Consider the following 72,089-nt stretch of genomic DNA (forward strand, 5'->3'; position numbering starts at 1 on the left):
TTGTCTGTTTGTTTTTTGTTTTTCAAAAATCACACCAAAAATCTCAACATTGTTAAAAAAAAACAAAATAATGTAAAAACAAAAAATAAGAAAAAAACAGTTCTCTTCAGAACTACCTTATTTGGTTAAAAAAGACAAATAACTGCGTGCTAACATCTGGGTGATTGCTAGAGTACATGTGTAGAGCATGATTGATTCTAAGAGTGCATGGGTAATGACAGGGAGATGGCTGGATTGCATGAGTAATGCACAGGTAATTGTAGGTCTACATGTGTTAGTGCCTGTGTTATTATAGGAGTACATGGGTACTGAATGGATGATTAAACTACTGCAAGGAGAGTGCATGGTGATTTTAGAAGTGCTTGGGTTTTGGCAGAGTGAGTGGATAAGGACATGGTACTGGTTGGATAAATGAAGGAGTGCATACACTATGTATGCACTCCTTCAATTATCCAACCTGTTACTATAACAGGGAGATTAGTAGACTGTATAGGTAGCAGTCAAAAGAATGTAGAAGTGCATGAATAAGAGCCTGGGTAATTGCATGAGTACATGAGTAGTGACTGGATAATTAGAGTACTGCAATGTGAGTGCATCGTGAATTTATAAGTGCTTGGGTATTGGCGCAGTGATCAGATAAGGACATGGTACTAGCTGGATGATTGCAGGAGTGCACGGAAAGTGACAGTGTGATTGCTGGACTGCATGGGTACTACCTGGGTAATTGGAGGAGTGAATCAGTACTGTGGAGGTGGTTAGAGGACTGCATGGATAGTGCACATCTGATTGTAGCACTACATGTGTTAGTGCCTGGGTCATTGCATGAGTATATGGGTAGTGACTGGATACTTAGAGTGCTGCAAGTTGACAGTATGGTGAATTTATAAGTGCTTGGGTTTTGGCGCAGTGATTACATGAGGACATGGCAGAGTGATTAAAAGAGTCTACAGGGAGTGACAGGGGGATTACTGAACTGCATGTGTAGTGCTTGGGAGATTTTACCACTGCATAAGTAAGTGCACGAGTCATTGCATGAATTCATGGGTAGTGCTTGGATACTAACTGATTGCACAACACAGAAACAGTAAATAATTTCTCACGTACTTATAAAATCTCTTATTCACTAACTTTGCACTCCTGTAATCAGTCAAGCACCTCTCAATAATTCAGTAAATATACATACGGCTATATAAATACCATCTGAACACATACATGAGTCATTACATACCATCTAGTTAAGTAGATAACTACAACATACCAGAAAGAGTAAAATGTGGTGGTTTACTTTTGAGCTACATCTTGACCATTAAATCTAGAAATATGCGACATCATCAAACTATACCTCTCAACAGACTTTAGGAAGAAGAGTAATAAATAACACCTTTTATGAGCATTTCTAAAACCGCACTTTTATTATACATCTTCAGCATTATATCTAAAATATGTGGCATCATTCAAATATACCTTAGCTCAAACTACAAAAAGAAGCATAATTAACAACACCTTATTAAACCATTCTATCTTAAAACATATGGCATAATTTAACTTTACCTTCTGTACAAACTAATAACAGAAAATTAATTATTAACACCTTATATGATCATCTTTCAAACAGCACAGTTATGCTACATTTTACCAAACAATCTATAATTATGCAGTATCATTAAAGTATACCTTTATAGAAAAAAGAAAAAATTATGCCTAATAAACTACACCTTTTATGAACATCTTTGAAAATACACATTTGTAGTGCATGTTCAAACAACTGTGTAAAAATAAGAGGCATCATCCAGGTATTCCTTTGAACAGACCTAAAATTCTATATATTATTGTACAGACTGTTTTTTAAACAAACATCAAGTACAATAAAAAATAATCACAATATACATCTCTACATTTAACAATATATTTCAAACAACACAGTTTTACAATAATGTCAAATCTATTTTAAATAAACCTCAAAAATATATATCTCACCTTTCAAATAAATCTGTTCAATGAAAAATCTCACACACTCAGACAGGAATTTCTTTTACACACAGTCAATATAGATCACCAGACTCTGCAAGGTAAAACCACTAATGGCAAGATTTCCCTCTATTTTGCCATACAAATACACATAAGAAACAAATCACATTGCTTCCCAGAGATTTTCAAATTGAAAAATACATTTCCATTGGTGATAGATAATAACACTTTTCAACAGACTTCTTCACCCCTTTTGCTTAATGCCAGTTTCCATAGCAACAGCTCCTGCAACATTCAACTTAACTGTCAGGTCACAAGTTTACCACAGAATGTTGCAAATAAGAACAGCAAGTGTGGTTGCTTTTCCAAAACATGCCCTTATCCTTTCTGCTGTACCTTTCAAACATTTTTTACTAACCAATAAGAAACATGCTTTTTAAACAAAGTAAAATGCACCCTATTTTTGAATGTATAATCTTCTTAAACAGCCAATCAAATCTCTACTTTCTTAAAAACAGCATCTTCTCCACCATTTTAGATGTCTCTCATTCTACCAACTAACCACCTCAGCTACAGAGATCTTTTGATTACCTACAGAGATTCCTTCAAGATGCTTTCAGTGTGGCTTGGTTGGCACAGCTATGTATTCTGGTACAAAAAGTATGTTGAATGCAGAGGTATTGACAAAGACCTAGCTTTGCAAAACGTAGACATTAAATGGATTGGACAGAGAGGATTAAAGTGGCATCAATTGATGCCTTTGGTTAAAACCTTTTTGAATCTCCAACACCCTGGCCTCATGATTGTGCACTGTGGTTGCAATGACCTAGGCACATTGACTGGGGTAGGACTGGAAATGCTAATGAAGGACACTTTTGCAGAATTTATGTTGTTTTTCCCCCAATGTGCCTTTGTATACTCTAACACATGCCAAAGACAGAAATGGAAGTGGTCCAATCAATTTTGTCCACAGATTGAGCAAGCTAGAAAAAATGTCAATAAAACTGTTTCTGCTTACCTCAGAGACCATAGAATGGGTTCCATATATAACAACAATCTACGTTTCCATATGGAGGGCATCTACAGGACTGATGGAGTACACTTCACTGATGATGGGAACAGAGTGTTTCTCAACAACCTAAAGCTCTGCATCCGCACTTACATGTAGCTGCAAGAAACTCATAATAAACACAAGGGCTCTTTTAGAGAAACCCAATAACCCAATATATAACCCAGGTTTATACAAAATAAATGTTAAATATTTTTGCTTGGAGTAACGTACCCGGGATGACTTAGAGCAACGCACCCATCGCGTTCACACTAGGGGCCGTGCTGAGTGCCGCGCACCCCTCGCATTCACACCAGAGGCTGCGCTGAGAGACACATACCCCTCGCATTCACACCAGGGGGCCACACTGAGCACCGCACTAGGGTTGCGAATCCAATTCTCTTTTTTTTTTAAAACCATCCACTTTCATTAATTTACATATGCCCCGGGGACCCACTCCCTAGGGCATGCCCAAATATATATATACATATATATATATATATATTCCAAAAGATTGCTTCAGCAAATTAAGGCCACACTCCACTGGAGGTGAGGAAACATCCTTTATTTATTCAAAACAGGCAGCTTCCCTTCCCATATCTTTGTCCTCCTGGCCTGATGCATTTCAATGACATCCCTTCATCTTCATCAGAGGCCATAGTTAGCACTTGAGAGATCGCGTGCCTGATCACAGGCCCCCTGCATGCTCCTTAAATCAGTTAAATCGGCCTCCGATGTGCCATAATTAAATTAACTTTCGCTTTGCATGCTGGAGTCTGTAGTCTTCAATCTGCACAATTTCGCCCTCCAGTGGGTTCAAATGCTCACTTTCAAATAAAAGGACAGTTTATGCAGCCCCCATTGAACCTCTGGATGAGACTCTGCCTGTTTAGCTTAAGAACCTGCAGCGCCACATTCAAGGAGAGATTTCCCCTCGACTGGACCCTTGATAATTAAAGCGGGCGGTGCGTCGCCTCCACGGCCTGAAGCAGCCGTGTAATCATGTTCCAAAAGATTGCTTCAGCAAACTAAGGCCGCACTCCACTGGAGGTGAGGAAACATCCTTTATTTATTCAAAACAGGCAGCTTCCCTTCCCGTATCTTTGTCCTCCTGGCCTCACGCGTTTCAATGACATCCCTTCATCTTCATCAGAGGCCATAGTTAGCACTTGAGAGATCGCGTGCCTGATCACAGGCCCCCTGCATGCTCCTTAAATCAGTTAAATCGGCCTCCGGTGTGCCATAATTAAATTAACTTTCGCTTTGCATGCTGGAGTCTGTAGTCTTCATTCTGCACAATTTCGCCCTCCAGTGGGTTCAAATGCTCACTTTCAAATAAAAGGACAGTTTATGCAGCCCCCATTGAGCCTCTGGATGAGACTCTGCCTTTTTAGCTTAAGAACCTGCAGCGCCACATTCAAGGAGAGATTTCCCCTCGACTGGACCCTTGATAATTAAAGCGGGCGGTGCGTCGCCTCCACGGCCTGAAGCAGCCGTGTAATCATGTTCCAAAAGATTGCTTCAGCAAACTAAGGCCGCACTCCACTGGAGGTGAGGAAACATCCTTTATTTATTCAAAACAGGCAGCTTCCCTTCCCGTATCTTTGTCCTCCTGGCCTGACGCGTTTCAATGACGTCCCTTCATCTTCATCAGAGGCCATAGTTAGCACTTGAGAGATCGCGTGCCTGATCACAGGCCCCCTGCATGCTCCTTAAATCAGTTAAATCGGCCTCCGGTGTGTCATTTAATGTCAATATTTTGTAAACCTAGGTCTAAGTCAATACGTCTGTGTTCTACATACCTCTTGCACCTGAAAATATAGCTATGTCCTACGATCCACAATAGCATTCGAAGGTATGGTTGGAAGGTATGGAAAGATGTCTGTAGCTCATGCAGTTCCTTGATAGAATAAGAGATATGTTTAAAGATGGGAAAGTAATTTTTTTGCCATACAAAATGATCATGATTGGGAGTTGAAAAGCATTCTTTTTTAAAAGTAGGGTGCACATTCGTTTTGTGGAAAAGCATATTTTTGATTGGTTAAGAAAAAGCAGTTTCAACGTGGAGTAAATATCATAGGATAAAATGTGCTCAACTGAACTACAGCTGCTACTTGCATTTGGAAGGCACTGTTCGAACTTAAAACAATTGTGAACTTTTAACCTGCACGTGCCGTTAAATTTTCGAGAAAATGTTGCAACAAAATATCGTTAAGTTTAAAAAAAATTGATGAACTTTTAACTTGCACCTGTTGTAGAATGTTGTAGAAAGTGTGTTGAAAGAATACGTTGCACCTCTGACTTCTATGTGTTGTTGAATATTAAAAAAACAGTTTATATGGAAAATTAAAGATAAACCAGCAGAGAGAAGTTTTAAAACCTAAAAGAATCAAGGAACTATTCTAATTTGTTCTTTACATGTGTTTATGTGTGGAGCAACAACATTATAGACACAACAGCATCAGGAAGAGGAAGAAGCAGGGAGTGGGGAGACGGGGGGAGATGGGCAGAATGGCACACATGCACAATTAAGTACAGCACAAGTATAAACAAACTATGGCCAAAATGAAACACACCAACAAGGAGCACAAGTCACACAACCCACCAACATCACACCACTGAACGAGCATAGAAGTGAAAACCACGCTGCATTTATACAGGATGTGTACAAAGGCCGGTCGTTGGTGTTGTGGGATGTCTGCAACCATGCTTATCATGGATGAGATGCCCAGCACATGGCACATGGGCGAGTTCACTGTGTGTCACATTGCCAAACAGCTGCTTCTCCCTCCCACGAGCCCCCACACTTTTCTACGGTGCACTGCTGTATCTCGTGCACTTGTACGGCACACCATTGTAATGCCTGTTCACGCATGTCCTGCTACATTCAAACTACACCATCACAGTGCCGTTTGGAGGTGGTGCATAGCACTTTACAACATCGAGTGCTGCGGCCTTTGTGGCAGGCCACACCAGAACACAGACACACTTACCACACTTCCTGTACACGGACATGTCCGAGACACCCTCTTCCCTTTGCCAGATATGCACACCCCTGCACTGACCTGTGTACTCTAGACCAGCACATGCCGGTTGTGCATGCAGGAGGATGAGTGCATAGCTACATGTCCAGGCTCACTGCCATAGCTGAGGTGACAGCACACTGTGATGTTGCAGGGCTCGTGTCTATCATGCTAAGACAATGACCACAGGGACACACTTGCTCAGATGAGGGTTTGGGGGGCATTGGCGGTCCTGGAGTTGTTGCGATGAGTCTTGTGGCCCTCATGGGTATCCCTGCATTATGCTCATTGATTCTATGGCACCTGTGGGTGTTCTGGTGTGGCTCTTGGCTGTGTTCCGTTTCATGGTGCAGGTAGTCGTCCTGCTTAACACCAGCAGAAAGCAGGTGTAAAATACCTGGTGCTAACATGGCTTATCGCCGGAATTTGTTTAGCATTGCAGTTGGTGTGAAAGTTGTGATGTGATTTGTTTCGTGTGCAGAACAATATACGAAATGAGCAGTGTATCTCGTCAAGATCCAGCACTTGACGCACTATTCCCAATCAATATAAATACAATGAGAGTTCTTAATTGATTTTGTGTGTACACTGTATGTGGAGCCACTACCTCAGTGCAACTCAATACAGGATTTTAGTATTTAGAATAAATTGCAAAGGTGCACCTCGTGTCTTTTTGTACGGGAACGGCTAGTCTGTATTTCATTATCAGCACTTTAATGCAACTAAAGTTGAGATAAATCTAACACAATATTTAGAAGTTGGTGTAAACTGCAGACATCACCAGTATTCCCACGATAAGTGCCCCAAATAACAGTAATAAGAACAAGAAAGAGTCACACAGCAGTGGAGAGAACAACAAAAAACGTTATTAATTTTTTTTTTAACTTTATTTTTTTATAAATATATATTTAAATGATAAACTCATAAACAAAATGTAACAAAAATAATAGAAAACAAGAAGGCGGTACTGCTAAGTGTAGCGCCATCTCAGGGGGAAGTTCAAGGCTGCACCATATCCTTGTAAATATGGTGCACCCATGCGTTTCAGTAGTGGCAGAGTAAGGTGTTAACAGCAAATTACATATAGACACGCACAACCTAAAAGAGTAAAATTTGTTGCGTCTTTCTTGGGTATCACTCTCTGGTTGAAAAGTGTGATAGATAAACAATAAAGTAGCGGCTCCAAAATTGGAAACTTCCCTCTAACGCCTCACTCTGCCACTTCCTCATACATATGCCTTTACAGTTGGCATATTGATTGGTGTTCAGTCATACATACCAGCAACCAATACAAATGTGGAGTGTATTTTTCAAATGGACAGACTGCAAAGTAATGAAGTGCATTTTCTATGTTGAATAATTTTAAGTATTGAAATGCAGCACCAATACGGCGGTTTTAAGAATGACAAAGGCAGTTGATCTGCCGAAACTCAAAGCAAAAACCAGCGCGTCTTCACTCAGCACTGGAATCCGACACAGCAGCACAGGTATTTTGGTCCAAGATTATTTATTATTATTTTTTTAATTTGTTTTATTAAGATTTTTTATTATTATATTTGAATATATTCTAGGGTTATGACACATTTCGGCAGGATCCCCTGCCTTGATCACATATTGAGCCAAATTCCCACAATACAATTTATGTGTGCTTCCTCCACCCCGTGATGCAGGTAAACATAGACAAAAGACTGCATGTTACAAAAACAGTTCCTTGCTAATACAACCTTAACTCTTAATTCAAAGCATAATAACTTTGACAAATACATGCTCAGGTACCTTCTTTTGCACTGTGATTAAGTGTAAATGCTTGCTTATCACTATGGGTCATGTATTTATTCTGAAACTTCATTCTTTTTTCTTTTTTTGCCATTTCAATGAACTTTATTGTGCCTTCTCAATAAGCCCTCCAGAGTGTTACCATTGTTGGTAAAAAAAATTGATAAAAGAGATAATATTGGACCCTTTGATATCTCTGTAAAGTGGATCTCAAACAGTCACTAGATATTTTAAACTGCTTATTCCCTCTCCTGCAACAGATGCTGTGCAAATAGGCTGAATATAAAATACAGTTTATCATAGAGTGTAAAGTGCAAGTGCAAAATCTCATTACTTAGACTATGGAACTTATTAAATCAGTATTAAAAATGTGCAAATACCGCCATTCTGTGCAACCATGCAATATATTGACTTAGCTGCCATTTGTAATAAAGTGCAAGTGCACATTATCATTAGTTTGACTTCAAGGCCCAATATTTGTCTTTATACAGTACAGATACAGTATTCATGTGCAATCACGCAAATATGTGTCCTAGCTACCATACAAAATAAAGTGTCATTGCATGGTAAAAACACAATACTGGTTTGAAAATATGCATCAGTCATCTACTACACAATTCACCCAAGCAGCCTCCACCACTGTTCATTCACATTGCATTATTCTTCCTATTCACTTTGTTGGGAACCACACTTTTCTAGATATCCTCTCTTCCGTCTTAAAAAAACACTAAAAGGATATACGGAGGGGAGGGAAAAAGAAGGTAGGGGAGGAAAAAGGGGGCGGGGGGGGGAGACGGAAGGGTCAAAACAATTATCTCTTAAAATCACTCCCGGACTTAAAACATAGATACACCGTGTCTAGACAAAAACATTTACACATCTAAAAATTCATAAAAAAGATCTATAAAGCAATAGACAGATTCGCTTTTTCCAAATATTGTCAAATTCTTTTTTCTACCCGTGGAACCAAGGGACAAAAAAACCCTGACTCTGTGCCTCCTCCTAGACTAAATGTATGTGTAGTCCTTCATCGGAGTTGAGACCATTGGGAATTTTGCAATCAAGCATTAAAATATACCTAGACTCAAGATTTCTTAGCTCTACCTCTCTATTGCCTCCTCTTTTTTCCTTTGGCACTGTGTCGATAACATAATACGATAGATCGTCTAATCTTCCCTGGTGTACATCATTAATGTGGCGAGCCACTGGGTAGGCTGGGCCTTTATTTTTCACTGCTCTCAAATGTTGGAGGATTCTAACGTGAGCCATATGGATGGTACTGCCCACGTATAACATGGGGCACCTGCATTGTAGCACGTACACCATGTGATCACTCCTGCAATTTAAAAACCTTGGAATCCTCCAAGGTTTAGTAGTTAGCGGTAACTGCACTTCTTTCCTGTTCACTCCATATTTACACGCTTTACATTTCAAGCATTTGTTGAAACCTGAGTTGGCTTTAAGCCAACTCCCTGTTTCAGTAAATTCTGGGCTATAGTTCACAAGTTGTTCCCGCATAGATCTTGCCCTTCTGTAAAAGATACATGGTTTCCTAGGGACTATACATTTTAGGATGGGATCTCCCTTAACCAGATGCCAATGCCTACTCATGCTAGCTCTCACCTTAGCATATATCTATATATATTGCCACACCGGTAGAGGATCCAGGTCCACCAAAAAAGGAGAGCACTCAGGGGAATTCTGCAGTGAAAAAGTCTTTAATGTGCAAAACCTCCCCTGCACCAACAGACGCGTTTCGGCGTTACCGCCTTCTTCGATGAATAATTTTAAGTATTTAAATGCAGTGGTTTTAAGAATGACAAAGGCAATTGATCTGCCGAAACTCATCTCTTTCTTTTATTGCTGGGTTGAGGGAGGCCTCTTGGCTTCTACCTTTCTCCCTCCTGCCTGACAGATTCCCTCCAAAACGTCCAGGAAATATCTGAGGTGGATTTTTTTTTTTTTAAGTTTCATGAAGGTTTGTCAAACGGCACCAAAGTTGTAAGCAAATCAAAAAATCCATTCCCTGTGGAAACATACAGAAGATACACTTGGTGACTAGTGCAGATATTTCAACCTAATCCCTGTTTCACATCTACAAACATATATTAGAAGCTTTGTACAAAGAATAGTGGTGTGCAATGTCCACATTTCGAACACCTGGGTAATTATGGTAATTTGATGTTTTATTATAGCTTTATAGTCTGTCGTTGCGGGCTATACGGGCCATTAAAGGCCAGCTCCAGCGTTAAATGCTAAAGGCTAGGGCCTGGAACAAGGGAGCAGGACTTATATGCAGGTATAGCACAGCCACGGAGGGCTATAAGGCTATTAGAACATTCTGCCACTAGATGGCAGAATGTTCTAATAGAAAAAACAAAGGTCTCACAAGTGAGGTACCATTTTTATTGGAAGACTTTGGGGAATGCGGGGTGGGTGGAATTTTGTGGATCCACACAGATTCCAGAACTTTCCATCACAAAATTAGAGGAAAATGTGTTTTTTGACGTGTTTTTAATTTAGAAAAAAAAAAGATTTTTATTAAATCTTATGCAGATTACAGAGACTGCATCAACAAGCACATTTGACTGATGAACAACATAAACAACCCGGGCCTATACTGCACATGTCAAGAATCAGTGACAAATATCTAAGTTTTACAACATAATGAGACATCGTACACGTAGATATAGTAAAATCATGCTTAATGTTCAACATTTTCGGGGGACTCGTCCTGTTCAGTGGAACATAGGAATTGCAACAGGGGCTCCCAGATGTCTTTAGGCCTAGAAGGGTCAGGAAGCTCCTCTGCATATAACATTAGATTTTCCCTGCAATATAACAGATCTTTAAGCCACTGTGCAGCCGAGGGCCCAGCTGTGCCCTCCCATGTCGTCGCCACCCGTCTCTTGGCGAGGAGCAGAGCCACCCTCACAAATTTACCTGTTGAACCCTCCAGGAATGGCTCCAGGCCCAGAAACACACTTGTGGAGAGCACTGCAAATCAATATCAACCATCTTACACAGTTTGCAGATCACATCCGCCCAGAACACTGCCACCTGTCTGCATTCCCAGGCTAGATGTCAGAAGTCAGCACCTAGAGTTCTGCATTGTTTATATGCATCAGTGTCTCTAAGCGCATATTTTACCAATTTGTGCGGGATGTAATAGGCCTGATGGAGGTATTTAAGGTGAATAATCTTAGGTTGCCATTAGAGGTGAGGGCACTGCTCAGCTGACAGCAGTGCTCCCGTTCCTCTTGCGTGAGTTGTGGGTCCAGATATGTGTTCAATTTCTCCAAACTCCTGTTGTGTGGTGATACCTTCTCATCCCTAGCGGCGCGGGAGAGTTTGGTGATAAGTTTATGTTGTGTTGGGCTGACAAGCAGAGTATGCAGGGTCTGCAGCATCAGAGGTTCCACAGGAAATGTAGAATATTGGGCCTGCATCGCTTTTTTTAATCTGTGAAACAGAAATATGAACAGTAGCGTCTTATTCTGAACATAACTGAGGTCATCATCCATCAAGAAAGCACAGTTGAGATATAAATCCTGCATTCTATCAATCCCTGCTAGTTTCAGAGTGTGCATAGCAACTGCTTCGTGTGTCACCGACATGTCCGAGTGGAAAGCTACTAGTAACTGAGGGGAATAAAGTGGAAGTTTCCCAGCCATACGGCCTAGAGCCTGCCAGGCTGCTATCGTTGTGTCAATTGTGTTGATTTCAGTGCAGAGCGTGTTCCTGCAGGCATGAGTTAGTATGGAACTTCATGGGATGGAATGTGCGTCAACATCCTTTACTGCTATATTTGGGAAACAGTCGTGGGAGCTGAGCGAATAGTGCGCATCTGTGTGGGCGCATAGGTAATACAGATATATGTCAGGTACACTGAAGCCCCCCTTTTTGTAATCCAAAGTTAGAGTCTCGTTAGAGTCCCAACTCACATGAGCTTGCCTGCCTGAGCAGAGAGCACACAAAATGTTGGGTTAGCGGTTTCGGTATGTTGCTAAAAAGATAAAACTTTAGACAGCACAACCATCTTGAAGAGGGCTATGCAGTTAGCCATCAACAGCGGAAGTTTCATCCACCTATCTCCTTGTTGTTTCAAAACCGTAGAAGCAGCGTCATAGTTCGCCCGGATGACTGTTTTGGGATCATGGTGAACCCACACCCCCAGATACTTTACAGGTTCCGCCGACCACATAAGCGGGAATTCAAGCTCAAGACGGAGGGTGCTCTCTGTCAGCGAAACCACCACAGATTTGGTCCACTTAATACTTAGTCCTGAGAACAGTCCAAACCAAATGGATTCTCGTAGGACCGGCGCCATAAAGGTGCACGGTTCCGTTATAAAAAGCAGAATATCATCCTCATAGAGTGAAATGCTTATTGAGCGGTGAACAAAGCGAAGGGCCGCGGCTCCATGGCGCTGCCTAATAATGCAGGCTACTGGCTCCAGCGTTAACGCAAAGAGGAGCGGTGAGAGGGGGCATCCCTGTCTAGCCCCACTGGTGATCCGTATAATGTCTGAAGTGCTGCCCTCCACACGTATCCGTGCATTGGGGTCGGTGTAAAGTAGAGGCATCCAATTGATAAAGCTGGTAGGCAATCCCATCCTTTGCAAATTGTAGAATAAATAAGAGTCGAAGGCCTTGGCTGCGTCAAGCACCACAGCTGCAGCTTGGAGCTCGGGATCAAGAATGTGAAACAGTGCAAAGAGGGTGGGTGGATTATAAGAGGTGGACCTAGAGGGGATGAAACCGGATTGATCTGAAAGTACCAGGTTCTGCATGAGAGGCTGGAGCCTGGTGGCCAGGAGTTTTGCTAAGATTTTCGCATCCGTGTTGATAAGCGACAGTGGCTGCTATGAGTCGCAGCGAGAGGGTGATTTATCTTTTTTGAGTAGAGTGATAATCAATGCTTCTCGAAGGGTTGGCGGCAATATGCCCGTGTCATAGGCTTCGGTGTACGTTTCTACCAAATGGGGGGTACATTCTTCTGTGTATTCTTTATAGAACTTGCAGGGGAATCCGTCAGGCCCTGGAGCTTTCTTATTTGGAAGAGTTTTAATGTTATGTTAGGCATATTTATATAGCGTACGACTCACCCGGGGGCATCTCGGCGCTTACCTAGTGAACAAGAGGAAGAAACTGGTAACATTTCATGAATATATTAAAACAGAAAGGTTTTTAGTTGTTTCCTAAAAGCAATGTACGAAGTGCATTTTCGCAGGGCCATGGGGAGCTGATTCCATTCCCGAGGGGCAAGGTATGAGAAGGCTCTACCGCCAGTGCGGCTTAGATGTATTCAGGGGACCTTTAGAAGAGCTAACGAGTTTGATCTGAGGTTACAGCTCATTTAAGGCATTACACGTGAGGCAACATATCTTAAAAAAATGATCGCTTCTTCACTGGTAACCAGTGGAGCTCTCTCAGCAAGGGGGCTGAGGAAGAGCCTGGAGGGCAATTTAAAATCATCCTTGCCGCGGTGTTTTGAATCACTTGCAGTTTAGCAAGCAACGTCTCACCTACTTCAGCCAGCAGCGCATTCCCATAGTCAAGGCGACTCATCACCATAGCCTGGACCAAGGTTTTAATATGTTTAGTAGGCAGATAAGGAAGTATCTTGCGTAAGAAACGTAGGCTGTAATAACAGGAACTAATGGTGGTCGCAATATGATCTTTCATAGTTAGTTTCTGGTCCAATTTTAATCCAAGATTTTTCACAGATTGAGTAGGAATGGGAGTCGTTCCCAGCTGACAAGGCCACCAGTCATCAGTCCAGATGGTTGAGGCTTTACCCATAAGCATAACCTCAGTTTTGCTAGGATTCACCTGGAGGCAGTTCTCCGTCATCCAATTAGAGATGGCGAGCATACCTGCAGAGAATCAGGTTTTCTCATCTTCTAGGTTGGAACCGATTGGGAACATCAGCTGTGTGTCCTCAGTATAGGAGCTTATCTCGAACCCAAACGGTTCAACAATTTTTGCCAGAGGGGCCATGTAAACATTAAATAATGTAGGACTTAGACAAGAACCCTGAGGTACGCCCTTGTCCAGACAACATTTCTGAGAAAGGTAAGGTCCTAAAATTATCATTTGGCATCTATCTGACAAAACATTTTCCAGCCATTTTAAGGCTGTGCCTCGAACGCCACAGGAGTATAGTCTCTCCGCAAGCAGTAAATGAGAGTAGTATCAAATGGCGCAGAGAGATTTAGGAGGATCAGTACTAGGGGTGGGCGGAATTTGCGAAATTCACTTTCGCAAATTATCGGGAAAATGTTAAAAATCTCCGCAAACACGCGGAAATATCGCGAAGATGCGGAAGTTTTTTTCCCGCCCGCTCGCGGTATTTTCTGCATGGTCGCGGTTCGCCAACTTACCCATGTGGTTGCTCGCGGGCGCGGCCATCTTGTTTTCAGTTGTCTCGCGGTGCATGATCGCGAAAAGAAAGAAGTGATCGCGCGACGCATGACGTCCCTGCGGGTGCAAACTGTCGCGAGACAGCGCAAATGGCTACCAACAATCCAACATATCATGGAGAACGCGACCGGATCGGGAAAACTTGTCGGCGAACGCAGGGATTCAGGTAAGGCGATCGCGCGCACGCGAGAATGTATTATTTTACAGCGCGAGCAAGAAACAAATTATCGCTAAGCTGCGGAATGCGGAAATTTTGACATTTTCGCGCTTTCCACGGAACGCGAAAATGTCAAATTATCGCAATTTCTGCGACCGGAACGAAATTTTCACCCAGGCCTAATAAGTACCACTGATCCCTCGGCATCCATTGCCTGCCTCACAGAGTCCGTTACTGCCAGAATAGCGGTATCAGTGCTAAAACCTGGACGAAATCCAGATTGTGAGGGATCTAAGATTTTTTTGGACTCGAGATATGAGCTTAACTGCCTATTTATGAAGGTTTCTAGTTGCTTGCCCAGTAGGGGTAACAAAGATATTGGTCAGTAGTTACTTAGAACCAGGGGGTCAGCTGTAGGTTTTTTCAGGATAGGTCGTACATATGCTTCTTTCCAAACGGTACGAATAATTCCAGATTGGATCGAACAGTTAAAATTTTGGAGAATTTCCGGGGCACAACTAGAAGATAGAAGGGCCATAGTTTTAGGAGTACATAGATCGCCAGGTGAACCAGATTTAGCAGAAGATAGTGAATTAGAGATCTCATCAAGCGTGATTGTTTCGAATTGATCAAGAGTGCCTGCTGTTGGTATCTCCAGTTCATCTAGTCCCGTAAGAGGTGCCGCCTTCTGGGACTTAATAGTTGGAAAATTATCATAGATCTGCATGATTTTTTCCTGAAAATAGGTTGCTAAAGAGTCACATAGTTCTTGAGATTCAGCCGGAGATTGTCTACAGGCTTGAGGTTATACAAAGTCTTTAACTATATTAAATAAGGCTTGGGATGAGTTACTAGACTGATCGATTTGATTGATAATATGATTTCGCCTGGCTGTTGTTATGTTTTGATGGTAGCTGGATAGAATTAGTTTGTACGCTTGTCTATCCAGCAAGTCTTTAATGCATCTCCATCGTCTCTCCAGTGTCTTGCACTTGAATTTGTCAATTTTTTACTCAGCTGTGTACCAGGGGGCGGATTGGTGCTGCTGGGCTATGTTTTATTTGCGGGATTGCAGAATCCAGTGCTGTCACTAAATCAGAATTGAAACCTTCCAACATTCCAGAAACGTCGGAGTAGTTGGAGTCACATTCACGACGGTGGGGATGGAATACCTTATCAAAGGATTCCAAGGATAGTTTATGCCACAGCCTACGTAACTCCTTCTTCATCCGTTCCATATTTCTAGTTGGGATCGGGATAGACGGAGATTGATAGGTAAATATGACCATGAAGTGGTCAGTCCACGTTAAGGGATATGGGGGATGGCTGATGAGGTGATCGATATTAGTAAAAATTAAGTCAAGGGCGTGGCCAGCCTGGTGAGTGGAACCCATAACCCTTTGGGAAAGTCCAATTAAATTAAGACTAGTTATGAGCTTGTTTACTTCTGGATTGACAAGATCTTCGCCATGAAAGTTAAAGTCTCCCAGCAGAATAAATTTACTAGAAGCTATTTGTTCAATCAGATAATTTGGAAATTTAGCTCTCGGTCCTGGAGGCCAATAAATTAGTGCTCCATTCCAGCTGTCCGTGGGAGACAAGGTGATTTTAAAAATACCCAGTTCCAAACTATCATTACACAGGGTAGAAGTCCATTGCACCTTAAGATGCTTTTTAAAGGCTATGGCAATGCCTCCCCCGGTTTTGCCCTCTCTATCTAGATGGATAAATTTATATATTTATTTTATTTATTTATTTATTAATCATCGCATGGATGACTTCCGCTGTGATTGGCTGACTTAGTAACTCCCTCTGACCGTTGGATAGCCATGCAATGGCCACATCCGATATATATGTATCAAACTCCTTAGTGTCCGTCCTACCCTGCAAGGTATATAATTCTGCATATGTGCTTCTAAACTGTGCAGCAATGTCCTGAGTAGTACAGTAATCCTGGCCGGTCAATCAGTGATCTTGGTCATAGTGTGCCGGTCCATGCAACATTTAATCTTATTGGCGAGATGGTGTCCAGGTCAGCCACCCTCTCTGTAGGCACAAGCCACATGGCGTCTGGAGAGGTACCTGGCCTCCCCCTCTGCCTGCTCATTATATTCTAGTGTGGATTCTTTAATGGTTGCCAATGTCTGTGCACAGGGTGAGATCTCAAAATACCGCTCAAGTCACTGCAAAGTAGATTCTACCCTAGCTAATTGTCCCTGCAGGTCTTTTAATATGCCAGCTGATGTACCAATGCAGGTACCTTGGATAGTGGCCTTGAATGCCTCCCAAAGGGTCCTAGCACTGTCAACTAAGCCTTTGTTCTGGTCAAAGTATTGTACAATGGCCTCACAAATTGTTGTGACATAGAGTGGCTCAGAACCGAAGCGCCACATGAATGACCGGTTGACGGTTTGCGGGATGTGTAATATGAGTTGGACAGGGATATGGTCGGACAGCGTTTGGGGTAACCCTTCTACCATGGACACCCAGCCCACCACACCCTCACTCAACAGCCAGTAGTCTAGCCAAGACCAGCCACCATACGCAGTGGAAATATGCATTCCTTCCAATTTCTCCGCATTTCGCTGGCGCCACACATCTAGCAATCCCAGTTCAGCCATCCCCTTGTTGATGACCCGGGCCGCCTCGGGTGAGTGACCCCCTTTGTCACTCGATATATCTCTACTACGATTTAGATGTGTATTGAGGTCACCCCCCCATATGATCACAGCTTGGGGCCAGTCACGCAGAGTGGAAATGATGTGTTTGAATAAAGCAGGATCATCCGTGTTTTGGGCCATAGGTATATACAATGGTAATTAAACTGCCCGCTAGTTTCCCATGGACTATGGCATACTGGCATACTGTCCAGCATCGTCAACACAGGTTTTAATCATGGTGAAGGGAAGGCTTTTTTTGATAAGCGCGATCACACCTCTGGCATAGGACGAGTAGGAGGAAGACAATCGATAACCAGTCCACTGTGCCCCAGCGTGTATCTCAGACTGTTTTGTCATGTGTGTTTCTTGTATAAGGGCAATTTATATCTCATGGAGATCTAGGTACGCTAAGACCTGAGGTGAATTGAGCCCCTGTACATTCCATGTTAAACAGGTAAATAGTACAGTGTCCTGATGCACAAAGGTACTGTGTTATACATCGAGCATGTTTTGACCCTAGTGCCAGTCACTCCTCGTGCACACCTCACAATAACTGTAACGCAATTAGCCACATGACCAACCCCCAACCCCCACCCTCGCACCATCACTCCCACCCACGTTCGCGTCCCCAACTTGCCAAAGTCATCCTGAACCTCTTCCTATAACGTGTGTTAAGGCTTTCGCCTTCGTCCGGCGTGTTTTCCCATTAGGTTACCGAGAGAGTCAACATAATAGAAACTGAGACGGAGTCCTGACGAAGGCGACAGCCAAAACGCGCGTAGCTAGAACATAAAACCGCCAGTCTACTCTAATCAAGAAAAATATTGAATGGATACTGCAATCAAAGATGTTGTTATAGGAAGAAATAAAATGAATATGTGAAATTGAAATTTATAAACAACTAAACTGCTTGTATAGATAAAATTGTGAGGGTATTAATGAATACCAAATGTATGCATATCACAACAATCTTGTTTTTATAAAAGAAATCGATGTAAATAGATATTTTTCTATATAAATCATTTTATACATCAGAAAATGATCATGGTTATCAAACAAAATACAGAATAATAAAATAAAATAATAATTCCATTTGATACGAGGTTGTATGTGTATTTAAGACATGTATGTGGTAAAGTAATTAATTGTTAAAGATGTGCCTGTGTTTGTTCTAATCCACCTTGCCAAGTTGAATTTTTCTAAGAGTTGTATTTCCCTGTTGTGGCAATTTATCCAATATTCAGGGGCCCCCTCCTTTACAAAACGGCTGGGTAGAGCATTGCATAGCTATAAGAAGCTTTTTGACAGGTTCGTATTCTCTCTGCGCTTCCTGCACGGCTGCCATAAAATCTGGATAGAAGGCCAAGGGTGTTACCTTCGTGGGTGATGGTGCCCTTTTCTCGAGCCATGCTCCCAATCTGTATGGGTCAATAAACAGGCTATTATAGGGCACGGTGGGGCACCCAGGGGAGGATGAACTGCCAGAGAACAATGTGCCCGCTCTACTATTAATACCTGAGACAGGTGTTCTGCCCCGAAAATCGCTTGAAGGAGCTTTTCTACATAGGTCTCCTGGCAGCCCGTGTTTGTAGATTCTGGCAGGCCAATGATACGCACATTGTTGCGCCTGGATCTGGTCTCAAAGTCCTCGTTCCTGGCTTGTATCACAGCCAGCCCTTTTTCCAGCGCCTTGGAGGTCACTTGCTGCAAACCATCTTCCGCAGCTGAGAAATGCGTTTCTGCCTCCCCCAGGCGCAATGCATGCTTATCCAGCTTCGTGGACATGTGGTCCGTCTGTAAGTTTAAGTTATCAATTTTCCCATCGATGGATTGCAAACTGGCTTCTACAACAAGGAGCGTTTTTTCAATGTTTGTTAGATTATCACTTGGTGCATCCACCTTCGAGTCAGAGACTCTCTGTTGATGGGCTTTACCCGCTTTGCGGGGTTCAAATGTGAGACGCGACTGACCACGCTCTGTTTTCCCCATATTTGCACCACAGTAACAAAGCATGTGAGGAAGTTGGCTGTCTCACAAACTGGGCTAGTCCATAAAGTAATGAAGAGTGCACCTCACTTAATCCCGCCACTATGCCGCAGCGAGTTGTAACAATATTCAGTGGAGACAAAAACTGGCCAGCTGGTATAGGGCGGAAGTATACACATAGACTGTTTGTATTGGAGTGCCTGCAGTCTCTGCAGGTAATTGCAGCCCGCAGTGTAGCACTCTGGCGCTCAGAGGAAGTCGCTATTAATGAGGGGTGTGCATGTGTCCTTACTAGCGAAGCTGTTGAGTGGGGGCTCCACTCATCAAGCCGCAAACGATCCGCACCTCAGATTATCACGAGCGGTAGTAGGTCGCAGCTGCACCCCAGCACGACTGCCCCGCCACAGTAGGAAGAGCCGACAGGCAATCCCAAACCCACGCAGGGCCGCTCAATGCCACGCAGCAACACTAGGAGATAAGGAAGTGGAGCTGCCTGCGGCATTTATTGACCCAGTCAACCGGGTATTGAGCACGTAATAGCGAGATCCCACTGCAGAGTCACTGCTCCCCTCCACCGGTCGAAAATCAGTGCAGTCTTGGTGCACACACTGGTTAGATTATCCTCACAGGTGTTTTTTTCCCCTTTAATCTCCCCCCGGGCTTCGCAGCAGAGATCAACAGAGGCTTCTCGATGACAGTGAAAGCAGGCCTGTCTGTAAGTAGCCATAAGGTAGGCTGCACTCAAAGTCTTGCCGCAGCACGTCACTCACCCAATGGGCCAAGCTGTTCCACAGCGCCGGCCCACAGCAGCCTCAACGCGGGCCAAACCAGCACTCCAAGATGGCAAACTGGTCTGCGCTATCTTCGACGAGCCTCTCCTGTGCCTCGTCTGCGCTGGGGTCATGAGTAGGCCCGCTCCCCCGATGACGTAGTGTCCAGCACCGGGCTATCTGCTGCCCCCACACCGGCCCTCAGAGTTGCACCGGTAACAGGCACTGCAGCACAATCCCCAGCCGATGTCCGCAAGCCGCAGCAGGTGCTGCTCATTGCTCACCCTAGTCCCACGCTAGGAACACATCTCAGGTCACCATGCTGTGAGTGCGGGTCCGGTAGTTCGCCGATCTCTCACTCAGCCATCTGGTCATGCAGCAGCAAAATTAATACGCCCAGGGTCACCGGCAGTGTTCCGCTACATTTTTTTGTAGTTGGGGCATCCGCTACGGGCAGGAAGGCAAGGATATTGGGCGGATTAATGACTTGGCTGGCAGAGCTGCTCTACAGAGCCGCCATCTTGCCGTGTGCCCTCTAGCGCCCCTCTTTTTTTGATAAAGTTTGAGGTTTGGAAGGCATTCTGGGTAACAGAAGCTGGTGAGGGCCAGACAAGTCACCCCATCCTGGATTCCCCTGGGTGTCTAGTTTAAAAAAAATTATCGGTTTTCCAGGTTTCCCTAGGTGCTGGCAGAACTAGGACTAAAAATCTACAGCTAGGCACTTTGCAAAAAAAGGGTCCGTTTTCACTGTAAAAATGCAGTACGACCAAGTTTCGTTTTAGGCCATTTCCTGTCGCGGGTAGTAGGCCTGCCCAAATAAGTGAGGTACCATTTTTATCGGGAGACTTTGGGGAATGCTGGGTGGGTAGAAGTTTGTGGACCCACGCAGATCCCAGAACTTTCTATCACAGAAATGTGGGGACATTTTTTTTTTTTTAACAAAGTTTGAGGGTTGCAAGGGATTCTTGGTAACAGTACATGGTGAGAGCCACACATGTCGCCACACCCTGGATTCTCCTGGGTGTCTCCTAGTTCTAAAAAATGTTTAGGTTTTCTAGGTTTCCTTGGGTGCTGGCAGTGCTAGGACCCAAAATCCACAGGTAGGCACATTCCGAAAAAAGACAGTGCCTCGTGGGATTTCTGCCGCCCTGGAGAGGGGGTAATTGGGGGCTATTGCCCTGATATGCCCCAAGGGGAGCAGAAAGACTCTGGCTATTTTCTGGGGGGAGGGCATTGGGAAGCCCATTCTTGGTAGCCCCTAACCCTATGAATAAAAAAGCCAGCATATTCACTGGTGCCTAGTGGGCTCTCTGCCCCCCCCCGGGCGGATCAGAGGCTACTACTCCCATATGCTTCCTGGGGGGCCAGAATGACTGGCATCTTTTTTGGGGGGTGGGGGCATTGGCATACCCATTCTGGGCAGCCCCCACCCCTTATTTTTTTTTTTTTTTATCCCTGGTGGATACTGGGCTTTCAGCCTCCCGAGGGGGCAGATAAGGGGGTATTGCCCCCATCTGCTTCCGGGGGGGAAGACTGTGGCAATTATTTTGGAGTGGGGCATTGACATGCCTATTCTGGGCAGCCCCCAACCCTACATATAAAAAAAATCGCTGGTGCCTAGTGGGCTCTCAGCCCGCCTAAGGGGAAGATCAGAAGCTACTGCCCCTGTGTGCCTCCTTGGGGGAAGAAAGACTGTGGCACCTTTTTAGAGGGGTAGGGGCATTGGCATACCAATGGGCTGCCCCTACCCCGAACTTCGGGAAAAAAAAATCCCTGGTGCCTAGTGGGCTTTCTGCCGCACCGGGGAAGGGGCTAAAGCTGTACCAGTGAGGACTGCATTACCATAGTCGAGTCTGGACAGCACCAATGATTGAGTGGCTTGTTTGTGGTCCTTGGGCGGGATGAAGGATTTTATTTTGTTGAGTAGCTTCAAGTTGAGTAAGGCGCTCTTTGCGGAGTTCTTAATGTGTTTCGCCATGTCAAGTTTTGGGTCTAGGGTGATTCTTAGTGATTTTACAGAGTTAGTCAGATTGAGATTACCGTTGAGAGCGTCAATTGCTTTTAGCCATTCAGCGATTTGAGGGTTCTCTTCTTTGTTGAAAATGAGGAGGATTTCAGTTTGTCTTGCTTGAGTTTTAGGTGTTTTATTGATAGCCAGTGTTGGACTTCTTTTAGGGCGTTGTTGAGTCTCTGAATTGGGGGATACTGCCCCCATCTTCCCCCCAGGGGGGCAGAAAGACTGTCTGTCAAAATGTATTTTGGGGAAGCAAATGCCCTTGCCCAGGGGGCCTCTCCCCCTCCCTGGTGGCTAGTGGGTGGATCCCTTCTTGGGGATCACGCTCTTGGAAAGGGTACCAAATGATACCTCTCCCAAGTGTTTCAGTGCTCAGGGGCCTGAGATAGCCCCACAAGCACCGAAAACATTGACGACAGTGTGCCATGCGCGTGATCGTCATTATTTTGAAAATCATAAACAGGCCTCATGAGGTTGGGGAAGCTCTTCCTCACTTCCAGAGAGCTCAGAAAAAAAAGGAAATCCATCTGCTGTTTGCAGCAGAGGGATTTAGTGTGCCTGGGCTCATGACAGAACCAATCCAGTCATGAGCATCGAAAGGGTTAAGTCAAATATGAGTGGCAAAATCAAAAAGAATCTACACACTTGGGATCAAAAGGGACCTGTAAGAGCCTGATCTCTAGAGGAAATATCAATCACACAAGAGTACAACCAGCTCAGTCGAAAGAGATAAGAGAAAGGGTGTTCTATGAAGATCTAAATGGGGGGAGAGAATCCCTCAGGAAAAGAACCCTCATTCACCATTAGGTGACATGCTCCATCATTTGGGTTCACTCTTCACACCAAAGTGTGGGCTACGACTCCCCTCGGGGAGGAGTTGAGGTGTTTTGTCTCCTAAAGATGAGCATAAAGATGTCATGAGTGATAGGCAGAGTGCAAAAAAGGGGGTGAAGGGTGTGAATTCAAAAATGTCAGTCTGGGTCCAGCGACATAATTAAAAGCGAGAGACATATAGGGGATTCAATAGATATACCCTATAGTGTTTAGGTCATGTTTAGGTCAACATGTTTCTGTCACCAGGCATTCTTCAGGACCTACGTAATCAGTCACTCTGCAAAAATGTGTTACAGTGAGAAATCAAATAAACAGAGTATACAAGCCACCACTGTGACCGTGTGGCCTAAAGTTCAGCATCCCTCTCCTGTGCAGAGGGAAGTGCAAACCTGTTAAGAGAAGGTCATGTTAGTGTTATCAGACCTCTTTGAACATTAAAAAACAGTAACCAGTTCACCATATGACACCTGTGTAACAAGTAGGTGCTTACCTATTGTGCATTCAAGTCACATGCACTCTCCGTGCTCTTGGACCATCTTGTGGTGCCCAGCTGTAAAGTGCACATAATAAGGTATTGGGAAGTTCCTACAAGTAACTCTATATGTATAAAATCACAGACATGGCAAATGCAGCAATATTCCCAAAGGGCGTGAAAAGGAGGTGTATTCTCCAATAGGCCTCGCCTGTCCACAAACCCTGGATGAGTGTGATCTGTCGTGTCCACAATCCCTAACCATGAACCGTTGTCACCCTGTTCCCTTGATAGTGGGCTGTCTCCTGGATGTCTGTGTGGAAACAAACTCAGTGTCAACGTCCCTGGGAAGGGGAGGATGAGGGAAAGTGTCTTAAAGTCGGGTAGAACCTATTGCTGGTCCCTGAATTGGACCAGGCATCCCACTAGAACAATCAGCGTGCCCCTCAGGGCTGCTCGGACCCTTACTATAATGGAGGAGAAAGGAGCAAGAGGTCGAAGGAGTCCAGTAAATCGGTGGCCCCTGATGGGTAATGACAGCTATGTGTCCCTAGGATGCAGGACAGTAAAGACTTATGAACTATCCTCGATATATGTTGGAGAAGATTTTTTGTTGGAGAAGAATATTGTGATTTTTTTGAGAATTGGAAGAAAAGCTTTGCAGTTTTAAAGCTAAGTGTGCCTGTCTACCGGGAACTGTTGATCCAATCCTTACACTCTTGTGCAGAAATGTGAGTAGTCTCACATAATGGACTTCCCAGGACATTGGGCAGTCACCATGTGTCCTGTTGATGAACAAACACTCGATCTTTGCTAGTGAACATGACATCTTTTGCATGTCGACACTTGTCTGCATAGGACCTAATTTTCCTCTTAGAATCCAAGTCTTTCATCCATCTTTCTTCCTCGGTATTCTTTATTCTGGTGGTCCATTGAAGTACCTTGGCCATCATGGCTATCTCGAACATAAAGGTTGCAGGACTTTCTCCTGTATTCGAGTGATGGGTCAAGCGGTAAGCTTAAAGAGTTGAATTTATGACAACTTTAAGGTCGAGCTTTTCTAGTACGGCATGCTGGACGTCTTTCTTTAGAGTACTAATGAACCGTTCAACAAGGGCTTTGGCCAGATGCCAAACAGGGGTGCTTTTCTGTTGCTTCTCATTAAAATGATAGAGAGCGTTTCTGAATTCTCGACTGTTGAAAGGAGGTTGTTATCAGGCTTTAAGATTACAGGAACACCCCAGGTTACAAAGATACTGTCTAATCTCTCAATGCCACATTCTTTGAGGGATAGATGAGAGACATTTCATCAATGGAAAATGGGATTATTCATCAAGGATCACCATCAGGTGATGTCCGCTGTCAAGAGGACCGAAGAAGTCGAACACAATTCTTTCCTATGCATGCATTAGCAACTCTGACATGTTCAATATATATTGAGTGGTGTTTGATGACAGGCAGTTGCATAGATGACAAGCCTTTAATTCTCTTTCAACTCTCTCGTGGAGATGTGGAAACCAGACTCCGTCTCTGAAAGCTCTTTGGTAGCAACAATTCCACAATGTTTTTCATGTGCCACTTCAATTATCTGTTGTTGCAGACTCTACGGAATGCTAATTCTTAAACCTCTTAGAAGAATATCTTCCTGAGTAATGGACAGTTCACCTATGACATTATTAAAGTTTTGATATTCACTGTCACTGGTAAGAGGTTGAGAGTGCTTGTACCAAGACTGTTGAGCAATAAGGTATTTCAGTTTCAGCATGTGTTAGACCTGCCATCTTTGGCATGATTCTCCATGTCCTTTTGCTTCTGACCATCTGTTTTTTGACTTTGTGCTACATTTAAGTTTTTCTGGTGTTAGAACTTTGGACACTTTATCAATGCTGACCATTGCTAAAGTGCAAGTGTTCTCTGTGTAAATTGTATTTGAGCCTGCTTTATCCATGATTAGCGTATTTAATTTATCAGTAAGTCCACAGTAAAGTTCATCAGGTGTGCCCAGGGCCTGAAAATCAAATTAAACTTGTGGGCCCTTTGCCACGGATTGTGGCACCCATATGAGTAGCCCTACAGACATGTCTCAGACCTGCTACTGCAATGTCTCTTAGTGCCGATTTAAACTGCATTTCGACCTGGCAAGTGTATCCACTTACCAGGCCCAAACCTTGCCTTTTACTACATGTAAGTCACCTCTAGGGTAGGCCCATGGCAGCCCCATGGGCAGGGTGCAGTGTATTTAAAAAGTAGAACATGTACTTGTGTGGTATAGTTGTCCTAATAATACAATACTGCTAATTTCAATTTTCACTACGACAAGGACTATAGGGTAATATTGGGATTGACTTGAAATATCTTTCAAGTGTAATTTCCCATTGGGAGCTGAAAGAGATTTGGAGTTTAGGGTCTCTGAACAAAATACATATTTTAGTGAAGCTGGTTTTTAAATTAAATTGCGTATTTGAAAATTCCACTTCTAGAAAGTGGCGATTTTCTTGTTTAACTATTCTGCACCTCTTACTTTCTGTAGAATGCAAGTCTGGTTTGGCTGACAGTTGGGCTTTTCTGAATTCACTCTAGACAGTCACACAAAGGAAGATGAGGTGTGCCTTGCATATCCTGTTGGCCCATCAGCAGGCTGATGGGTCTTCCTCAGCTAGAGTGGTGGGAGGAGATGTTACTGACACCTGAATAGGGCTGTGCCTGTCCTCACACAAATCCGTCTCCACCTCCCTGTAGTTTGTCTGGAGCCATGTCAGGGAGAGGCAGGGTCTTGTGCACTGCAAAGACTTTCCTTTGAATGTTGCCTATTTCAAAGGCAGAAAGGACTATAAGAACTGGAACTCTGACACCCCAAAATCAGAACACTTCTAGACTAAGAACATTCTACCGGGAAAAAGAGCTGGATGCTGTAGGAGGGAGTGCCACTGTGCCTGTTGCGTTGTTGTGCTGGCCTGCTGATTGCTGCTTCATTCCTGAGAGTGAAAGGACTGTACGTTGTTTTCTGTATCCTGCTTCCAAGGTTTCCAAGGTCTTGCACGTGCTTGCCTCCAGTTAAGTAGTCTCAAGGCCATCAAAGACTTCAATTATCAGTACCTGGGCTCTTCAGCTGAAAGCCATGACTTGCCAAGTGGTGCCAAATCCAGTTCCTATGCCCTTGGAAACGTAACCTGGTGAGAACATCTATGCCTCGACTTTCAGTACCCGTTTTCTAGATGCAGCACCTGTAGTGCGGCTTAAGAATCAAAGCAATACCTGCTTTGCAGCTGAAAGATCACCAGAGTGAGAGTCCTGAGCACTGTGTCACCAACATACATGTCACACGCTGTGACATCGATGCAGCACTTGCATAGCAGCTGAAGAATCAACTCAGCAATTGATTCACTGCTGTAAATTTGACTCAGCACCTGCATTTTCACTGTCGCATTGACGGTGTGAGCCTGGATTTTAAATGCATTGTCCCTCAGCGCCAACTCTTCATCGATGCTGGGCCACAGTAAGGGAACTGAGGCCTTGTGTCTAGAATTCAACGCATCACCTGCCCTTCCAGTAAAAAAACGATGCATCACTTTCCCCTTCCTAGCAGTAAGGAACCAACGCGTCACCTCCCCTGTGGAGTAAGGAACTGATGCATTGGTTTGCTTTTCTGGCACCTCACCTCCCCTGAACCTTTTCTCGTCTTTGACTTTTGACGCATCTATGGTACTTTGTGCCAAAAAGATTGCATCCATTGATTTCTATGGACTAAATTTGCTTAACCTTTTTCACATTGATTATTTGCCTTGTCCAGATGAAGTCCCTGTGGATCTGTTTTTAGAGAACCAAGATCTTTGGGCCCTGCTTTTAACAAATGTTTTTAATAAAATTGCCCAAATAGGGGCCCCTTCTTCGTGGAAGACCACTGCAATTGTTCCTATCTACAAAAAGGGGGATAGGTCAATCCCGAAAAACTATAGACCTATCTCTTTGATAGATTCTACCACAAAACTAATGGGTCGGCTGCTTTTAAACCGATTGGAGGAATGGGCCTTAGAAAAGAATATAATTCCCCATGCCAGTTTGGCTTTAGAAAAGGGAAAGGCACTGTGGATCAGTGCCTGAACCAGAGTCTAATTATAGCAAAATATACAGCAGCCAAAAAAAGCCATCTCTATCTTGCCTTCATGGATCTGTTGCCAACCTTTGACTGTGTGGCAGAGCCTAGACTGTGGCAGATTATGGAGGCAATGGGGATTGACCTGAATATTATTTATATTATTTGTGACTTATACTCAGGTGCCTTAGCCTGTGTTCGCTATGGAAAGGGAGGTTAGTGTACCAGGTATTTTAAAATTGCTAGATGTGTGAGGCAGGGGTGTGTTCTTGCCCCCTTCCTATTTGCACTCTATACCAATGATGTAGAATCTGCCCTGCTGGGATCTACCCCAGATTTTCCTTACATTAATTCATTACAAGTACCAATACTATTATATGAGGATGACGCAGTAGTTTTAGCCCTCACCAGCAATGCTCTGCGCTGCTTAGTATTGGAATATGCACAATTTATGAACAATCTGGATATGAAAGTTAACTATGCAAAGTCTTTTATCCTAGTGGCAGACCCAAAACAGCGAAAACAGCCCCAAATTAACACTGAAGGGGGCTAAACTGGGAGTTGTTGATTTTTTTTAACTATCTAGGGATTATTTGTGACCGCCAAATTAATTGGCAAAACATGATTGTAAATAGGGGGACACAGATGGAGAAGAATATTGGGTCCCTAAATACATTTATTTAAAAAAACTAGTTTAAAACATGTTGATGTAATGAAGCTAAGATGGTATCTGCTGCCACCTATGGAGCGGCTGTCTGGGGAACCAGAGATTGTGCTGCCACCTATGGAGCGGCTGTTTTCAAAACCAGAGATTGTGCGAAACTGCAATCTATTGAAGATAACTTTAAAAAAAAATAATTTCACTGCCAAAGTTATGCTCCAATTTTAACTGCCATATGGAATTGAGAGCCATTTTAATGTGGCACTCAATATGGCGAATGGAGACCCTCTCATTGCCAAGAGAAATTGTAAAGGATCTTTTGAAGTTAGATGGGGTGTATAATATCAGTTGGCTACCCTATGTCGAATCGACTCTGAAAACAGCTGGGTTACATCCTCTCTCCTCAGACCCTACAACATGTTGGTCTATTTCTAAGAACGTTTTGAAAGTTCATCTGCTGTCTAATTTGCAGGCAAGAAGGGAGGCTCTAAATACTAAGCTGTCAACAGTTAAAGCATACCTGGCAGCCCCTAGCACAATGCAAATGGATATAAATTCAACATATCTATCGTTCGTCACTAATCTACAACACAGGAATATCTTGGTGAGATTTCGGTTAAATTATATTCATTTGATGCTGGGTCTTCCCCGTAACATCTATGTTGTCTCCGATCGCCCATTTTGTAAGTGTGATGAGCGATCCATACAGAATGATATGCACTTTCTGTTTTTCTGTAAATTTTATTGTGGTGAAAGGAAAAGGTTTATTATCCCCCTTATGCGTGAAATGAATTTTAAACAGTGTTGTGTGGCCCTTTACTACCTGCAGTTACTGTCTGACCCTCTTACCTGTTTATCTTTGATGTCTTTCTTTTTATCTGCCCTAAAAAAGAGATGTTCAATTTGTTAATCTTTATCTTAAAAGAGGAATCAATTTATTGTATTGCGTTTATAATTATGTGTGTATACACTTTTAATGTGATAAATCTGTATAGTTTTTTGTATTTTAACTTTACTGTAATGTTGTGGAATGTTTTATCTGTAGTATACTTTTAATGCCTTCATTGTAGTGGCGAAATAAAGTTATTCTGACTGAATGACTGACTGACTGACTTGTGTATGTTGGATATTTTGTAATTTTGGTCTTGTTTAATTTAGATAAACGTTGGCTAATTTTCTAAACTAGTGTGGGCACCTTTTGTAGTGTTTTCACTGTTACTGTGTGTGTATGTACAAATACTTTACACATTACCTCTGCGAAAAGCCTGGCTGCTCGTGCCAAGCTCCCAAGGGGGTGTGCTGGGGTTATCTTAGCTGTGTGACTCCCTTACCCTGACTAGAACGACTGTCCCTACTTGGACAGGGACAAAACCACTGCCAACTAGAGACCCTATTTCTAACAACATGTCACTATCTTTACTTGTTTAAGTAAGTAAGTGAGTAATTCTTTATTGCTTGATTATCAAAAAACATTGCAATTAAAACCATGTATAAAAACAATTCCCTGATTCACCTATTAATATAAGACTGTACACACATAAAAAGAAGAATGTTTCTATGGTTACATGGTGCACTAGAACATTGATACAATAATCTTTTGTCACAGTTGTTAAATATTCATAAAAGAAATAAGATATGATAGACAAGTTCACAGGGATAAACAATAAAAACTATAGACATTATATAACATAGTGCAAATTAGCTATATAGTACGAAGTGCAAGAGTTGTAAACATTATGGACCTTCCCATGGTTATGCAATAAAACCTATAGAAAAGATATAACATGGTGCAAATTAGCTATATAGTGCCAAAGTTCAAGAGTTGAACACATTATGGACCCTCATGCAAATGGGCAATAAAGAGCATTTGCTTCCATATACTCTTCAGGTGCTGATTACAAACAATTGCCTAAAACAAGATCACTGAATCAAACTGCACAGACATTCAAAGTGCCAATAACCTAAAAACAACAGCCATATATTTTCTGACCCATTAAAATATACCTTAACCATATTTACACTCTGCAGATACCAACAATTTTTCTGCAATTGTTAAAAAAATATATCATCTGTCATAACAATGGAATTGATTCACCTAATATGCATAAAATAAGGGCCTGGTGGGCTGATCTAACCCCAGCTTTAAGAAACAGAAGTTTCAATGATGCAGGGCGTATTTTGAAGCAGTTTAGGACACACTCACACAATATGTAAAAAGGTTTCACACTGCCACCCGCACAGTCTACATTCTGATGTAGACAATTGTTGTATCCAGATCGGCGTGCCCTCTTCAGTTTGGTACATGCCAAGTCTTAATTTTAATAATGTTTCCTTCCTACGGACCTGATAAGAATTACCCACAGACCAGGCATGTGATTTGGACACTAAAGCTGCCTTATCGGCACTAAGTGAATTGCTTTTGATCTTTTTTTTTAAATATTGTTTAAAACTGGGCATTGCCAATCCAGGAAGCCCTGACTGCAGATCAAAACTCTGAAGACATTATAAAATATGGGTAACGCCATGCGTATTTGTAAGTAGAATAAATGATTTCACTGCAGCAGTAATTTGCTAAAGAGTAAGGGTCAGATAAGAATAGAGAATACATACATTTTAAAAATGACACTTGCACCACCATGGATTGTCTTGAGACAAGCTCCAGTCTTATTTTGGCTTGGCCAGTTGACATGTGAATTCCAAAGACTGACTTGTAGATCTAATTACTAATAAATCTATTATTTTTGCGTCTTATCCCGTGGTAATGGGCAGGCCATATGCAATTGTTGGTTGTAGCTTTGCACCCATAACTTTAAGGGGATGTTTTTACGATTGGCACATCAATAATTTGCATAAACATTTGAAGGCATAAATTAAAGTCGAAGTTTTTGCCCTCAAAACTTTAAAATGGCTTCTGAACGAGACTCTAGTATCAAATGCCCAGATATTTATTTGTTTTCACCACTTCAATTGGCCCACCTCTAGCCCTCCATGAATCAGTCTTAAATTTCGCCGGGCCAATTTTCATGATTTTAGTTTTCTTTTCATTCAATTCCAGACCATTAACTAAAATATAAACATCAAATACATTGATCATTCTTTGTAGGTCTATTGGAGTTTGACTCAAAAGAATGGTATCATCAGTGTATTGCAGAAAGCTAAGAGCATCTCAACAAGTTTGAGAGGATGAGCGTTGACGGAACTCAAGGTGCGTTAATAGGTCTGACATAAAAATATTGAAAAAGGCATGGTGAAAGTACACAGCCTTGTTTAAGACCATTATAAATTTTGATTTTTTGAGATAGAGTATGACTATCACCCAACTTGACCGGGACTCAAGTATTGATATATAGAAGTAATATAGCATCCAGCAACTTTTGGGGAATACCCCACTCTGCAAGTTTTTTCCAGAATAATACATGAGGGATGGAATCAAAGGTAGGCCTGGGCTAAAATTCCGTTCCGGTCGCGGAAATTGCGATGATTTGCCATTTTCGCGTTCCGCGGAGAGCGCGAAAATGTCAAAATTTCCGCAATCCGCATTTTACCGGAAATTTTTTGCCTGCTCGCGCTGTAAAATAATACATTCTCGCGTGCGCGCGATCGCCTTACCTGAATCCCTGCGTTCGCCGACAATTTTTCCCGATCCGGTCGCGTTCTCCATGAGATGTTGGATTGTTGGCACCCATTTGCGCTGTCTCGCGACAGTTCGTGCCCACAGTGACGTCATTCGTCGCGTGATCACGTCTTTCTTCTCGCGATCATGCACCGCGAGACAAGTGAAAACAAGATGGCCGCGCCCGCGAGCAACCACATGGGTAAGTTGGCGAGCCACGACCATGCAGAAAATACCGCGAACGGGTGGGAAAAAAACTTCCGCATTTTCGCGATATTTCTGCGTGTTTGCGGAGATTGTTAACATTTTCGTGATAATTTGCGAAAGTGAATTTCGCAAATTCCGCCCACCCCTAATCAAAGGCAGCTTTTAAATCTATAAAACAAATATATAGGTACGAGATTTTAAAATAGCCCATTTAGCTAGTAAGGGCCATCAAATGAGTAATAGTAGATTAGCCCTTGCGAAAACCTGTCTGGTTAGTTGGGATTATTTCCTGCAGCGCAGCCCAATTTTCCAAGTTGATCAATATGCGAGAGCAAAGAATTTAGGATCTACATCAGTTGAACCAATTAGCCAATAATTGGAAGGATTATCAACTGGGCCATTTTAAAAAATTGGTTGTCCTTGCATGGACACGGGAACAATATTCAATGCCAGCGCCTCATTAAATACTGGAGTCAACACTTTTGCCCACATATCAGCATTGGAACGGAATATGGCGTTAGGGAACCCATTGGGACCAGGAGCCCTATTTGATCTAAGACATCGCAAAAGATTGGCTATTTCACTTTTGCGTATACAATGCAGGTCATTCTCTGGATTAGAGCTGCTCATTTACTCTCTATAACATTTACTATTTTTCGCACAGTAGTAGCGCAAGTCTGGCCTATTTGTATCTGAATCGCACACACCAAACAAGTTGGTAACATACCTAACTCAATCATCTTCTATATTATTAATACTGTGGGCCCTATTGCCTCCCCTTTCAAGTTCATTATTAATATCCCAAAAAGTTCTTACATTATTTGATTTAGAGGCATGTATTAATCTATCCCATACCCCGTTTGATAACGTGATTTCATCAACCACACCTCATGTCTGTATGACCGTCTTAGGGACTGCAGTTTATCGTTAAGAGCATGTAAGATTGTCGATATCTATAAAATTAGGATTATGGCTTATTGGTAGTTGTAGCATTAATATCCGAGGGTTATAATGACTTTCAAGTGGCGGGGTCACCTTACGATCAACAATTTTTGAGCATGTTTATATCTGAGACGACGGTGTAATCAATTATTGAACCATGTTTGTACTGTTTAAAGGATGGAACTGCTCTAGATTTGCACAAGGATTTTTCATTTAACAAAGTTAGCCCGAGATGTTGCTTGCTGTCGTGACACATGTTGGCAATACCATTGCTCGTCTTACCTGAAGATTTAAATGCAATCAGGTGTATATTGAAATCACCGGAGATAATCAAACTGGCAATAGGATACCTATGTGCTAACATTTTTATGATCTTTCACAGGATATGCAATTGGGACAACTTATTTTTCCTCGTGCTTAGATAAATATTCAATATTATCATTTTATAACAGTTATACTGTAGCAAAACACATTGTACCCATGCCAACTATAAATCTATTGCTTCAACAATTAGTCTTAGTTCAGATGAAAAATAAAATGATAGGCCGCCCTGTGCTCAGCCTTGTTGTTTAGTGCCTGTGGCAGGAAGATTACATCCATTAAAACCAAGTAATGGAGTGACTTACTCTCTCCATGTTTCTTACAAAATTAAGATTTCAAAGCCATTTAAAAATGAGAGTGTATCACGGTCGGCCAGCAAATGGTCTAACCCATGTACATTCCAGGAACATATTCTCAATTGTATGTCATTTTCACATGCAGTAGGCAATGTTCAGTCCTCAACTCCTAGAGACGCAGTTGCGAGTGTTGCTGGGAGCCATGTCCACTGTTCGAATGGCATTTTATTTTTGGTTAACATTTCACATGTGTGCACTCCAGTTAATGTATTGGTAACGAACAGACCTGTGTCGTGAACCGATTTTTTTTTAATGGGCCAGTTGAACTTCTCACTTGTGGCAGTGACAAACTGTTTCAATGAAATCGCAGCTGGGGTGCTTGATTTCACTTTGAAATTTATGTAAACTTCACTCGTCTATGAAGGAGTGCAAGGGCATTGTACAGGCACTGGTGAGCAATATTTAGCAGGGTTCTGATCTTTCCCTGGACAATGCACAATGATGTGGTTGTACTCTTATAATCGCAGCCCCCAACATTCAATGTAAGGAGGCATTTTTGCTTTTGGATTGCCAAAGATAGTCAACAATGCTTGATGATTGGTCACAAGCGTGAAGGGCTTCCCATACAAGAGTACATGGGAATGTTCACAAGCCCACACCACTGCTAATCATTCTTTCTCAGGTTGTGAATATGCATGTTCAGTTTAGGACAAACTGTGACTTGCATATGCCACAATACATCTTTGGGCATATGGGTGTCCTCTGTGCTGGGCAAGGATGACACCCAACCTGACATGGCAAGCATCAACAACAACCTCAGTGTGATGCTTTGAATCAAAATATGTAATTTCAATAGTGTTAAATAGCTTGTTTGGTTTTCTGGAAGCTTTGCTCGCATTCATGTGACCACAGAAAAGAAACATTATTTTGCATGTATCTAGAGCAATAGCTGAACATGCCAAGGAATACATGTAACATAGAAACATCTTATGGGGGACTGGCACTTAACAGCACTAGCACTTTAGCTGTATTGGGTGTCATGCCCTCATCAGAAAAGATATGGCCAAAGAATTTTAACTTTGTCTTGTGGAACTCACATTTCTCTGCATTTAATGTTAAACCAGCATCAGCGAGCAGCTGACACATTTGCGCTAGAGCTTTGTCTTGCTCCTTCTGTGAAGCTCAAAAACCAATATGTCATCACTGTAATTGAAAACATTGATGACAGGCTGTATGATATGTCAAATTATATCTCTGAATAGCTCTGCTGCTGCTGACACACCAAAACGTAGTCTCTTGCAATGCAACATCCCAAAATGTGTAGTAAAGGTTGTAATGTAGATGCAATTCTCCTCAAGTTCCAACTGATGATATCCTTTAATCAGACCCGGGCGAGAGAATACCTTTGCACAATTACATTTTATTATCATGCTGTCAATGTGTGGACCTGGATATCATTTTCTTTCAATTGCCTTGTTCGCTTGACGTAAATCTACGCAGATGCATACAGTTCCGTCCCTGACTCTCTTGGGTACTACCACTATGGGAGAACCCCACGGAGTTGGACCAGTGGAACGCTCAATGGGATAATGTTTGAGTATGGATTCAAGATCTTTTCCAACAGCTTCCTGTAATTGAAAGGCAATTTATCTTTGTATTTGAGCAATGCGACGGACATCCTCATTAATGTGTAGTTGGACTTTATTAGTCTTGAATTTTCTCAGCCCATGAAACAATAAAGGGAATTGGTTTACTATTTTGTGATGAGCATTCATGTTATAGCCCACGGATATCAGTCCCATATCAGCTGCTTAACAGGCACTTGACACCATTTCTTGAAGTACATGAATCAGTGCTTGTACTTTTCTTTTGTTTTATCGTTGCTACAAATAAACCTAGACTCTTTAGGGGGGTTGAGGCTGCACACGTATACACTTTAGATTTTTATGGCCTCAGTTGAGGCAATGGAGACATTTCTTAATATTTCACCTAAGCTATAATATTTATTGATGCACCACTATCGATAATGTAATGTATTGAACAACCATTGACTTTTAGTGTGATCTTCAGACAATGTTTGAATGACTTTGGTGCTTTGTCATTTCAATTTCTCTTGGACCGGTGTTTTTCCTCACAGGCTGCCAGTCCAAAATGCTAACGCTTTTCTGAGGAAAACATTGACATGGTGCAGCCATCTTCTTCAATTTCAATTGATATTGATGCAGAAGGACTGTTTTACGAAGATTTAGATGTCAATTGACTTCGTTTGGTGTTGATTCGCCTCTGCCGATGTGGTTACGTGTCCTTATGGGCATACATTGAACTTTGCTTCCTGAACGTTCAGGCGCCCATTTTGTCTTTGCGCTGTGAAGTGCTTACTTTTTCCTTCACCTTGCACACCATCACAAAATGGTTCTTGGTTACTCAGCCCTTGGGGATCTGCCCAATGGCGGAACATTTACCTTTGTGTGGAAATGAAAATCCACACCATAAATACAACTTCTTTTTTTGTGGAGCATTTACACTGGGTCTCTTGGCCTTGTACTTTGACTTCTTTCTCACATTCATGACTGACTCAATCTGGGCACCTCCGCCCTCCAAATCCACAGCTTGTTGATCAGCAATCTCTTCAGCTCTGGCAGCCATGAGAACTTGCTCCAGACTCAGGGCTTCTCTCAGCATTCTTCATCTGAACGAATCTGATAAGAATCCGTCAATCACTCTGAGACTCTGATTTTCCTTATCATTAAATTTATTGAACTTACAGTGTTTGATGAGCATATCCAGTCACTTTACAAATTTGTCGATGGTCTCACCGGTTTTCTGTCATTCTTGACTGATGAAATATGTTTTGTAAGTCACATTCTTATTGGCTTACACTTTAGATTCAAGGCTGCTTTGATTTGAATGTATATAATTTCATCAGCTTGCAGCATTTTCTTTATGACTTCTTTTACACCTTCACCAGCATGATTCTTAAGGTACTTGATAATCTTCTTGTTATCTGCTTCCTCAATCAATTCGATGAAATCCTCAAATGCCTCTATACAGGCAGTCCATTTGTCACATATATTACTTTTTTTGGTGGTAACAAATGGAGGTGGTGGTATCAAGAGGGAGGCAGCATTGTAACCATTTACAACATTGGCTGCCAATGAGGGTGTGGTTAATTTAATCAATCAATCAATCATTTTTAAAGCACATTACATACCCGCGAGGGTCTCAAGGTACTGGGGGGTGCTACTGATCGAACAGCCAGGTCTTGATCATCCTCCTGAAGGTCAGCAGGTCTTGGGTCTGTTGTAGGCTCAGTGGGAGGGTGTTCCATGTCTTGGCGGCGAGGTGGGAGAAGGATCTCCCGTTGGTGGTTGTTCTTCAGATGAGCGGGACGGTGGCAAGTGAGAGGTTGGCGGAGCGTAGCTGGCGGTTGGGGATGTAGAAGGAGAGCCGTCTGTTGAGGTAGGCTGGGCCTGTCTTGTGGAGTGCCTTGTGTGTGTGGATGAGGAGCTTGAAGGATATCCTCTTGCTGACAGGGAGCCAGTGCAGGTCCCTCAGGTGGGGGTAATGTGGCCGTGACGTGGTACGTTGAGGATCAGTCGTGCCGAGGCATTTTGGATGCGTTGTAGTCGTTTGATGAGCTTGGTCGGGGCTCCCGCGTAGAATGCGTTTCCGTAGTTGAGTCTGCTGCTGACGAGGGCCTGGGTGACTGTCTTTCTTGTATCTGTCGGGATCCATCTGTAGATCTTGCGGAGCATGTGGAGCGTGTTGAAGCAGGAGGAGGAGACGGCATTGACCTGCTTGGTCATTGAGAGCGTTGAGTCGAGGATGATTCCCAGGTTGCGTGCATGGTCGGTGGGTGTCGGGGCTGCTCCCTGTGCTGTCGGCCACCAGGAGTCGTCCCAGGCTGAAGGGTTGGAGCCAAGGATGAGGACCTCCATCTTGCCTGAGCTCAGCTTCAGATGGCTGGTCTTCATTCCTACGTGGAGGTTGGCTTTGGCGGTGATGGGGTCCTTGGTGAGGGAGAGGATCAGTTGAGTGTCGTCAGTGTAGGAGATTATGTTGAGGTTATGCTGTCGGGCGACGTGTGCAAGCGGGCCATGTAAATGTTGAACAGTGTTGGGCTGAGGGGGGATCCCTGGGGCACGCCGCAGATGATCTCGGAGGCTTCGGGAAGTTCGGGACCGGAATGGGGGAAGGCGGATGCACTTGGTTCTGCTGGAGAGAAAGGAGGTGGTCCATTCCAGCGCCTTGTCTCGGATCCCTGCGGCATGGAGGCATGCGCGTAGTGTGGCAGATGGTGTCGAAGGTGGCGGAGAGGTCTAGGAGGATTAGTGCTGCGGTCTCGCCATTGTCCAGCAGGGTCCTGATGTCGTCGGTGGTGGTGATGAGGGCAGTCTCGGTGCTGTGGTTTCGGCGGAACCCTGACAGAGAAGGGTCTGTTGTAAATTAAAGCAGAATGTGATTAAGCATTTACTGAAAACATTAATGCTTCCCCTTTAGATCGTGTTTTCCTCGTTATGTTGACAGAAGTCCGGACTCCATTTTGTATTGACATGCTGCCACGTGTTCGTCACGAGGAGAGTCCGACCTCTGTGTTAGTTGCTCCTGTAATCTGCCTAGTAACAGTTTATAAATAGCTCTCTTGTCCATCTGGCGCATGCCCAGACTTGACCACATCTGTTATAATTAGCTTTGCTTGACCATGTGTTTTCGCGGGCTCAAAGAGTGTGTTAGCTGATTCAGTATCGAGAATGACCATAAACGGTAATGTTCTTCGACCTCATGTTGTATCCACCCACTATGAGCCCCTCTGTTGTGTATAAAAGGGGACTGTGTACGCAAGTTCTTTGTGCTACTCCTTACAATACTGAAGAGTGTTGTGTGGATTGTAGGACCACCCTTAAGGGTTAATAAACGTTGTTTTTGTACTTTGCAGTTTCCGTGCCAACTTCCTTATAGATTCCGTTACAGGAGAGCGAACCCTTGTGCTTTGCGGGCCTAGCTGGGGCCTGTATTCATCAATTGGCGCCCGTCACGTGGGGCTCATCGGCGACTCGGATGCTCGAAGGACTGGTCGCGACGAAGGCGAGGAGTTTGGCCGGGGACGTGATCACTGCCAGCGGCGTCTTAGCCCTGGCATCCCGAGGTTTTTCTTCCTTCCCTTCCGAGCTGACCGTCTGGGTGGCGCCGGTCATCGACTGAGACCTCTTCTGTCGGTCCTGCCGTGAGAGCCGTTTGGGCGATTGTGGAGCTTGGCAGTTGGAACCTGGACTCTTGATTGGTAAGAACCGTTGTACGGTACTTGCTCCGAGTTTTTGAAGCCTGGGTTGGCTATTTGAGTTTGATTGATGATGACTAGTCATATTTTGAATTTGTCTTTGTGAAAATATATGCGTTGCACCACATATAGGCAGGTAATGTGGAGAAATTTCTCCGGAGCTGTGTAAACTTTGAACGGCGCAACGATTAAGTGCCATTTTCTTTATAATATTGCATATTTTGCATTATTCCTAGCATGCCTGCTTTTAGCGCACTCCGTAAGTGGTGCTGCTGTTTTGGAAACCGGTTGAACCTCGAGGAATCTGCTCCAGCTCCCCCAGAGGGGACTCCTAATAGGGATATGTACGTGAAGCATGGTCTTTCTTCCATAATGTACAGCACGTTATGGAGGAAATACACGAAGAAGGATCCTGAGTTGCGATGGCCTTTGTATGGATCGTTTGATATACGTAAGATTGAGTATGTGGAACAGTGTATGTGTAAGCGACGTGCTCGGCAGGATATGTTTGAGTGTGTGCGATTATGGGTGAAGGAAGTGCGTGAGCGAGAGAAGCGTGAGAAAGCGCTGTTTGATAAGGAGCAACGAAAGAATGATCATGTGCGAGCGCAGGAAGCGAAGCGTCGGGAGGACAAAGAGCAAACGGACAGACAAGAGAAAGAGCATAGGCTACAAGTTTCGGGTCAATATGTTGTTCGCCAGCCGCTTTATCCTGTCCTTAATAATCCTGATGATGATTTTTATTTGCTAGATCGCTCTCCGCCCCCTTATGTTGGCGCATCTGCTCCACGGCCGCAAGATTCTGACCCGGTTTCGGGTAAGGTAGACACGCGGTCCATGCTGTCGGCCGAGCAAATGGCTGAGCTTCGGACACTTTCCTTCCGTGCGCTTAAGGGCAAGGTATCCATGGAGGACTTATTTCAAACTTGGGGGCCGTGGCAGGAGAGAGATAAAGTGTATTTTCTGGGTCATTTCGCGGAAGAAGTGATTACTGCTTTCCGAAAATATTCTCATGTCCTTGAGCCTGACGAAGTGTCTTCGGACGCTAGAGCAATACGTAACGGTGCTTTTTCTCCCTCTAAGGCTCCTGAGGCGGCTCGGCAGCTGTTCGCCTTGCGGGACGAGGTGCTGGCCCTTCGAGAGAAAGCACGCCAACAAGCGGAGGAGGAGAAGCAGTCGGATTCGGTTGCGGCAGGGGGCTACCCATCTACCTCCCAGTCAGATAAGGATGATGTAGTGCATGCTAAACCAATGCGAGAGGCGGCGCCTTTGTATGTTCCTCCTAAAGGAGCGGGGACTAGCCCGGACATTAATTCCGCCGATGCTAGGGGATATTTTGTGTATAATTGGGTTTATACTCCATGGCATAGAGCCGATGTTATGGCATTGAAGAATGCGTTGCCTGACCCCCGCAAGAATCCAGCGGCCTTCTATGAAGAAGTTGAGGGGGCCTTGAATTCTTGCATTATGACTTTAGCGGATATAGACCTGTTCTTTGGCCTTATTCTACCACCGGACACGTGGAGGTCTGTCCGCAGGGTAGATGATGTAGTTGCCTTTAAGGCTCGATGGTCTGACCTTGAGGATGAGGATAGGGAACGGAAGCCCGCACAGAAACCACCCCAGAATATTTTAGATCTCCCTGCTGCTATTGTGGCTAAATTGAAAACAATAATCCCCCCCAAAAAGATTGACTGGAATATGTTAGCAGCATGTAAACAGAAAGTTGACGAGTCAGTTGCAGATTTCTTCACGCGCTTTGAAGAAACGTTTCATGACTTTAGTGGCCAGTCGCTTACTGACGACACAGGCCGCCACCTTTTCGCGGACAAATATGTGGCTAATCTGCTACCGGCAGTTGCGGCCCGGTTAAAAGCGAGTGAGAGTTCTTGGTCCTCCGCGACACCGACGGCCCTTCTGACTATATCGCTCAGTATTATGAGCGTCAGGAGCACGAGGCGAAGGGCCAGGAGGAGAAGAAATCGAAAGATCTCAAAACCAAGGTGATGTTAGCACAAGTATATGGCCCGCCCCGACGGGGTAATAATAATAGAGGAAGGGGCGGATCTTATGGTCCCCCTTCGGGCCGATCTGATTTGAATAGGAACCAGTGTGCGTACTGCAAGCAGTTGGGCCATTGGGCCAGGGATTGCCCAGCGTTGCGTGCTTCGCGTCAGGGGCACACTCCGGGTGGCCCGAGAGGTAGAGGGGGCTTCTCGAACTTTAGAGGGAATTCTAACGATAATGTCCGTTTCGATACTGCCGGGCAGCACCGAGATAGCTCAAATGTTTTTGATCGCCAGCACCAGTATCATGTATCGGACATCGATCAATCGGGATATCATGATTCTCAGCATGCATAGGAATGCGTTGGATGGGGGTCCGAATCAGTTGAGGTGCCGGTCGATCAGACGGGTCCTTATGTATCGGCTGAGGCTTTAGGTTCTACTGATCAGTTCCTAGTGGATACAGGAGCGACACGTAGTGCATTGTCTAGGTACTTGGTTCCGGGGGCTCCCCCATCCGGCTCAATAGTTACATCGGTAGGGTTTGACGGTACACTCTCCCGAAGCCCTCTTTCACAGCCCCTTGCATTTAAAGTTGATTGTTTTTCTGCGCCCTGTCCGTTTCTGCTTGCTCCGTATACACCGGATAACATTATGGGCCTTGATATGTTAAAGTACTTTAGGGCTACAATCCGCTGCTCCCCTGAGGGTGTGAGGGTGATCTTAAATGACAACTATCCCAGGTCTGGGCGGATGTGTACGATATCAGAGGATGCATTGTTGGCTACCCTCCCCCGAGCTTTATGGGTGACATCGGACACAGATGTGGGACAAATGGTGATTCCTCCGGTCCACATTAGTGTCCAGGAGGGGGCGGTGCTACCACGCCTCCCGCAGTATCGTATTTCCCAGGAGGGCGAGGAAGCTCTCATACAGATTGTGCAAGATTTGATCGCAGTAGGAGTAGTGGAAGAAGTTCCCTATAATATCTGTAACAGTCCGATTCTCCCTATTCTGAAAAAGGATACAGATGCAAGGGTCTATCGGTTCATAATTGATTTGAGGGAGGTAAATAAGATCGTGATACCTCAGTACCCGGTGGTCTCCGATATCACGACGTTGCTTACCTTGGTCCCGCCTACGGCGACCATGTTCTCAGTGATTGATTTGAAAAATGCCTTCTTTTCTATTCCCATTCACCCTGATAGCCGATTTCTTTTTGGGTTCACATTAAACAATAGATCTTATCGTTTTTGTAGAATTCCTCAGGGCTACACAGAAAGCCCTAGTATTTATAGTCAGGCTTTGAAACGACAGTTGGACTCCTTTGCCTTACTCGAGGGGGTCGCCCTCATTCAATATGTCGATGACATCCTGTTGGCGGCTGACACCCTGGAGTTGTGCGAGAAAAGCACGCTAGCCTTACTTTCCTTTTTAGCATCCCACAATCACAAGGTCTCTAGGAAGAAATTGCAATTCTGTAGACCAAAGGTGACTTATTTGGGTCACCTTTTGTCTAAGGAGGGGCGTGCACTCACACCAGATCGTATCCAAGTAATTTTGGACACACCGAGACCATCCACGCAGAAGGATGTGCGTGCATTTTTGGGTCTTGTTTCTTTTTGTAGACAGTGGATATTGGGGTTTTCACACATAGCTAAGCCATTACTAGCTCTCTTGACAAAAGACACGCCCATCCCGATCCCCTGGTCAGATGAGTGTGACGCTGCTTTTCAGCAATTGAGACAGGCCCTTTGTTCAGCACCAGTGTTAGGGACCCCTGATTATACAAAACCCTTTTCGTTGTATGTGCATGAGAAAGATGGATGTGCATTATCAGTCTTAGTGCAGATGCACGGCGATAAGCAACGCCCTTGTGCATACTTTTCGGCTGTACTTGATCCTGTCGCCCGAGCATTGCCAGGGTGTTTTCGCTCGGTTGCGGCGACAGCTGTGTCAATACGGCAGAGTGAAGGAATTGTGTTGTCCCATAAGCTGTTGGTGTTAGTCCCCCACGCTGTTGATGCCCTGCTTAATCAAACAAAGACGCAGCATTTGACCAGTGCCCGTTTAACGGGATATGAGTTGACGCTTTTGGCTCCTCATATTACGTTAAAAAGGTGCGTGACATTAAACCCGGCCACATTGTTGCCATACCCCGAGACCCAGCCTGAGGCGCAGAAAGCGCATGATTGTATTCTTGTGACTGAGGAACAAACAAAGGGTCGTATTGATCTCCAGGATACGCCCTTTTCAGAGGTAGATGGAGAGTTGTGGGTAGACGGATCATGCCTGAAGCTACCAGATGGTACAACTTCAGCAGCGTATGCAATTACCACGTTACAGACGATAGTGGAGACAGCACGCATACCGCAGAAATCAGCTCAAGCAGCGGAACTGATAGCGTTAACACGAGCATGTGAGCTCAGTACAGGATTGTGTGTGAATGTTTACACAGATAGCCGCTATGCCTTCGGAGTAGCGCACGATTTCGGCCTACTCTGGAAGGAGAGAGGGTTCTTAACGTCACATGGGGTACAGATAATGCATGGGGAGTTAGTCCACAATCTCTTAACCGCATTGACATACCCGAAGAAAATTGCCATTGTTAAGTGTAGTGCCCATAGGAAAGTAGTTGATAAAGTTGGAGAAGGGAATGCGTTAGCAGACCGGGTAGCACGGGAGACTGCGATGCAGCCCGGCGCTACTGCCATGTATGTAGTAAAGTCACAGGTGGAAAGATGGCGTGATGCGAAGGAGGAAGTGCGAGAAATGCAAAGGACCGCTTCTGATAAAGAGCGGGAGCAATGGGCTAGCGAGGGAGAGTTGGATGATGAGGGCTGTTGGAGAAATAAGCAGATGGATAGATGGAAGTTACCCACGGCTTTCGTACAACCTATGGTTCAAATGGCACATGGGCTAGCACATGTTGGAGCTTCCGCAATTGTGAAATTGCTTACCCAAGTCTGGGAGCATCCAGAGATTGCTAGCACAGCAAAGAGGGTGGTGCAGACCTGTATGATCTGTCTGAAGTATAACCCAGGGAAAGGCACTCGAACTCCAGCAGGAGGATTTGCGACGCCCACTGCACCCTTTGAGGTTCTGCAGATGGACTATATCCAGCTTGAGCGCTGTAACAATTTGAAGTATGTTCTAGTAGTGGTCTGCGCCTTCAGTAAATGGGTTGAGGCGTACCCTACGAAAGACAATACTGCAATGACTACAGCGAAGCTATTGCTGAAAGAGTTTTTCCCTCGATACGGCGTCTGTAGACTTCTGTGGAGTGATAATGGCCCTCACTTTGTAGCGGATGTTATAAAATATGTCTTGAAGGGCCTAGGCATCACCCAGAAGTTCCACGCCGTATTCCACCCCCAGTCTGCAGGACTAGTCGAGAAGTATAATGGTACACTGAAGCTTAAGATCGCCAAAATCCAAGCTTCAACATCTTTGACTTGGCCAGACGCCCTGCCACTGGCGTTATTGTCAATTAGGTCGGTGCCACACTCTCGGACTGGCCTTACGCCATATGAAATCGTATTTGGACGCCCAATGAATATTTGGGGTCCACCAAGGCCTAAGGCGGTGTATGATGTACCTTGTGTAATGATGAGCGATTATCTGGCACAGTTAACGGATAATTTGGTTTCTATTCATCAACAGGTCCGAGAGGCGCTCCCTGATCGGTCTACCGGCGAAGGACATGGTCTCCGGCCTGGGGATCATGTCATGGTGAAGGTCTTCGACAGAACGAACAGTTTGGAGCCGAGATGGGTCGGACCTGAGCAAGTCCTCCTTGCAACAAGGACGGCAGTGCGAGTCTCGAACAGGAAGAATTGGATCCATTCCTTACACTGTCGAAAGGTACCGCCCGGATTGGTGGAGTCTGCCGTGCTGACCGATCAACGAGAAATCCTAGCAGCAGAGACAGGCCGTGCTGCGGAGCCAAACGACACTGAGGAGCTCTTTCCAGACCACACGACTTCTGGAGGAAGGCGATATCATCTGCGACCAAGGAAGTGAGGTTTCCAGTACCGGGACATACTGTCAGAACGGCCCTTGGGTTAGTGAAACGGAGAGCCGATGAGGCAAGGGGGGGGGATCAGCCCTGCATTAGTGTAGTGACACCCGTCTTGGCCCGCTGGTGAAGAAATCAACCGCTGCCCAAGGGGAAGAGTTCTGACAGACCTTTTTAGTTTCAGGAAGATATCAGGGTATTGTTTCCTTTGACATGGAGAAGAAGAAAATTCTTTGTGCGTTGGGGTTCATGCTAACCGTAGCTATCGTTGGTATAACCACATGGTTTGTGGAGGAGGCAACTCCTGCTCGAAAGACGCTTGTGTTGACGACTCCAGTGCCTGCGGAGCACTACTTTTATACATTGCCATATCAAGAGTTGAAGCATCGACAATCCTATTTGAACAACACTTTCATTCAGATGCTGCATCACACCCACGTTGCTACGAACGCTACGAACTGTTGGATATGTGGGATGATGCCAGCCCATCAGAAGAAAGGAGGTACGCCATTCATACCACTTCCTTTCTCTCATAATGGCTCTTGTAGAGCATGGTACACTTTGCTGTTTGCCACTCGGAAACCGACAGTGGGACGATTGCTTTTCAGACTCAATAAAGAATGTCATCAGGACAAAAATGGATATCCACAAGCAAATGGGACAATTTGGGAATGGGAAGAGTACCGACCAGACAATGAATCCATTCCCTATATCTTCACGAACACCAGAGACACTGGGGGGAAGGACAAATTTGTGATCCAAGTGGCCCAAGCCCAAGCGGACCTGTGTGTCCAGAGTGTGGGTTTTATCCCTGTTGGTGTCAGTGATTGCATAACCGTATTGAACATTGACGGGTTGAACAACAGTACCTTCCTAGCGTCCCATAATACCTACTTTGTATGTGGAAATAAAGGTTATTACCGTTTGCCGGCTGGGTGGTCTGGGGTATGCTATGTATCATTCCTATTACCTCCTGTATTCTTAGCACCCGCGTCATATCATAAGGATTTGAAACTGTTGAATAATGTGACTGTAAATAGATATAAACGTACTCTATCAATTGATGATGTGGATCAAACCGATACCAGCTTGCAACAGTATATTGATTTTAACTTAGGACTGTTTTTCTTTGTTGGAGCTGCTTTGAATAGTAGGAAGATCCGAAGATTAACAAGAGTGGTAGAAGCTGTGACTAATCAGACTGCTGCTGCTCTTGGGAATCTTACGGAAGAATTACAAATAACTAGGATTGTTGCATTACAGAATCGTATGGTATTAGATGTAATGCTAGCTGATCGAGGTGGAGCCTGTAAAATTATTGGAAGTAGCTGCTGTGTGTTCATCCCTGATCATACGCCATCCGTTTATAACGCCATTAACAAGCTGCATAAAATAGCAGCTGAAATCCACACAGAAAACGGCACTTGGTCCTTTTCTGGATGGTTTTGGGCGTTGGTTACTGCCTGGGGATGGAAGGTCTTAACTGGTCTCTGCATTATTATAGCAGTTCTGTTCCTTTTCTGTATGTGTATTCAATGTGGACCATTGTGCTGTTCCGTATGCATTTCATTCTGCATTCCCGATAAGAAAGCTATTGCCGATGTTGCTCGCCAGAAGGGTCTAGCTAAAGAGGTTAAGGGAATGATGATAATTGATATATATGATGATTATTCTTGGAAGCCGGATGTCTTCAGTAAATGCTGAAAGGGTCGTCTGTTGTAAATTAAAGCAGAATGTGATTAAGCATTTACTGAAAACATTAATGCTTCCCCTTTAGATCGTGTTTTCCTCGTTATGTTGACAGAAGTCCGGACTCCATTTTGTATTGACATGCTGCCACGTGTTCGTCACGAGGAGAGTCCGACCTCTGTGTTAGTTGCTCCTGTAATCTGCCTAGTAACAGTTTATAAATAGCTCTCTTGTCCATCTGGCGCATGCCCAGACTTGACCACATCTGTTATAATTAGCTTTGCTTGACCATGTGTTTTCGCGGGCTCAAAGAGTGTGTTAGCTCCGCCCATGTATTGATTCAGTATCGAGAATGACCATAAACGGTAATGTTCTTCGACCTCATGTTGTATCCACCCACTATGAGCCCCTCTGTTGTGTATAAAAGGGGACTGTGTACGCAAGTTCTTTGTGCTACTCCTTACAATACTGAAGAGTGTTGTGTGGATTGTAGGACCACCCTTAAGGGTTAATAAACGTTGTTTTTGTACTTTGCAGTTTCCGTGCCAACTTCCTTATAGATTCCGTTACAGGAGAGCGAACCCTTGTGCTTTGCGGGCCTAGCTGGGGCCTGTATTCATCAGGTCCAGGACTCTGTTTTCTTCGAGGTATCGGGCCGGAGGTTCTTGAGGTCTCTTGGGTCAGCCTTGGGTTTTTTCAGTAGGGCGTTGATCTCGGCGTGTTTCCAGCTCTCTGGGAAGGTCGCGGTCTTGAGGGAGTGATTGATGATGTTGTCCAGGTGGGGTGCGATGGAGCTGCTTGCTTTGTTGAAGATGTGGTGCTGGAAGGGATCTGACGGAGAGCCGGAGTGGATTGTGCTCATGGTCTTGATGGTGTCATCGATGCTCACGTTGTCCCAGGCTAGCAGGGGGTCGTGGTTGATGGTGTGCAGAGGGTCTGTTGTGTTGCTGTCTGTTGGGTCTGTCTGGGTGTTGAAGCTGTCGTGGATGTCTGCTATCTTGTGGTGGAAGAAGGTGGTGAGGGAGTCGCACAGGGCTTGTGATGGCGGGATGTCATTGGTGTTGGAGCTGGGGTTGGAGAGTTCCTTCATGATGTTGATGTTGAAGAGCTCCTTGCTATTGTGTGCTTTGTTGTCGAGGCGATCTTTGAACGAGGTTCTCTTGGTGGCCGAGATGAGGTGGTGGTGGTTGCGGATGGCGTCCATGTGTGCTGCGTGGTTGTTCGGAGTTTGTTTGCTGTGCCATTTCTTCTCTAGTTTCCGGCAGGCTTGCTTGGAGGCTTGGAGGCTAGGAGTTCTGGGGTGAACCAGCTGGCCCTCTTTCTGGTGTCTCAATGGGGGGGTTTCTTCAGTGGAGCAAGGGTGTTGGCACAGTGTTCGATCCAGCGTCTAAGGCTGTGGGCAGCGTCGTCGGTGTTGGAGGGTTCGGTGGGTGGGCTGAGAGCGAGGTTTGCATGTAGTTGGTCTTCGGTGATTTTGCTCCAGTAGCGGCGGGGGATCTGTTGGGTGCGGTGGTGTGTGGTGGGTTTCTGGAAGGTGAAGTGGATGAAGCGGTGGTCGTTCCAGAGGAGTTCGGTAGTGTGGCAGGCTTGAGGAGAAGACGGGGTCGAGCGTATGGCCGGTGGAGTGCGTGGGCGTTGTGATGAGTTGCTTTAGTCCGAGGTTGGCAATGTTATCGATCAGGGTTGTGGAGTTGTTGTCGTTGTTGTTCTCAAGGTGAAAGTTCTGGTCTCCGAGGAGGATGTAGTCAGTGGAGGTCAGGGCGTGCATGCTGATGAAGTCGGAGATGGAGTCGCTGAACTGGGGGCGGGGTCCGGGGGGTCGCTAGACAAGGGTGCCTCTGAGGGTGGAGTTGGGGGTCTGTGTGGATCTGGAAGTGCTTGTGTTCGGCGGTGCAAAGTGCGTCGTCGGTGCTAGTCGCGACCCTGATGCTGTTCTTGTGGACGATGGTGATTCCTCCTCCGATTCCGTTGGTGCGGTCTCTGCGGTTGATCTTGTAGCAGTCTGGGATGGCTATGGCGATGTCGGGTGCGGAGGAGTCGTTCAACCAGGAAGGTGACGTCCAGGGATGTTGTGTTGAGCAGGGCCCAGAGCTCGACGGTGTGTTTGTGCGCGGAGCGGGTGTTCAGTAGTATGCTTCGCAGGTGGGTGCGGTCATTCTTGGCGGGTGGTTCTTCGGTTCTGAGGCTGGTGAAGGGAATGTGTGAGCGTTTGGGCAGCCTTGTAGAAGGAGTGTGTCCGTCCGTGGTTAAGGGCGTGGAGTGTGCTGGCATCGTAACGGCGGCAGTCGTCGTGATGGGAGCAGGGGCCAGGGGTTCTGGCGCTGGGCACGATCCTTGCGCGGACGGGCTTTCCTTACGTGCGCCAGCGGCGCGGCGGCAGGCATATATGGGGAACAGAAGGAAAAAGGGCACAGACTAGGGCAAAAGGGCAAAAAAATCAATAAAAACGAGTGGCACAGAAGGCAAAAGAGGCACAAAAATGAGGGGGAAACGAGTGGCACAGAAAGCAAAGGGCACAGAAGTCAGTGAAAAATGAGTGGCACAGAAGGTAAAAGGGGCACAAAAAACGAGGGGGAAATAAGTGGCACAGAAAGCAAAGGGCACAGAAGTCAGTGAAAAACGAGTGGCACAGAAGGCAAAAAGGACACAGAAATACGGGGCAGCTGGGAAACAGAAGGCAAAACTGGGCAGAGAGGCACGGTGGCAGCGAGGGGAACAGAAGGGAAAACCGGGCAGAGACACGGGGGCAGCGAGGGGTACAGAAGGAAAGAAAACGGGCAAGGACCACGTGCAGGTAGCGGGGAAGACAGAAACTGCAGTCAGTCACAACTAAGAAAATACAGGCAATACAGTAAAACAGTAGGCGGAAGATGAACAAACTTAGAAATTCTCAGCAGCGGCAGCTGGGGCAGGGACACACAGGCGAAGCTGTGCGGAGGTGGAGAGACCTACCTGGTGGGTCAAGGGTTGCTCTTCTCACTGCGCAGCGGCTGGCATATATGGGGAGGTGGCAGGGAGGAGAAGCTGGGAGGCGGGAGGAGGGGGCAGCGAATAGGCAGTGGGCAGTCAGGGGGCGGGGCCACAGGGGACACAGCGGCGGGGGCGGTGAAGGACGACAGAGGGAACAGAAGGAAAAAGGGCACAGAATAGGGCAAAAGGGCACAAAAATCAATTTAAAAAACGAGTGGCACAGAAGGCAAAAGGGGCATAAAAACGAGGGGGAAACAAGTGGCACAGGAGGCAAAGGGCACAGAAATCAATAAAAAAACGAGTGGCACAAAAGGCAAAAGTGGCACAAAATTGAGGGGGAAACGAGTGGCACAGAAAGCAAAGGGCACAGAAATCAGTGAAAAACGAGTGGCACAGAAGGCAAAAGGGGCACAAAAAATGAGGGGGAAATGAGTGGCACAGAAAGCAAAGGGCACAGAAGTCAGTGAAAAACGAGTGGCACAGAAGGTAAAAGGGACACAGAAATACGGGTCAGCTGGAAAACAGAAGGCAAAAGCTGGCAGAGAGGCACGGTGGCAGCGAGGGGAACAGAAGGGAAAAACCGGGCAGAGGGACACGGGGCAGCGAGGGGTACAGAAGGAAAGAAAACGGGCAAGGACCGCATGCAGGCAGCGGGGAAAGACAAAAACAGCGGTCACAGTCACAACAAAGAAAATACAGTCAATACAGTAAAACAGTAGGCGAAAGATGAACAAACTTAGAATTCCTCAGCAGCGGCAGCTGGGGCACGGACACACAGGCGTAGCTGTGCAGAGGGGGAGCGACCTACCTGGTGGGTCAAGGGTCGCTCTCCTCACTGCGCAGCGGCCGGCATATATGGGGAGGTGGGAGGGAGGAGCAGCTGGGAGGCGGGAGGCGGGGCAGCGAATGGGCAGTGGGCAGTCAGGGGGGCGGGTCGCAGGGTACACAGCGGCGGGGGCGGTGAGGGACGATGGAGGGAACAGAAGGAAAAAGGGCATAGAATAGGGCAAAAGGGCACAAAAATCAATTAAAAAAACGAGTGGCACAGAAGGCAAAAGGGGCACAAAAACAAGGGGGAAACGAGTGGCACAAAAGGCAAAAGGGGCACAAAAACGAGGGGGAAACGAGTGGCACAGAAAGCAAAGGGCACAGAAGTCAGTGAAAAATGAGTGGCACAGAAGGTAAAAGGGGCACAAAAACGAGGGGGAAATGAGTGGCACAGAAAGCAAAGGGCACAGAAGTCAGTGAAAAACGAGTGGCACAGAAGGCAAAAGGGACACAGAAATACGGGGCAGCTGGGAAACAGAAGGCAAAAGTGGGCAGAGAGGCACGGTGGCAGCGAGGGGAACAGAAGGGAAAACCGGGCAGAGACACAGGGGCAGCGAGGGGTACAGAAGGAAAGAAAACGGGCAAGGACCACGTGCAGGCAGCGGGGAAGACAGAAACTGCAGTCACAGTCACAACTAAGAAAATACAGGCAATACAGAAAAACAGTAGGCGGAAGATGAACAAACTTAGAAATTCTCAGCAGCGGCAGCTAGGGCAGGGACACACAGGCGAAGCTGTGCGGAGGAGGAGAGACCTACCTGGTGGGTCAAGGGTTGCTCTTCTCACTGCGCAGCGGCCGGCATATATGGGGAGGTGGGAGGGAGGAGCAGCTGGGAGATGGGAGGCAGGGGCAGCGAATGGGCAGTGAGCAGTCAGGGTGGCGGGGCCGCAGGGCACACAGCGGCGGGGGCAGTGAGGGACGACGGAGGGAACAGAAGGAAAAAGGGCACAGAATAGGGCAAAAGGGCACAAAAATCAATTTAAAAAACGAGTGGCACAGAAGGCAAAAGGGGCATAAAAACGAGGGGGAAACAAGTGGCACAGGAGGCAAAGGGCACAGAAATCAATAAAAAAAACGAGTGGCACAAAAGGCAAAAGGGGCACAAAATTGAGGGGGAAACGAGTGGCACAGAAAGCAAAGGGCACAGAAGTCAGTGAAAAACGAGTGGCACAGAAGGCAAAAGGGGCACAAAAAACGAGGGGGAAATGAGTGGCACAGAAAGCAAAGGGCACAGAAGTCAGTGAAAAACGAGTGGCACAGAAGGTAAAAGGGACACAGAAATACGGGTCAGCTGGAAAACAGAAGGCAAAAGCTGGCAGAGAGGCACGGTGGCAGCGAGGGGAACAGAAGGGAAAAACCGGGCAGAGGGACACGGGGCAGCGAGGGGTACAGAAAGGAAAACCGGGCAGAGACGGGGGCAGCGAGGGGTACAGAAGGAAAGAAAACGGGCAAGGACCACATGCAGGCAGCGGGGAAAGACAGAAACAGCGGTCACAGTCACAACAAAGAAAATACAGTCAATACAGTAAAACAGTAGGCGAAAGATGAACAAACTTAGAATTCCTCAGCAGCGGCAGCTGGGGCAGGGACACACAGGCGGAGCTGTGCGGAGGGGGAGCAACCTACCTGGTGGGTCAAGGGTCGCTCTCCTCACTGCGCAGCGGCCGGCATATATGGGGAGGTGGGAGGGAGGAGCAGCTGGGAGGCGGGAGGTGGGGCAGCGAATGGGCAGTGGGCAGTCAGGGGGGCGGGTCGCAGGGGACACAGCGGCGGGGGCAGTGAGGGACGACGGAGGGAACAGAAGGAAAAAGGGCATAGAATAGGGCAAAAGGGCACAAAAATCAATTAAAAAAACGAGTGGCACAGAAGGCAAAAGGGGCACAAAAACAAGGGGGAAACGAGTGGCACAGAAGGCAAAAGGGGCACAAAAACGAGGGGGAAACGAGTGGCACAGAAAGCAAAGGGCACAGAAGTCAGTGAAAAATGAGTGGCACAGAAGGTAAAAGGGGCACAAAAACGAGGGGGAAATGAGTGGCACAGAAAGCAAATGGCACAGAAGTCAGTGAAAAACGAGTGGCACAGAAGGCAAAAGGGACACAGAAATACGGGTCAGCTGGAAAACAGAAGGCAAAAGTGGGCAGAGAGGCACGGTGGTAGCGAGGGGAACAGAAGGGAAAACCGGGCAGAGACACAGGGGCAGCGAGGGGTACAGAAAGGAAAACCGGGCAGAGACGGGGGCAGCGAGGGGTTCAGAAGGAAAGAAAACAGGCAAGGACCACGTGCAGGCAGCGGGGAAAGACAGAAACAGCGGTCACAGTCAAAACAAAGAAAATACAGGCAAAACAGTAAAACAGTAGGCAGAAGATGAACAAACTTGCGATTTCTCAGCAGCGGCAGCTGGGGCAGCGACACACAGGCGGAGCTGTGCGGAGGGGGAGCGACCTACCTGGTGGGTCAAGGGTCGCTCTCCTCACTGCACAGCGGCCGGCATTTATGGGGAGGTGGGTGGGAGGAGCAGCTGGGAGGCGGGAGGCAGGGCAGCGAATGGGCAGTGGGCAGTCAGGGGGGCGGGTCGCAGGGGACACAGCGGCGGGGGCGGTGAGGGACGACGGAGGGAACAGAAGGAAAAAAGGCATAGAATAGGGCAAAAGGGCACAAAAATCAATTAAAAAAACGAGTGGCACAGAAGGCAAAAGGGGCACAAAAACAAGGGGGAAACGAGTGGCACAGAAGGCAAAAGGGGCGCAAAAAACGAGGGGGAAACGAGTGGCACAGAAAGCAAAGGGGACAGAAGTCAGTGAAAAACGAGTGGCACAGAAGGCAAAAGGGGCACAAAAACGAGGGGGAAACAAGTGGCACAGAAAGCAAAGGGCACAGAAGTCAGTGAAAAACGAGTGGCACAGAAGGCAAAAGGGACACAGTGATACGGGGCAGCTGGGAAACAGAAGGCAAAAGCGGGCAGAGAGGCACAGGGGCAGCGAGGGGAACAGAAGGGAAAAAACAGGCAGAGGGACATGGGGCAGCGAGGGGTACAGAAAGGAAAACCGAGCAGAGACACGGGGGCAGAGAGGGGTACAGAAGGAAAGAAAACGAGCAAGGACCACGTGCAGGCAGCGGGCAAGACAGAAGCAGCAGTCACAGTCACAACAAAGAAAATACAGGCAAAACAGTAAAACAGTAGGCAGAAGATGAACAAACTTGCGATTTCTCAGCAGCGGCAGCTGGGGCAGCGACACACAGGCGGAGCTGTGCGGAGGGGGAGCGACCTACCTGATGGGTCAAGGGTCGCTCTCCTCACCGCGCAGCGGCCGGCATATATGGGGAGGTGGGAGGGAGGAGCAGCTGGGAGGTGGGAGGCAGGGGCAGCGAATGGGCAGTGGGCAGTCAGGGTGGCGGGGCCGCAGGGCACACAGCGGCGGGGGCAGTGAGGGATGACGGAGGGAACAGAAGGAAAAGGGGCACAGAATAGGGCAAAGGGGCACAAAAATCAATAAAAAACAAGTTGCACAGAAGGCAAAAGGGGCACATAAATGAGGGGGAAACGAGTGGCACAGGAGGCAAAGGGCACAGAAATCAATAAAGAAAGTGAGTGGCACAGAAGGCAAAAGGGGCACAAAAACAAGGGGGAAACGAGTGGTGCAGAAAGCAAAGGGCACAGAAGTCAGTGAAAAACGAGTGGCACAGACAGCAAAAGGGGCACAAAAACGAGGGGGAAACGAGTGGCACAGGACGCAAAGGGCACAGAAGTCAGTGAAAAACGAGTGGCACAGAAGGCAAAAGGGACACAGAAATACGGGGCAGCTTGGAAACAGAAGGCACAAGCGGGCAGAGAGGCACGGGGCAGCGAGGGGAACAGAAGGGAAAAACTGGGCAGAGGGACATGGGGCAGCGAGGGGTACCGAAAGGAAAAACGGGCAGGGACACGGGGGCAGCGAGGGGTACAGAAGGAAAGAAAACGGGCAAGGACCATGTGCAGGCAGCGGGGGAAGACAGAAACAGCGGTCACAGACACAACAAAAAAAATACAGTCAATACAGTAAAACAGTAGGCGGAAGATGAAAAAACTTACGATTCCTCAGCAGCGGCAGCTGGGGCAGGGACACACAGGCGGAGCTGTGCGGAGGAGGAGCGACCTACCTGGTGGGTCAAGGGTCGCTTCTGACACCATCTGCTATCCACTAGTAACTGCTTCATCCATACCATGTCTAAGGCCCTGTTTTATGCTGGCCTCTGTGTCATCGTGGACAGCCAGTGGAACTTTGACTGCCCATTTGGTCGCCATGGGAGCCCTTTGCTTTCAGGAGACCTTGGGAGTTGTTCTGAGCCACTATCCACAGCTTTGGTGGTAGGCCGCTTCAGGTATGGACAGCTCCGCAAACAAAACCCCGGGTGCTTTCTCTGGGGTTGTTTCCCTCAGTGCAGAAGCACAATGGCTCTCTTCATTCAGCTCTGGTAAGCAGATGACTATTTAGTATGTTAATTTTGTTGCTTGTAAGAGTCTCTTTGTGTTTTCTGACACCTGGTTGATCTCTGCTTCCCAGTACTCCTGTTCACAGTGTTAAAAAGTACCTTGCTGCTCTTTCAAAACCTTGTTGTATCCACCTATAGCATTGTCACTCCATATGAGTGCATGGGTTTGAGTAGCTTAGTAGAGCAGTACCTCTATGTGTGGCCTTCCAGCAGGTTCTTGGCCACCAATGTGTAGACTTCAGTCAAGCTTTCATTGATGTCAAATGCTTCTTACGTAACTGGGGGTGCACTTTGAGTCCACACATGCCAATTGTCGATTCCACACTTCGAAAGAAGCACACATGACACACAAGAGGCTAATTCTGAGGGAGAGCACTGTCGATCTTCTCGTTACTTATCCCCTATCTCGTGGCTAGTTATAGCATCCTCCCTAGCCCAATTGTTCGCCAACCACTACACCACACACAGTGCTTAGTATAGCACGTTGTTATTCTTCTGTGTGTAACTGCCAACTCAACATTCTAAACCCTGCAGTCACTTCAATACACTTCCATGCTTACGTCACAGTCCGTCAGAGTCCATCAGGAGCCACAATGGTTCTGGTATTGCCAACTCACACAACATTACAATAGTGTGAGGAGGAAACATCATCTCTTTGGCAAATCCTAATACAGAGAACAATACACGCCTTTACCTTAATACATAGGCATCATCCCTTTAAAAAAATATATATACATCATCCGAAGTTGTTCCCACTAAAATGAAACATTTAAAAAATGGAACTTTCTGAGAATTAATGGAGTTTTATTCACAATGGAAGGCAGCGGAAGAGACCTTCATAATGTTTTAAATCTTAGAGAACTGCAAAGTTCATCAAAATCAATGCCATCATAACAGTGGGAATAAAACAATACACATCAGTCTGACTGCTCTGCGAAGCGTGTGTGCAGAAGTTGCACACATTGGGGGGAAGCAGGAGTGAGTGACGGAGATTGCATACATCTTGCACAAAACGGCGTTTAACAGAAAATGTGGCATACACTTAACACATTAATAAACACACTTGTAGGCCTAGTATAACATTTCTTTCAACTATAATCATGTATATTCACCCTATATATATATAGCACCAATTGTGAAAACTCATATTATTCATCAGTATTAATGCCTGGCATTGTTCTACATTCTGTCCATCAAATCTTTTTGCATTTGTCACCCCGAGTCGGATGGGTATGACCAGACGTGGGTCCCGTGCTCTCCATGCCACTGGAGTCAAACTATCCTGGCTGATTAGGGGTGAATCCCCGAAACTGGTCCTAGGATGCTTGTTTCCAGTCATGGGAGGACCTGGCCTGGCAGTTCGGGCTGGACTGTTCCCATGGGGCACAGGGTCAAGACTGATTTGCATATGACTGGGTTCAAACCGGAATGGCATGGTGCGCATAAAAATGATGGATTTAGGCCCACATCTCTCTACTAGGGTGAATGTATGGCATTGTTCTGCATTCTGGCCATCAATTGTTATTTTTGCATTTGTCACCCTGAGTGGGACAGATATGCCCAGACGTGTGTCCCATGCTCTCCATTCCACTGGAGTCAAGCTATCCTGGCTGATGAGGCGTGAAACCCCGAAACCGGTCCTCGGATGTTTGTTTCCCGTCCAGGGAGGAATTGGCTTGGTAGTTCTGGCTGGACTGTTCCCATGGGGCACAGGGTCAAGACTGATTTGCATATGGCTGGGTTCAAACTGGAATGACATGGTGAGCAAAAAACAATGGATTTAGGCCCAGATCTCTGTTTTGGGGTGAATGTATGGCATTGTTCTGCATTTTGTCTGTCTATTGTTCTTTACGCATTTGTCACCCCGAGTGGGACGGGTATGCCCAGATGTGGGTCCCGTGCTCTCCATGCCACTGGAATCAAACTATCCTGGCTGATGAGGGTTGAAAACCTGAGACCGGTCCTAGGATGATTTTTTCCAGTCCAGGTAGGACCTGGCTTGGTAGCTCTGGCTGGACTGTTCCTATGGGGCACAGGGTCAAGACTGATTTGCTTATGGCTGGGTTCAAACTTGAATGGCATGGTGAGCAAAAAAATTATGGATTTAGGCCCACATCTCTGTACTAGGTTGAATGTATGGCGTTGTTCTGCATTCTGTCCATCAATTGTTCTTTTTGCATGAAAAACAATCCAGCATCTACACCACCTCCAAAATTGTATTTTGAAGTGGGTATGGTTCACTTCCTGTCCCACTGGGGAAACAAATGTACCCCTGTGATTATCTTGAGGAACTCTAAATGTTTCCACGGTCGAATTAGATCATGGTGAAAACTTTGCATACCAGTACATTTCTGATGTTGTTCTTGTTCCCGATCTTACAAGACATCACCACCTTAAAAAGACTGCTCCACTCCCTTGAGAGAAGAATGACTTGTGTGTAATATTCCATCTTTCACGATTGTGATTATCCATGAATACATCATTTTCTAAGAAAAAACTGACTTTTTGTGAATTTCAAAAGTGGATTTGCACTCCTTAGCGTTCGACAAAGGTGAAAATGGCTTTGTGAATCAGGCTTAAAAAGTCAATGTTGTCTTATGTGTACTACAGTTGCTTTTTGGATAGTTAGAAATACTTGTAAAATGTAGCTGGCAAAACTAACATCTACTTTATGTATGAGTTTTGGAAAATATTTGACAGGCAATGGCCTTCTCCGTTCACTCCAGAACATTGTGACTATGTTCAAATCATAAAATTAACAGAAAATAAAATCTGGTCTACGTGTAAAAGTAGCCAGTAGCAGCTTGTCATATATGAAACAGTTTGTCTTTAAAAGCGCAATAAATGCTACAATTTGAAAAATATCTTTGATGCCCCCTTTACTGTTCATTTTTCATCTAAACTCTTTCATGTTTTGCGTGGGTGCTGCAACATTTCTAGTGCCGCTTTGTATCATGTACAAGCCTTTTTGTCCGAGCGATGGGTATGGAAACATAAAAACAATGCAATAATGTACAAGACAACACCAGTTGTTGGGTTATTTTCATTTACAAAATTGATGAAACTTGTGCAACACATTCCTTTTGATCCATTTTAACTTCTATTATCCTATTCCTAAAGGATGTTAAACTTGTAAATAGGCAATAGACCTAATTAAGGCCTGTTCACTCTTTAGTGTGCCATTTCTAAGACTTTGCTTATGTATAGTTTTCACACCAGACGAATAATTAAACAGTTATTTTGTAAAATGTATTTTGTTCACATTTCTCTTACTGTAATAGGTCGCATCATTATTTTGCAATGAACAGTTAAACGTAGGTTCCACATTGCACCTTTATTGTAGTCTGCTCGGGGTTTCAACAGTGGTGTGTGGTCTCTTTAAGGGCAATAACTGCTACTGAACCGTCCAGCAGTTATAGACCCATGCCAAAGGCAATTGTCCATAAAGAAAGTAAGTGCAAGTTTCAGCTACTAATGCCTGGTAGCATATGGGAAGTGAGTCTATTAGCACCTATTCCCCTCAACCAACACTTTCAGAGGAGCCCAACCAGGCCAGCAGGTCCCATCCACTTCATGTGCCAGATCTACACTGACATTAAGCGAAGAATGCAAATGCGCGTCACTAATTATTGCTAGCTTCCTAAGCTTTCTGATTCGCTGAACCAATATCAGCATTCCACACAGACCTAATAGGCAATATGCAACCTAAAAATTGAGAATGGCAGCACTAGCTACTGCACAGTTCACAGATTAGACTGTACATCTCTTTTGTTGCCTCATCTGCTTTGCCTATTAAGTTATGGAAGAAATGAAAACATTAATGGGTGAGACTTCTGCATACTATAAACATGATAAATGCTTTTGCCTTTTTCAAATGTGAAGAATTGACTGTTTGCCTTCAATGAACACACATGAACATGGTACTTTTTGTTTCTGAGAAGTCTTTTTGGTTGCGTCCTGCATGCACCCTCTTGTGATTATTTTTATCTAACCATAAATTAAATAGACTCCTTCTACACAAGCATAAGGATGGGGTTTGCCTCCCTCTGGAATAATTGATTTAATATTCTAATGACAGCAGAATTAAGTAATAAGCTCTGAGTAGAAATGCAGGCAGCCATGTGAAGCCATGTGCAAAATTGATATTTCAAGAAGTCTGATAACTTATTAGGGCAATGGCCATGGAATGTCATGAAGTCGAGAAACAAATCTTTCGCCAGATGCCTTCATATTTCAATTTTTTTTCATTTTCAAATTAATTGCCATTTTCACTGGCCTGTCATTTCTCCCTTTGAAATAACACAGTTAACAGAATAGATTAAGGTCTCATCAAATGCGACCAAGTTAAGAAGCGACTTTTTATAGAAATGAATATGCATTATTCTTTCAACATGGATGCTCAGTATGCGCTTTTAAGAGGCAGCAAACTCGTGTGGCTCTGACACTTGAACAAAGTGCTTTAACGAAAGACATAAAATGAACATGCATATTAATAGTTTTAAATGAGCAGGAAGACTTGAATTGCCCATGTTGTATTTAGTTGGACTTCACAAAATGAATTTTAGTTTAAGACAGACCATTTCTGATATACCAAACAGGTGTTAAAGTCATTTTTTACAAAGAACATAATTTAGGAGTTGCCTTCCTTCTCATGCCTTCCGAAGATTCATGTATTCATGTTTTAGGGGCCAATTTACGAACAATTTGAACTGGACTTGTTTCACAAAACTAAGCAATGTCATCCAGTGCAAATTGTTGATTTGGGGTGTACTTTTCGGCCCACAACATTATGGCCCGGTAAAGTATCCCTAAAGTAGCCCTAAAGTAGCCCTAAAGTAACACAAAGTAGCATTGCGTCAAGGGCACATGCTAAAAACGGTGGACAGGGCTTTGCATAAAAAATAACGCCTCTTTCATGCAGGGGTTAAAAATTAGTTAAACTGTACAGCACATATCCACTTTAGGAAACTCTTTTAACTATGTTGAAGCATAGTATTTCGCACGGGGAGGGTATACTTGCAGTACAAACATAATGCAAGAAAACCCACACACCCCCGCACTTTAGGTAGGATCGAAGGGGCATATTATCAAGCCAGGCGATAAATTATCGCCGCTAAAACTGCCGCTAAAACGGCGATAATGAGCTTGATAATATGCTCTATGGAATTCCAATTGAATCTCAGGTTAGATGTCCTTCACATCTAACATGGGCTTCAATTGGAATTCCGTAGAGGATATTTTCAAGCCCATTATCGCCGTTTTAGCGGCAGTTTTCTGCCGCTAAAGCGGCGATAATTTTATCGCCTGGCTTGATAATATGCCCCGAAGAGCGCCGGATCGGGAATAAGTTTTGTTCGTTTCTTGCAAAGCATTGCAGCAACTTCCTCTGTGAATGACATGTTGGTTACATTACCGCCTGGATTGCCCCGGTGTTAGTGCAGTTTTCCACTGACTGCCACTTCTGGATTTTGCACTGACACCTACAGTTCCATAAACGCAGCATTGACAGACCGAGCACCGCAGAAACAACAAAGGGCAGCACTCGGACAGTCCAAACGTATATATAAAAACCAGCAACATTTTACGTCCACTATTACAATTTATTGGCCGATTGAAATATCGTTTATGTGGGGAATTCTGTATTTCTCTCGATTGAGATGCAAAATAATTCAGAAATTCCTCACAGAAAAAAAAGTTTGTTATTGGGACTCAATGGAATTCAAAAGAATATTCGCATGAGGTCCTGCGAGATCGTGACTCTCAATAAATATTCCTAAATATGAGTGAAAATGTACCCAAAACATTAATTCATGTTTAGTGAGTGCACAAATGAGAGCAAAAACCTTTCGCTCGCTTTTCACCTAGTACCTTATTTAACAATATGAGAAACACGTTTCCAGGCTAAGATTCTGATCTGCAAAACAAATTATAGTGCTTTCCTAAGTAGCCTTTTCCTAAATAAAAGACAAGAATGTCCTTGTTAAACTTTGCACGCTCGTGTTTTGAGTTAAGCTCTCAGAAGTGAGGCCTGATGATACAACGTGTGAGGTTTGTCAACACACCTCAGATAATAATAATGGCCGTATTTTTTATTTAATACGACTTTATATCGCACTTCTAAGCACCGAAATTAATGGTCGTGCATTTACTGACCTTGGAAGGATTAAAGCTTGAGTAGTTCTTGCCGCATTTGAGCTCGTGACAGGCAGTTCACAGGAGAAGTCCTTTAGAATAAACTCGACGGGCCTTTATTCTAGCTGTAGATGCATAATTTCACTGATGTCTTTCTGCCAATTTGAAAGGAGTAAATATATCTATTCAATTCGCTTCCCATTCCCAATTAAAATAAGAGCAAATTGGATCTAACCATAGCCTGTCAAAATTCTTTGCATCAATTTATAAAACTAAATATAGCGCCAAAGTGGGTCAGGGTAATCTCGTACAAAAATATCTGAAGGTCACAGTCTTCTTATTCTCCCTTCCACTGTGTTCCAGTGTTTTAATAAATGTAAGTTATGCGAAAGTAAAATTATCCCATTGCATTGCTTTACAAGAAAATATGACGAGAGAGAGAAGTGCAGAGAGAGAAATATAGACTGTCAGAGAGAGATAGAAAAAGAGAGAGCAACACAGAGTATGAGAAAACGATAATGAGACAGGAGGGATGAGAAGAAGAGTTTAGACAGGGAGCGAAAACAGTATAGAAAAAATTTGTGGAAAAGAGAAAAAGTTAAAGCATGAGTGAATCAGTGAAAGTATGCTTTAACGAGCGAGAGAAGAAGAGCAAGAGAAAGCCAGAGAGACTGTGAAAGAAAAGGGAATAATGAAGAGCCAGTGAGAGTGAAGGGATGGAACGAACAAAAGAGAGAAATGGGAACAGAACACTATTACAGAAAATTAAAGAAAGATAAATATTCATAGATTGATCATGAATGATTAAGCAAAAATATGACTGAGAAGGTAAGTGAGATGGAGTGAGGAACAGCGAAAGAGATCATGACAAAGAAACGAGATAAGAGAAGAGAGCACAAATAGAGGGAGAACAATTGTTTGTTTGGGAGAGGTACAGAGAGAGCGAGACAGAGTGCAAATGAGAGTGATAGGTAGTCAGAATGAAACAGAGCACGAGTGAGGAAGAGCATGAGAGCTTTCGATGAATGGGAGAGAAAGAAAGAGAAAGAGCTAAAAAAAAAAGAAAGTGACTAGATCTTACAAAACGTCAAGTATGAAAGTATGATAAATGAACAGTAACAGAAGAAAGTGAAAGCTGTGTACCATTATTTTGCAATTCAATGCCATATATAAGTCATCCTTTTGGCCTGTTCTCCCCCATTTGTTGCTGAATAACACTGGTGTTAACTGACTCTGACTGTACTGCGGGCTCTGCTAACCAGGCACAGGCCCAGCGCTGTCTAAAAAGGTACATGTAATAGGGTACACTTACAATTGCCAATGTCAGACCCTACAAGTTCCCTATAGATAATAGGACCAGGGGGTGCAACCTTCCTTTAAGTCCCTAGTATATAATAGGGCCAGGGTGTTCAAACTACCTATAAGTTCCTATTATAATAGGGCATGGGAGTTTAGAGGCCCAGTAGATTTCCTACACTTGCATGTGCGCACTCCTAAGTGCCAGCTGTTATTTTAAAGGCAGCCTGGCCTTGTAGACTGTCTTTTAAATTAAAACTGTGTGCAAACTTGACTTTGGTGGTATAGGCACTTTAAAAGTGAGAATCCACCTATTTTTGGCTTATCGGTACCCCCAGGGTCTCCCCTAGGGGTCCTAGGGGTAGGGGTCATGTAACTATAAGCAGGGCATTATAAAATATGTTTTATGTGCCTTGGTGAGGAAACAACTGCTCATTTCATTTCCCCCTTTGTAGATACTGAGCTCCACAGGCCAACATTGCAATATTTTATTTAGATACAACTATAGATAGGAAAGAAGTAAAATGTAATTCAGGGACTTAAAAGATTGCTGTTGATAAATTCAACAACTTGCCACTCTTGAGTTTATCATTACTAATACTGAAGAAACGTTATGGAACTTTCCCTTCTGTAAGCCAAAATCCAGCTTTCTAGTAGTCTCTCCTGATTGGATAGCCTGAGCATGCTTAGCCATGATTCTCTGATTAGATGATAAGCAGCCTTGCTGGAGCAAAGGATATATGACAGAGAAAGCACTGCAGTTGGGGAGGATGGATCCAGCAGATGTGGCGGGTTAATCAAACTGATCTCAAAGGGTGAGCAGATCAGTAAGGAATGCCAGGCACACCTACCCCCACATCCTGGGCCCCTGCCTGATGGCAGGTTTCGAACAGGATTTATCAGAGTTCGGAGGAAGAGAGATAATGGAAATTAACCACATTATGGGTTGGTTTAGCTAGCTCTTCCTTCTCTGGAGGGAAATCATCTGTGTTGGGTTTTGAAAGTGCAGTGCTTTGTGGGCCAAGAAGATGCCACACTTTGGAGGAAGTTGTCATGATTTTGTGTGGCACACAGCATCTCAATGGCCAGAGGTCCCCTCTGCTTGTCGCCACAAAACACTGAATAGTCTGCATAGTCTCTCGGATCTGCTACCTGGAAGTAAAGGAAAAGAAGGACTGCCCTGCTGGAATCTAGAGTCTCACCCCAAAGGCCTGCAATCTAAATGACTGCGCCTGCTGCACAATCAGGTAGTACAGCCCTGGGACTGTGCCTTGCTTCAAGAAGGACTAAGGAGTGGACTCCCTGAAAGCGACAGGTTAAGAGAGCCCACCTACATCGTCTTCACCAAGAGTCCCTATCCTGGAGTACCTCCAGTGGACATTTAAGTATTTGGCCAGGTACACAGCCACGGCCCGTATAGGGCGTGCTACCAGGACGGTGACATAGGGCGGGTGAGGGGCAGGCTGGGGGGTTGTAAAATGCAGCATACGGCCGATTTCAGGTAAGTAATGAAAAAAAAAATTGTTGCGCGCCCTGCATCGCATATGGCGATGAAGCGCATGCAACGAATTTTTTTTTTTTTTTTTTTCGTTACTTACCTGAAATCGGCCATATGCCGCATTTTACAATCCCCCATCCTGCCCCTCCCCCGCCCCACGTCACCACCCCGGTAGCACGCCCTATACGGGCCGTGGCTGCAGGTACATTGTGGGAATTGGGGTCCAGTCATTCCAGAGACCATTTAGGAGATTTCAGACCTATGGACAAGTGATTTGGACACTTTAAACCTTCACCTCCTGAAGTTTGGAGAACTTTGGGAAAAATGTCCAGAAGATGATCAACCTGACCTTGAGAGTCAAGCCCACTACCTTCAACTGTGACCGGCCAGGATTCTGGATTCATCCTACTGAAAGCTCCGGACAGCCAGGATTTGACCGGGTCCTCGCGGAAAGACAAGTCAGCGAACCCTCTCCAAAGCCGGCCTGCAGAGGAGGGTTGAGGGAGGTCGGAAGAAAATGCTCCAAAAATGTTTCTAAGCGCGAAGGTAACATTTTGACCAGGGCCTCCCGCTTAGTGCATCCAACAAGGGCTCCATTATGGTTGGCCTCAGACTTTGATTTTGTCCAGGTCAAGTGCGACCACATGTCACAGAATGATGGTATATGCTTTTAATCACTAAAAAGTGGTTAATCTTTAAAAAATTCATATCTCTGGTTCCCTACATTGGATTTTTGTCATTTTGGTGTCTATGTGTTCATAAAAAAGGTGTCCTTTTTTGATAAATTGGTGTGGGATTTGTATTGTGTTTTGTGTCTTACTTATTTGATGCATTGATGTTTTTAAATGCTTTACTCTCCTGTCTCCTAAGTTCGGCCTGACTGCTCGTTGTAAGATACCAAGGGCTGAGCTTGTGGCTAATTTACTGAGACCTAGGGGCTTATTACAATGCCAGTCGGAGTTTCTTCCGACCGACATCATGGCAGAAACAGGACTGACCAACCTCTGGTTGGCAGTCCCGACCACCTAATTACGATGCAACTGCATATGGTGCAGTAGCATTCCCACATTTCCCTATGGGAGAAAGTGTTACAGCTGTACACCAAGGTGCCCGCCACAAGGTGCAGGTATCAACAAGGGGGCACAATAGGTGCCCCCTCGGCCCCCAACCAGAGGCTGAAAACAGAAGGGGGCCCTGCTAGGGGCCCCCCAAACATGCTTTTCGACAGGATATTCATGTCTAAAAGCCGGGCATGGAAAGCCTGCCGGAAACCATGCATCGTAATCTGGATGATGTAAAATGCTTTCCATATTGTTTATAGGCTGGTTCTGACTGGCCAACGGGCTCCTTGAGCCCTTTGGAAACCAGCCGGAACGACCGTCTGGGTTTCAATTCCGACCGGCTGCATTGTAATCAGCTGGTCAGAATTGAAACCACCGATCTCAGTCGTAAAGCCTCCAACCTAAGGTGGGAGGCTTTACGACCGAGATCGTAATAGGCCCCATAGTGTATTATATGCCCAGGGTAGGCCCATGTAGGGAAGAGGCTAATTTCTTCCATTGTCCCGTTTTTCACAATAATATTTCTGTGACCTTTTACACGAATAGGTGGTGTTACAACACATGCTATTACATCGTATGCCGTTGCAATGGAAACTTTTGCTCTGACTTTCTGTCGGGGGGGGGCGCTGGAAGTTGGAATAGATACATTTTCTATTCCAACTTCCAGTGTGTGCAACAGTAGGGAAGGTGTTGGAGTTAAATCCAACACCTTCTACCCACTGCTGTACAACTTTTGCGCTGCAACGGCATGGGATGTAAAGGCATGCGTTGTAATAGTTTCATTTTAAAGGCTGTCTCCCCTTTTACACATATTTGCGTGGACAACAATATAGGATTTGTTTCTCTAAAACTACTTTGTTTAAACATCTAGCTTCACACAACATTAACACAATGCCTCAAACATCATGTACAAGGCCCTTCTATGCACTATTCCCAAATGTCGTTCAATCTTCATTGATGGGTTTTTCGGGTTATCTAAATATACAAAACATAACTAATCTATCCGCATATCACAAGGCTGCTTTCTATTATAAATAAAGAGCATCCCAAAAGATTAGTAGAGGAGGCACATCAGCTGACACCAAGGGTCCCTGCATGCTGAGACTTCATCACGCAGCGTTCTGACATCTTCATGAGGGGTTGTCCAGTTCGTGACCAAGACATACTTCTACATTATCTCCCACTAGGTAATGGGGTTGGATAGTCCCTTGGTGGGATTCTTGGCTTCACACCTACACACACTCTAGGTACACGTTTGCATAGTAGGAGTATGCCGGATTACTGCCTTGTAGTTATATGCCTTCATATATGCACTGTTTTAGCACCATAGTGGAACTGTGTCTACTATTTTCGCTTTTGATGCTTGTCATTAATTTCATCTGCTTCTGTTTGCTGATTATCACAGCACATGTTTTCTATTTATTTCTCTGAGCACAAATATGCATGAGTGACTAAGCAAAAGGTTCTGATCTGTTTCCAAGATCCCTGAGGGGCCAGGGTTATCTTGTTCAGTGGTTGCCAGAAACCATTCGCTCCCTGGTAAGGTTAGGGGGGCTTACTGTGGCACTGTGAGCTAGCTGGTCTCTAGGCCAACATATTTTGCGGGATGCCCGGAATCAGCCTAGGCAGCTCACCCAAAGTTTATGTTATCCAAAAAACACGCAGTTTCTATTGATCGGTAGGAGCTACACAACAAGTGGATCCTACACTGCATGAGTGACCTTTTTAAAAGTGGCAGGTGCATACTTACCTTTACCAATAACACACTTTCCAACGTAAGTCTTTAAAAAAACTACCAATACTACAGTGGAATTATTTAAAATACTGTACCTGACCTGATATATTATGTCTGTCCAAGCGTTGTATCCTTGAATTGCAAAGCAACCCTGAATAACTCACAAAAATATAGACACAACCTAATCAGAATTCCAGACTCCTTTGAATGAGCTGGCACAGGACAAATACGTTGAGAACAATTAGAGCAACCTTTGTCATCACTGACCAGTCACTACAATGGCATTCTGTGCCGATCATCACCTTTCAAAGACCTAATTTAACATTGCAAGAACACTTTGGACTCTCTCAAATACTAAAAGTTACTTTTCTCTCTTTCTAAATCCTGAGTCTTCTCTACCCAAAAAGATACACATCAAAACCTACACCAAGCACTTATTAGGAGGATCCTACCTATTCCTATGGTCATTGAAACATAATAAACAGACACTCAAACACTGACCGAGCCACTTTCAACAGGGCATCACATACCTTGAAATTGTCTTGAGTATTCGCAACCAAGCATAAAAAAGGAACTAGTAATAACCTCATTCAAGTTAACTGTCTCTGGATGCCAAACCTGATCTTCGCCAATTTGACCGAATACCTACAAGCAGTCATTATTAACTGCTGCTCTGCCAGTGCTCATTATGCTGAAATTCACAGTTTGATCTTTACCCACAATGTAAACATGCTGTTTCCCACCAAATCTTGATTAAACCTCTCAAATCACTAGTGAAATATGCTATGGAAAATGTCTCCCTAATTTGCCTGGTAGATCTGGCCCTCACCTATAATACCAAACTCACATGCTTTCCAGACACCTCTTTATTTTCTTTATATTATATATGTTTTTGTAAAGCACTACTATCCGTTATCCGTACACCTATGTCTACTCAATGTTTTAATGCTTGATCTCTGTCATCCGACAAAACTAGTTTGAACACCTATCTACTGTACATGTCTTCAAATGTGATTTTACACTCCACTACAAACTCCAAAGAGAACGGTTATCTGCTTAAAATAATTCCACAATGGAAACATTCTCACGCAACTCTATTTCAAACTCAAAAGGTTGTGCCCTTCAAATAATTTCAGATAACAATAGCACACACTGATTCCATAACAGTTCACAAGCCACTACCAATTGATTGGAATGAGGGTAATCGATCCTTTTCCCCATTTATTATGAATCTTGTACAACAGAAGACCAACCATGGAAATAAAAAGTACCAATGGAAGTAGATGAAGTTGGCATGAAAATGCAGGACTCTGAGATCCCATCCCATTAAACATGTCAGTTGAAGTACCTGCCAGTGGGGGATACCACCATCAGACTGCAATCTCAGCCAGCAGCTAGTTTGCAACCATTAAGAAGAAAAGAAAACATTCTAAGAATTTGGCAAAATAGTACTCTGCAGAGTAAAATAATCCAAAAAAATACGCCAGATATCTTTGAGACATTATACAGGGAAGGAGATTGAACAAAAACATTTATAGAGTGAGCTCCACTTTCCCCTGCTCCCAAATCAACCGAGTCAAAAGGAAATCACCAATAGAATTCACAAAACACATTGACCAATCCTCCCAAAATTTGAAAGCCTTAATAGACATCTGCTCCAAATTTACAAAATCAAATTCCCCAAAAATGTGAAATTTTCAATGAGTGATTGATGCACACTACTGACAGACTTACATTGTAGAAGTCAAACATGAGTCCAAATCTAAATTGAAACAAACTCTTGAAGAGTATTGCTCTTTCCTTTGCCATCGCCAGAACCAAATCTTCAGCCTGCATTGATGAAAGTACTCCCAGTTCACTATTAAAAAACTAATTTCAAATAAAGCTGAGCACAACCTGGCTTAATAGCATACACTCGTCTATTGGGCAGAGCCTGGTAACTATGTCACTGGGAAGACTGGCCCAATTTAGGAAATGTGTAAAGAAATAGCAGTAACAAAAACAGTAAAAAGACAAAACACAACTCAATAAAAATTCTGCAACCAATTTCGAAAAATTTAGACAAATGTGATGAGGAAAATTGAATAAAAATTACAGAAATCCAATAAGATGTAATGGACATATGATTTAAAAAAATATTTAAGGCAAAAAGCACCATGAGAAAAAGTAAAGTGCCAATCAGTAATCACTGTCCATAGTTGACCAGGAACAAGGTGCAATTTCAGGCTTACAGTAATGGAAGGAAAGGTCAAATGAAAAAGTTACTTACCTTTGGTAATGAACGTTTTGGTATCTCGAGATGTGCAACTGGAGGAAGAAGACCTATTGGAGGGTGGGAGAGGATAGGAATAATATTGATTGTATTTGTTGTCCCATTCTATTCAGATCAGACCATGGATATCAAGCTATGTCATATGTTACATAGTTACTACACTGCTCTGTTGTGTATAGGAATGGAAAAGAGTTATACAAAAATGATATTTTTTGTCGAGAAGTTATCTAACATGGGTTTTCCTCACATTGTGATTAGCCCCAGGTGCCAGAATAGATCTGGAAACTTAAAAGGCAGTGCTTCAGTATACTAATATGTGGATCAGTGCAACTCTGCACCAACTTCATTCTGTTACTAAAGTGATGAACATATCCACATATTATCAACACCTAGTTTCTTTTGTCTGTGTTCAATGTGGAGCCCATTAGCAATTTTGAAAGGCCGATGTGAGTATTCCTAAATTAGGACCAGAGCGGTGGCAGGGCAGTAAGGGATGTATGATTAGATAGAGTATCCACCAGAAGGAATGTTATCACAAGTAAGTAACTTGTTCTTTTGAAATATACTTCTAACTGTAGGTTCCTTCCTTTGTAAACAGATATGAAAGCAGTACCTCCCAAGGTGGTGGGTCTGTGGAATGGCTCAGATAAAAAAGACTTGTAGGGCCGAGTGTGCAAAAATATCCTGATGGACTTGACTGTGAAAGCAATAATGCTTTTAAGAAAATGTGCACTGATGCCCATGTAGCAGCTTGACAGATATCCAGGACAGGCACTCCATGCCCCAAAGAAGGGAGGATAGTAAACATGGTTCAAATGTATTCAGCCCTCAGATATTCCAGAGACTGCCTCTTAGCTAATGCATAACAGGTCCTAAGACAGAGGACTATCCATTGAGATACGATCAGCTTCTGCACTGGATTGTCGTTTTTCACTCCACAGAATTCCACAAAGCAAAGAGCTGATCATTCAGTTGATGGTCCTTGTTAGATCTATGTAAAAGCTCAGGGCTCTTTAGGGGTCCAAGCAGTAGAGTCTCTCTCATGAGGCATGAAGCGGATCAAAGAATGTCAGAAGAAACAAGAAAGTTGTCACTACCTTCACCAGAAATGGAGCTCAAGTTTGTACCACTAGTTTGTTTTAAAACAATGTGCTATAAGGCGTATGGTCAAAGAAGGCCTGAAGCTCGCTCACCAGATTAACTGATGCTATCATGACCAGAAAGACAGTTTTCAAGGTCAAAAGGTGTAACAGACAACAGTGCATTGGTGTGAAAGGGGTACACATTAGGGAAGTCAGAAACAAATACACTCCTGCTCTGGCATCACAAAGGGTTTTGGTGACAACATGTGTTGCAAGCCTTTGAGAAATCCTATCACAACAGGTGATCCACCAAACCTAAAAAGGACGAAAAGCCTAATGTAACCTTTGACATTGTCCACTGCAAGTCCTTGATTGGCCCCCCAAAAAAAGACATCTGACAGTTTGACCTGCAACAGGTCCTATCCGGTGGGTGCTGCACCAAGCCACAAACTAGCCCCAGAGCACGGTGTACACCGATTTCGTGGAAGGATGCGTAACCATCAAGGTCACATCAACGTCTTTGGAAAGGAAATCAAAGGAGATTAAGTGTCACTGCTCAATTTCAACTCATGGATATGCAGGTTGCACAGACCCAGGTGTAAGACACTGCTCTGCTGCTGCAGCAGAATGTCCTCTTGAAGCAGCAGCCTGATTGGAGGGCAGATGCTTTACCCGGAAGTGTCAAGTACCACACATTCCTGTCCCAATCTGGAGTCATTAGAATAATAATAACAATAATGATAATAAGAATAAGAATAAGAATACAAATATTAATAATAATAATAATAAGAAGAATAATATGACTTTGGTCTGGTTGTTCCTGATCTTCTTCAGAACTTTGCACAGGGGAGGTAGTGGGGTCAAGGCATATAGGAGTCCCGCGCTCTACTCTTGGTGGAATGCATTTCCGAGAGAAAGACTTCTTGAAAACTCCAGTGTGCAGTTCATATTGCCCGGTCTTGCCGGTGAAGAGGAGACTGAGCCAGGGTTCTCCCCTTTGCTGCGAGTCTCCTTGCCCCAACTCTGGATGTAACTGCCATTCGTGATCAACAAAGTGTCTCTGGTTCACTTCATATTCATCATCATTCAAAGATCTCTCCATGTGGTTTACAACCAGAGTCCTGGCTTAGGATCTGTGACCCTACCCCACTCTATTTGTTTCAGTACCACATAATGGCAGAGTTATATGTGAGAATCCACACCCTCTCCCTTTAGATGGATGGTTGGCAGGGGGCCTTCAATGCCAAGCCAATTATTCTAAAATCTAGCAAATTCATGAGGAGGCAGAAGGCAGGTCTCAACTTGAGACCAAAGCATCTGATCTCCACCTTTCCCAGAAGGTCTACCCAACCCAGGAGTGCAGCATCTGTCACCACTGTCAACTATGAGTGTGGTAGGGTGAGGGGTCTGTCGCTGATCCAAGTGTGGTCAAGAACCCACCATTTCAGATCTTTTACAGTCTCTAGTGAAACCTAAATAGAATATGACTGGTTTAGTTGGTGCTGGGCCAACTGAGATTTCAGATCCCACTTCAGGGCTTGCATGTGCCATTAGGCATAGTGGCGGACAAGGATACAGGAAGGCTGTAGCCCAAGAAGCCTCAGAGCCATACTCACTAAGACCCAGGACAGAGGCTGAAACATTGGGACCATAGCCTTAATGTCATGGACCCATTGATCTAGAGTGAAGACCCGAATGTGCACTGTATTCAATAAGGGTTCATTGAAAGGAAAACTATGTGCAAGAGCCAGGTGTGTTTGACTGTTGCGATCCCACCTTCAACAGGCTGGTACCAAAGTAGGGAAAGACTGATACCTCTGACTTACAAAGATGGACAGTAGCCACAGCAGTGGTCCCACCTTGGAGCATAGATAGCATATGCTTGCTGTCAGGATGAGTATAATAAAATAGGTGTTCTGCAGGTCCATCACATCTATCCTTCTATCCAGGCAGTCTCCTGGATCCTGGACAACTGCAACTTGGACAGCCGACCATCTTGAATTTGTCTTTTTCAACCTAAGAAAGTAGCGGGAATAACATTAAATGCCCATTTCTGAGCCTGGTACCCTATCTATGGGTCCTTTGGCCTAAAGAGCCCACACCTGCTTATGGTAAACAGATATACGTTCATCCAAAAGCTGCTCTGATGCAGGTGCCAGGTGTGAAAGGTGATGTGAAGGACCCACCTGTTCGCGTGATATGTGGAGGAGGTGACATACCCTACATCTGACATGGTGATTGTGTACCACTAACTGCTCAATAAGGAGTTTTGAAGTTATTGCTGGGTGGAACAGAGGACTGAAACATATGCTGTCACTGATGGCCTGGTCTGTTGGAGCCATTACCCTACCTCAAAAGAGCTAGGAGGCCTGTATTTGTGTAGAATAGGACACATTACAATGCAAACTTTTACAACGCATGCCTTTACAATGCAGTTTTTACATCGCAACATCCATTACACCGCATGATTTTACAACGGATGCCATC

The sequence above is a fragment of the Triturus cristatus genome, chromosome 4_1, assembly GCF_964204655.1.
Source record: "Triturus cristatus chromosome 4_1, aTriCri1.1, whole genome shotgun sequence".
NCBI classification, from domain to species: domain Eukaryota; kingdom Metazoa; phylum Chordata; class Amphibia; order Caudata; family Salamandridae; genus Triturus; species Triturus cristatus.